This window comes from Scyliorhinus torazame, chromosome 24, assembly GCF_047496885.1.
Source record: "Scyliorhinus torazame isolate Kashiwa2021f chromosome 24, sScyTor2.1, whole genome shotgun sequence".
Lineage (NCBI taxonomy): Eukaryota > Metazoa > Chordata > Chondrichthyes > Carcharhiniformes > Scyliorhinidae > Scyliorhinus > Scyliorhinus torazame.
Window position 1 is genome coordinate 54,226,483 of NC_092730.1, and position 72,089 is coordinate 54,298,571.

At 45.1% G+C, this 72,089-nt stretch overlaps 8 non-coding genes across 8 annotated transcripts; 5 read left to right on the forward strand and 3 right to left on the reverse strand.

The window, feature by feature from the left end:
- Positions 1 to 12,564: 12,564 nt before the first annotated feature.
- On the forward strand, positions 12,565 to 12,646 carry trnas-cga (transfer RNA serine (anticodon CGA)). Its single transcript has one exon. It is a non-coding gene; the product is annotated as a tRNA-Ser (tRNA).
- Positions 12,647 to 19,204: 6,558 nt separating this feature from the next.
- On the reverse strand, positions 19,205 to 19,296 carry trnar-ucu (transfer RNA arginine (anticodon UCU)). The gene is given in 2 exon segments: positions 19,205 to 19,240; positions 19,260 to 19,296. It is a non-coding gene; the product is annotated as a tRNA-Arg (tRNA).
- An 8,119-nt stretch (positions 19,297 to 27,415) lies between these two features.
- trnas-uga (transfer RNA serine (anticodon UGA)) lies at positions 27,416 to 27,497 on the reverse strand. Its single transcript has one exon. It is a non-coding gene; the product is annotated as a tRNA-Ser (tRNA).
- A 6,803-nt stretch (positions 27,498 to 34,300) lies between these two features.
- Positions 34,301 to 34,373, reverse strand: trnak-cuu (transfer RNA lysine (anticodon CUU)). Its single transcript has one exon. It is a non-coding gene; the product is annotated as a tRNA-Lys (tRNA).
- A 7,096-nt stretch (positions 34,374 to 41,469) lies between these two features.
- Positions 41,470 to 41,552, forward strand: trnal-cag (transfer RNA leucine (anticodon CAG)). The gene has a single exon. It is a non-coding gene; the product is annotated as a tRNA-Leu (tRNA).
- Positions 41,553 to 43,088: 1,536 nt separating this feature from the next.
- trnam-cau (transfer RNA methionine (anticodon CAU)) lies at positions 43,089 to 43,160 on the forward strand. Its single transcript has one exon. It is a non-coding gene; the product is annotated as a tRNA-Met (tRNA).
- Positions 43,161 to 43,740: 580 nt separating this feature from the next.
- trnal-cag (transfer RNA leucine (anticodon CAG)) lies at positions 43,741 to 43,823 on the forward strand. The gene has a single exon. It is a non-coding gene; the product is annotated as a tRNA-Leu (tRNA).
- Positions 43,824 to 49,213: 5,390 nt separating this feature from the next.
- trnal-cag (transfer RNA leucine (anticodon CAG)) lies at positions 49,214 to 49,296 on the forward strand. The gene has a single exon. It is a non-coding gene; the product is annotated as a tRNA-Leu (tRNA).
- The last annotated feature ends 22,793 nt before the right edge of the window (positions 49,297 to 72,089 follow it).

Here is a 72,089-nt window from a genome sequence, read left to right on the forward strand (position 1 = left end):
ATCACCTCACATTTATCTAAATTAAACTCCATCTGCCATTCGTCGGCCCACTGGCCTAATTGATCAAGATCCCGTTGCAATCCTAGATAACCTTCTTCACTATCCACTGTGCCACCAATCTTGGTGTCATCTGCAAACTTACTAACCATGCCTCCTAAATTCTCATCCAAATCATTAATATAAATCACAAATAACAGTGGACCCAGCACCGATCCCTGAGGCACACCACTGGTCACAGGCCTCCAGTTTGAAAAACAACCCTCTACAACCACCCTCTGCCTTCTGTCGTCCAGCCAATTTTGAATCCAATTGGCAACCTCACCCTGGATCCCGTGAGCTTTAACCTTCTGCAACAACCTACCATGCGGTACCATGTCAAAGGCTTTGCTAAAGTCCATGAAGACAACGTCTACTGCACTGCCCTCATCTACCTTCTTGGTCACCCCCTCAAAAAACTCAATCAAATTTGTGAGACATGATTTTCCACACACAAAGCCATGCTGACTGCCCCGAATCAGTCCTTGCCTCTCTAAATGCTTGTAGATCCTGTCTCTCAGAATACCTTCTAGCAACTTACCTACTACAGATGTTAGGCTCACCGGTCTGTAGTTCCCAGGCTTTTCCCTGCTGCCCTTCTTAAACAAGGGCACAACATTCGCCACTCTCCAATCTTCAGGCACCTCACCTGTGGCTGCCGATGATTCAAATATCTCGGTTAGGGGACCCGCAATTTCCTCCCTAGCCTCCCACAACATCCTGGGATACATTTCATCAGGTCCTGGGGATTTATCTACCTTGATGCGCTTTAAGACTTCCAGCACCTCCTCCTCTGTAATATGCACACTTCTCAAGACATCACTATTTATTTCCCTTAGTTTCCTAACATCCATGCCTTTCTCCACCGTGAATACCGATGAGAAATATTCATTCAGGATCTCACCCAACTCTTGTGGCTCTGCACATAGATGTCCTTGTTGATCCTTAAGAGGCCCGACTCTGTCCCGAGTTACTCTTTTCCCCTTTATGTATCTGTAGAATCTCTTTGGATTCTCCCTTGCATTATTTGCCAAAGCAATTTCATGTCCCCTTTTTGCCCTCCTGATTTCCCTCTTAACTCTATTTCGACAATCTCTATACTCTTCAAGGGATCTACTTGATCCCAGTTGCTTATGTACGTCATATGCCTCCTTCTTATTTTTGACCAGAGTCTCAATATCTCGAGTCATCCAGGGTTCCCTACTTCTACCAGCCTTGCCCTTCACTCTAAAGGGAATGTGCTTACCCTGCATCCTGGTTAACACATTTTTAAAAGCCTCCCATTTACCAGCCGTCCCTTTGTCTGCCAATAGTCTCCCCCAATCTACGTCTGCAAGTTCCTGTCTGATACCATCAAAATTGGCCTTGCCCCAATTAAGAATTTTAACTCTTGGGCCAGACCTATCATTCTCCATAGCTATCTTAAAACTAATGGAATTATGGTCACTTGTCCCAAAGTGATCCCTCACTAGCACTTCTGTCACTTGCCCTTCCTTATTTCCCAAGACGAGGTCAAGTTTTGCCCCCTCTCTAGTCGGTCCATCCACATACTGAATGAGAAATTCCTCCTGAATACACTCAACAAATTTCCCTCCATCCAAGCCTCTAATGCTATGGCTGTCCCAGTCAATGTTGGGAAAGTTAAAGTCCCCTACTACTACCACCCTATTATTCTTGCAGCTATCTGTAATCTCCTTACATATTTGCTCCTCAATTTCCCGCTGACTATTTGGGGGCCTGTAGTACAGTCCTACCAAGGTGATCTCTCCCTTCTTATTTTTCAGTTCCACCCATATAGACTCAGTGGGCGAACCCTCGGATATATCCCCTCTAAGTACTGCCGTGATGTTCTCCCTAATCAAAAACGTCACTCCCCCTCCTCTCTTACCTCCTGTTCTATCCTTTCTATAGCATCTGTACCCCGGAACATTGAGCTGCCAGTCCTGCCCCTCCCTTAGCCATGTTTCAGTCATAGCTATAATATCCCAGTCCCATGTGCCCGTCCATGCCCTGAGTTCATCCACTTTGCCCGTCAGGCCCCTTGCATTGAAATAAATGCAGTTTAATGTAGACCTTCCTTGCTCTCTGCCCTGCTTTCTCTGGTCATGCTTTACACACTCTCCCTTCCTGCCTTTTGTTTCTGTCCCCACTGACTTCCTACATCGGTTCCCATACCCCTGGCAGATTAGTTTAAACCCTCCCCAACTGCACTAGCAAACACCCCCCCCCCCCCCCCGAGAACATTGGTTCCAGTCCCACCCAGATGCAGACCGTCCGATTTGTACAGGTCCCACCTCCCCCAGAATCGGTCCCAATGTCCCAGGAATTTGAAACCCTCCCTCTTGCACCATCTCTCAAGCCACGTATTCATCCTAGCTATCCTGTCATTCCTACTCTGACTATCACGTGGCACTGGTAGCAATCCTGAGATTACTACCTTTGAGGTCCTACTTTTTAGTTTAACTCCTGACTCCCTCAATTCAGCTTGTATGACCTCATCCCGTTTTTTACCTATATCGTTGGTGCCTATATGCACCACGACAGCTGGCTGTTCACCCTCCCCCTCCAGAATGCCCTGCAGCCGCTCCGAGACATCCTTGACCTTTGCACCAGGGAGGCAACATACCAACCTGGATTCTCGTTTGCGTCCGCAGAAACGCCTGCCTATTCCCCTTACAATTGAATCCCCTATCACTATACTCTGCCACTCTTTTTCCCGCCCTTCTGTGCAGCAGAGCCAGCCACGGTGCCATGAACCTTTCCCTGGTGAGCCATCTCCCCCAACAGTTTCCAAAACGGTAAATCTGTTTTGGAGGGAGATGACCGCAGGGCATCCCTGCACTGCCTTCCTACTCTCCCTCTGTCTGTTGGTCACCCTTTCCCTATCTGCCTCAGTAATTTTAATCTGCGGTGTGACCAACTCACTGAATGTGCTTTCCACAACTTCCTCAGCATCGCGGATGCTCCAAAGTGAGTCCATCCGCAGCTCCAGAGCCGTCAAGCGGTCAAACAGGAGCTGCAGTTGGACACACTTCTTGCAGATGAAGGAGTCAGGGACACCAGAAGGGTCCCTGACTTGCCACATCTCACAAGAGGAGCATGACACGGGTCTGAGCTCTCCTGCCATGACTTAAACCTGAAGTTAAATTTCAACTACACTACACAGCTAAGAGAAAGTCAAAGAGAGAGAAATCACTTACCAGTTACAAGCCAATCACTTACCTGCTGGCTGTGATGTAATTGCTCCAGAGACTCCCTCACAGCTCTGCTTCTCTGCACCTCCTTCAGGTGAGCACCAAATTCCCTTAACTAGTTAATTAATTTACTTAATTAATTTGATTTTTTTTTTTTGTCACTCCCCTCTTACCCGAACTCAGCCTTACCCAAACTCAGATACACTCTGTTTGCCTTCAGCACTCCGTTGCTATAGGCACTTCAGCCACACCATTTGTATCCTTCCTGATTTACAGTCAGCCAATAGGCCTGCTCCAAAAACTGATCTCTCTCCCGAACAGCTGACCTGCAAGGTAAGGAAGTGGTTAATCAGTACTTACCTCACCCACGGCGCGCCCTTTTAAACTGTCCCCTCTGCCTCGCAGCTCCCGCGCTTTTTGAAACTCTCGCGCTGTTTCCAAGGTCCCGGCTCCCTCTCTCTCCCGAACAGCTGACCTGCAAGGTAAGGAAGTGGTTAAGCAGTACTTACCTCACCCACGGTGCGCCCTTTTAAACTGTCCCCTCTACCTCGCAGCTCCCGCGCTTTTTGAAACTCCCGCGCTGTTTCCAAGGTCCCCATTATGGGGATAAGGCGGGATACTGGGTTTGAGGATTATATCAGTTCAGACATAACCTCTTTGAATGGTGGAGCAGACACGATTGGCCGAATGGGCCACTTCTGCTCCTCCGTCTTACAGTGTAATGAGATCTTCTGATGAACTTGATTTCACGGCTGGGCGGCCGGTTCTGGAAAGACAAAATCTGCCAGCAGTGCCCCAGATGAAGCTGGCGTCTGTTTTGGAGTTTCTGAAGCCGCAAGTTTTCATGGTGCCAAACTCCTGCCCAAAACTGGTGTCGTGATTTAAATCGATTATCAGACAGAGGATTAGGAATATCGGTATAGAGAATGGTGCAAGAAGATTCACTCCTCAGTGCATTCCAGACCCGAAGCACTCGTTGTGCAAAAGTGCTTCTTTTTCAAACATCACAGCTGCTTCCTTTGCAAATCAACGGAAATCTGTGCCCTCTCATTCTTGCTCTTTTTAATCGGGGGAACTGTTTCTCTCTAGTTACTCCGCCTAGCCCCCTCCTGATTTTGAACATCTCCATCATATCTCCTCTCTGCCTTATCCTCTCCAAGGAGAACGTTCCCAATATCTCCAATCTAGCCTCCTAAATGGAATCAATCCTGTAAACCTCTTCTGCACGCTGCCCAATACGTCCACAGCCTTCCAATATTGTGGCTCCCAGAGCTGTGCAAAATATTCCATCTGATGTCTAACTGGTGCCTTGTACAGATTCAGCATATCCTCCTTGCTCTTATTCTCTTTTCCACTCGTAAATAAGCATAAGATTTGCTTTATTACCTGCTCTCTCCACCTTTCCACCTTCAATGATCTATCCACATACACACCCAGCTCTGTCTGCTCCTTCATCCCATAAATAGTTGAGGGGCAGCACGGTAGCATAGTGGTTAGTACTATGGCTTCACAGCGTCGGGTCTCAGGTTCGATTCCCGCTTGGTGTTCTCCGTGGGTTTCGGCTGGGAGCTCCGGTTTCCTCCCACACTCCAAAGATGTGCAGATTAGGTGGATCGGCCATGCTAAATTGCCCTTAGGTTAGATGGGGTTGCTGGGATGTGGGGATAGGGTGGAGGTGTGGGCTTCATGGGGGTGCTCTTTGAAAAACCGGTGGAGATTCTATCGTCCGAATGGCCACCTTCTGCACTGTAAATTGTGTGATTCTATACTTCCCTACCGAAATGCATCATCTCACACGTCTCCAGATTGAAAATCATCTTTTGTTGTTTGAAGTTCTAGACTGTCCGCGTCTCAGTTTTCAAAATTTCCAAGTCTGTACCATCCCCAAATTTGAAACTGTTCCCTGTACACCATGATCTACAAATTGTTATATATCAGGGAAAGCAAATGTTCCAGTAGGAACCCATGTGAAACACTACAAACCTTCTTCCAGTCCGAAAAGTCTCTATTGACCATTATATTCTGTTTCTGATTATTCAACCACATTTATATCCATATTGCTACTGTCCCTTTTATTCCAGGAGCTACACATTTCGCTAATTCTGTGCAGTTTTGGTTTCCTTATTTAGGGAAAGATGTAAATACGTTGGAAACGGTTCAGGAAGGTTTCCTCGATTGGTGGAGAGAATCCTTCGAGACAGGATATACTCCCATTTGGAAGCAAATGGACGTATTAGTGAGAGGCAGCATGGTTTTGTGTCTCACTAACTTGATAGAGTTTTTCGAAGAGGTCACAAAGATGATTGATGCAGGTAGGGCAGTGGATGTTGTCTATATGGACTTCATTAAGGCCTTTGACAAGGTCCCTTATGGTAGAGTAGTATAAAAGGTGAAGTCCCACCGGATCAGGGGTGAGCTGGCAAGGTGGATACAGAACTGGCTAGGTCATAGAAGGCAGAGAGTAGCAATGGAAGGGTGCTTTTCTAATTGGAGGGCTGGGACTAGTGTTGTTCTGCAGGGATCAGTGCTGGGACCTTTGCTGTTTGTAGTGTGTATAAATGATTTGGAGGGAAATGTAACTGGTCTGATTAGCAAGTTTGCAGATGACACAAAGGTTGGGGGAATTGCAGATAGCGACGAGGTCTGTCAGAGGATACAGTAGGATTTAGCCCGTTTGCCGACTTGGGCGGAGAGATGGCAGATGGAGTTTAATCCGGACAAATGTGAGGTAATGCATTTTGGAAGGTCTAATGCAGGTAGGGAATATCCAGTATTGAAAGTCAGAGCGATGTATGTCTACAGGTCCAGAGGTCACTGAAAGGGGCAACACAGGTGGAGAAGGTAGTCAGAACGGCATACGGCATGCTTGCCTTCATTGACCGGGGCATTTAGTACAAGAATTGGCAAGTCATGTTGCAGCTGTGTAGAACCTTAGTTAGGCCACACTTGGCGTATCGTGTTCAATTCTGGTCGCCGCACTACCAGAAGGATGTGGAGGCTTTCGAGAGGGTGCAGAAGAGATTTACCAGGATGTTGCCTGTTATGGAGGGCATTAGCTATGAGGAGCGTTTGAATAAACTCGGTTTGTTCTCACTGGAACGACGGACGTTGAGGGGCGACCTGATAGAGTTCTACAAAACTATGAGGGGCATAGACAGAGTGGATAGTCAGAGGCTTTTCCCCAGGGTAGAGGGGTCAATTACTAGGGGGCATAGGTTTAAGGTGCGAGGGGCAAGGTTTGGAGTAGATGTACGAGGCAAATTTTTAACACAGAGGGTAGTGGGTGCCTGGAACTCGCTACCGGAGGAGGTGTTGGAAGCAGGGACGATAGTGATATTTAAGGGGCATCTTGACAAATACATGAATAGGATGGGAATCGAGGGATACGGACCCAGGAAGTGTAGAAGATTTTAATTTAGTCGGTCAGCATGGTCGGCACACGCTGGGAGGGCCGAAGGGCCTCTTCCTGTGCTGTACTTTTCTTTGTTCTTTGTTGGTCTTTGAGCGGGTTTGCTATTGAGGAAAGGTGAGACAGACTGCACTTGTTTCCAGTGGAGATGTGAAGTGTGACAGTTGATCAGATTGAAGTACAACAGATTTTGAATGGTCTTGACAAAGTGGACGTGGAAAGGATGTCACTGCTTGTGGGTGAGAGCAGAACTACTGGGCAGCGAATAACAAGCAATTAACACGGTTTCGGTTCCCGGCCATCGCAATAATGGTTTGATCGGAAGCGTTTGCGTGATTTCGTGGGTTTCACACTGAGGAAACAGAGCTGGAAGAAGAGGCTGGAGGGAGGACTCCGGGTAAAATTCCTCTTCTCTTGTAGTAAATAGTCTGGATGGATTGTTCACATGCGTCCGAGAGTGGAAACTGGGATCTCCGCTCTTATTCTGGTTTATTATTGGATATTGTTAAATATCCTTATTGCCCCTCTGTGGGATATTCCATAAGACCATAAGACCATAAGACATAGGAGTGGAAGTAAGGCCATTCGGCTCATCGAGTCCACTCCGCCATTCAATCATGGCTGATTTCAACTCCATTTACCCGCTCTCCCTCCATAGCCCTTAATTCCTCGAGAAATCAAGAATTTATCAACTTCTGTCTTAAAGACACTCAACATCCCGGCCTCCACCGCCCTCTGTGGCAATGAATTCCACATACCCACCGCTCTCTGGCTGAAGAAATTTCTCCTCATCTCTGTTCTATAGTGACTCCCTTTAATTCTAAGGCTGTGCCCCCGGGTCCTAGTCTCCCCTGCTAAAAGAAACAACTCCCTTCATCCACCCTATCTAAGCCATTTATTATCTTGTAAGTTTCTGTTAGATCTCCCCTCAACCTCCTAAACTCCAATGAATATAATCCCAGGATTCTCAGACGTTCATCGTATGTTAGGCCTACCATTCCTGGGATCATCCGTGTGAATCTCCGCTGGAACCACTCCAGTGCCAGTATGTCCTTCCTGAGGTGTGGGGCCCAATATTGCTCACAGTATTCTAAATGGGGCCTAACTAATGCTTTATAAAGCTTCAGAAGTACATCCCTGTTTTTATATTCCAAGCCTCTTGAGATGAATGACAACATTGCATTTGCTTTCTTAATTACGGACTCAACTTGCAAGTTTACCTTTAGAGAATCCTGGACTAGGACTCCCAAGTCCCTTTGCACTTCAGAATTATGAATTTTGTCACCGTTTAGAAAATATTCCACGCCTCTATTCTTTTTTCCAAAGTGCAAGACCTCGCACTTGCCCACGTTGAATTTCATCAGCCATTTCTTGGACCACTCTGCTAAACTGTCTAGATCTTTCTGCAGCCTCCCCACCTCCTCCATACTACCTGCCCCTCCACCTATCTTCGTATCATCGGCAAACTTAGCCAGAATGCCCTCAGTCCCGTTATCTAGATCGTTAATATATAAAGAGAACAGCTGTGGTCCCAATACTGAAGTTATATTCTTGGAAGTTATTATATAAACTTTTCCTCTTCTCGCTGTTAAAGGATTTTCAAACATTGAAACACTCCTGGTTCTATCTTTACCAAATGCCATGACTGTGTTAATAAAACATAACCCATTCCAATCAGTGGAGATGTGATGTTGGCACCAATAAAACTCACGCACCACAGCAACAGGACTCTGTTTCCCGCCGAGAGAGTCGATTGAAGAGCTTCCAATTTCGTTACTTTGAACTTCACAGTGATGTAATGCTGTCTGCTTCATTCCCGGGACAATTTTCCGGATCACACTGGAAGCAACACTTTGATTCTAATTTACTGAAAAGAAAATGCGGATGTGCTGGGCAAGAGCGACTTGTTTACTTTTGGTGTGAGTGAGAATAAAAATAGCAGAGGATGGTTTCGATACATCGACCTCTGGGTTATGGGCCCAGCACGCTTCCGCTGCGCCACTCTGCTCTTTAGTTCAATCGTGTCCACAATTGCTGTTCTGTGCCAGCCAGATAACTATTCACTGCCTCCATTTTTTCCTTCAATCAAGAACCCACGTGTTGTGAAGCTCACTCTGGCAGGACAATAACACGGAACATCAGCACGTCTGTAACAGACAGAGGACAGAGAAAGACACACCGAAAAGCAGGAAGAGACTATCAGGACAAACACACAATGACACGCAGAATAGGTGCCGAGCAAACCAGCAAGATATTGAGATAGAACAACTAACTATTTAGTAAAATGTGTTTTCTGTTTTACAATGATAGGCCCCGTTTGTAAATATATATCCTGCTGTGCAATTGTGCTCTCCGTTGTGTAACCGTGCTCTCTGATGTGTAACTGCAAACTCTGATGTGTAACAGTGCTCCCGGCTGTGTAACTCTGCTCTCTGCTGTTTAACTGTGCTCTCTGCTGTGTAACTGCACACTCTGCTGTGTAACTGAGCTCTCTGCTGTGTAACTGTGCTTTCTGCTGTGTAACTGAGCTCTCTGCTGTGTAACTGTGCTTTCTGCTGTGTAACTGAGCTTTCTGCTGTGTAACTGAGCTCTCTGCTGTGTAACTGTGCTCTCTGCTGTGTAGCTGTGCTCTATGCAGTGTAACAGAGCTCTTTGCTGTGTAACTGAGCTCTCTGCTGTGTAACTGTGCTTTATGCTGTGTAACTGTGCTCTCTGCTGTGTAACTGTGCTCTCTGCTGTGTAACTGTGCTCTCTGCTGTGTAACTGAGCTCTCTGCTGTGTAACTGAGCTCTCTGCTGTGTAACTGAGGTCTTTGCTGTTTAACCGTGCTTTCTGCTGTGCAATTGAGCTACCTGATGTGTAACTGCACTCTCTGCTGTGTAACTGTGCACCCTGATGTGTAACTGCACACTCTGCTGTGTAACTGTGCTCTCTGCTGTGTAACTGTGCTCTCTGCTGTGTAACTGTGCTCTCTGCTGTGTTACTGTGATCCCTGCTGTGTAAGTGCACACTCTGCTGTGTAACTATGCTCTCTGCTGTATAACTGTGCTCCCGGCTGTGTAACTGTGCTCTCTGCTGTGTAACCGTGCTCTCTGCTGTGTAACTGCACACTCTGCTGTGTAACTGTGCTCTCTGCTGTGCAACTGTGCTCCCTGCTGTGTAACTGTGCTCTCTGCTGTGTAACTGCACACTCTGCTGTGTAACTGCACACTCTGCTGTGTAACTGTGCTCCCTGCTGTGTAACTGTGCTCCCTGTTGTGTAACTGTGCTCTCTGCTGTGTAATTGAGCACCCTGCTGTGTAACTGCACACTCTGCTGTGTAACTGTGCTCTCAGCTGTGTAACTGTGCTCTCTGCTGTGTAACTATGCACCTTGCTGTGTAACTGCACACTCTGCTGTGTAACTGTGCTCTCTGCTGTGTAACTGTGCTCTCTGCTGTGTAACTGCACACTCTGCAGTGTAACTGCACACCCTGCTGTGTAACTGCTCTCTGCTGTGCAATTGAGCGGTCTGATGTGTAACTGCACTCTCTGTTGTGTAACTGCAAACTCTGCTGTGTAACTGAGCTCTCTGCTATGTAACTATGCTTTCTGCTGTGTAACTGAGCTCTCTGCTGTGTAACTGTGCTTTCTGCTGTGTAACTGAGCTTTCTGCTGTGTAACTGAGCTCTCTGCTGTGTAACTGTGCTCTCTGCTGTGTAACTGTGCTCCCTGCTGTGAAACCGTGCTCTCTGCTGTGTAACTGTGCTTTCTGCTGTGTAACTGTGCTCTCTGCTGTGTAACTGCACACTCTGCTGTGTAACTGTGCTCCCTGCTGTGTAACTGTGCTCCCTGCTGTGTAACTGAGCTCTCTGCTGTGTAACTATGCACCTTGCTGTGTAACTGCACACTGCTGTGTAACTGTGCTCTCTGCTGTGTAACTGTGCTCTCTGCTGTGTAACTGCACACTCTGCTGTGGAACTGCACACTCTGCTGTGGAACTGCACACCCTGCTGTGTAACTGTGCTCTCTGCTGTGCAATTGAGCTGTCTGATGTGTAACTGCACTCTCTGCTGTGTAACTGTGCTCTCTGCTGTGTAACTGTGCTCTCTGCTGTGCAATTGAGCTATCTGATGTGTAACTGCACTCTCTGCTGTGTAACTGTGCACCCTGATGTGTAAATGCACACTCTGCTGTGTAACTGTGCTCTCTGCTGTGTAACTGTGCTCTCTGCTGTGTAACTGCACACTCTGCTGTGTAACTGTGCTCTCTGCTGTGTAACTGTGCTCTCTGCTGTGTAACCGTGCTCTCTGCTGTGTAACCGTGCTCTCTGCTGTGTAACTGCGCTCTATGCAGTGTAACTGTGCTCTCTGCTGTGTAACTGTGCTCTCTGCTGTGTAACTGTGCTCTCTGCTGTGTAACTGTGCTCTCTGCTGTGTAACTGTGCTCTCTGCTGTGTAACTGTGCTCTCTGCTGTGTAACCGTGCTCTCTGCTGTGTAACTGCGCTCTATGCAGTGTAACTGTGCTGTCTGCTGTGTAACTGTGCTCTCTGCTGTGTAACCGTGCTCTCTGCTGTGTAACTGCGCTCTCTGCTGTTTAACCGTGCTTTCTGCTGTGCAATTGAGCTACCTGATGTGTAACTGCACTCTCTGCTGCGTAACTGTGCACCCTGATGTGTAACTGCACACTCTGCTGTGTAACTGTGCTCTCTGCTGTGTAACTGTGCTCTCTGCTGTGTAACCGTGCTCTCTGCTGTGTAACTGCGCTCTATGCAGTGTAACTGTGCTGTCTGCTGTGTAACTGTGCTCTCTGCTGTGTAACCGTGCTCTCTGCTGTGTAACTGCGCTCTCTGCTGTTTAACCGTGCTTTCTGCTGTGCAATTGAGCTACCTGATGTGTAACTGCACTCTCTGCTGCGTAACTGTGCACCCTGAGGTGTAACTGCACACTCTGCTGTGTAACTGTGCTCTCTGCTGTGTAACTGTGCTCTTTGCTGTGTAACTGTGCCCTCTGCTGTGTAACTGTGCTCTCTGCTGTGTAACTGTGCTCCCTGCTGTGTAACTGTGCCCTCTGATGTGTAACCGTGCGCTCTCCTCAGTCCCGTTATCTAGATCGTTAATATATAAACACACAATGACACAAACACACAATGACACACAGAATAGGTGCCGAGCAAACCAGCAAGATATTGAGATAGAAAAACTAACTATTTAGTAAAATGTGTTTTATGTTTTTGTGCTCCCTGCTGTATAACCGTGCTCCCTGCTGTGTAACTGTGCTCCCTGCTGTGAAACCGTGCTCTCTGCTGTGTAACTGTGCTTTCTGCTGTGTAACTGTGCTCTCTGCTGTGTAACTGTGCTCTCTGCTGTGTAATTGTGCTCCCGGCTGTGTAACTGAGCTCTCTGCTGTCTAACTGAGCTCTCTGCTGTGTAACTGAGCTCTCTGCTGTCTAACTGAGATCTCTGCTGTGTAACTGAGCTCTCTGCTGTGTAACTGTGCTCTGTGCTCTTTAACTGTTCTCTCTCTGTCCTGGAACCGTGACTCTGCCGGGGACAGATCTTCACTGTGGTTGTGTCAAACCATTCCCTGTTGTGTAAATGTGTTCCCAGTTGTGGAAATATGATCCGTCTGAAGCAGAACCTTTCTCCGCCATTACTGAGACTAAATTTCAATTCTAGATTTATTAAATCTTGTCACGAAAGGTGAGTTCAGGCCTCTGGATTCCCAGTCCAGCGACATAACCTTCTGTTCCTGTTATCAAAACAGTTCGTTCATCTCAACATTCTCAATACTGAGAAGTCGTGGCGCCAAATCTAATGTTTTTTTTCCCACGCAGATTCAATCCCGACTCATCGAAAGACTGGGACACCGTTCATCGCATTACTGCAATCCAGCGTGTCTGGTTTTACTATGCTTTCTATAGAACGAATTGGCAGTACAGATATAAGCTGCGATGGCCGAGTGGTTAAGGCGTTGGACTCGAAATCCAATGGGGTTTCCCCGCGTAGGTTCGAACCCTACTCGCAGCGAAATAATGGCAATATTGGAGCCATTTGTTCGAAAAATGCGGTATTGTTTTCATCATTCAATGTTTTCTGTTGAAATGTCATTACAGAAGAATCTTCTTGTGCCCTGAAGCTGTGTTTCTCATTCTGCTTTCGCTCTGAATTTTCTGATTTGTCAGGACAAGATCACCACTTCAGTAACGTTCATATTAACTTCATCAGGAACCAGAATTGTGAAAATTCACAAAGCAATGTGAAATTTATTTTTGTCACATCTTTTGCCAGAATTTATCATATGTCAGAATTTTTAATGTCTCTTATTGTGAAACTGACCAGCCGAACTGAAAGTTCTAAATAAAGCAGCGCAACAAATTGAAGGCTTGTCAACAGCCGGGAAGGGAGCAATGCTCCCCATATACCGTCCCTGCTGACTCACCATGGCCCAACTATTGTTTATCTTCACTTTGCATTTGCTTGAGAAACTGTTTTTAATCATTCTTACAATGTTTATGTTATTTCACTCCAATTTAAGAATGTTCCGAAAGTGTCCGTGTCGCACGGCTCCCGTTCAGCCAGGAGATGGCACCAGTCCACAATACATTTATTGATGCTATTTATTTCTGATGTTCTGTGTGTAACAACAATCGCTTATTGTCTCAAGTCGGCTTCAGTGAAGTTACTGTGAATAGCCACTTTCCGGCGCCTGTTTCGGCAGGCCGTACGGTACCATTACATAGGACTCTTACTGCAGCCTGAGACCTCAACTCGTTCTTGTGTCCCGATGCTGCCGTTTGTAACCTGCTTAAATCATCACTTTTATTAATTAGTCATCATTTTGTAAGTAACCTAGGTGCTAATTTCACCAGGTACCAGGAGTGTCCATAACACAGTTTGTAAACTGAAATGTACTTGTCTCATTTTTCTGGCCCGGATAACCCAGCTGTTTACTATTGTTTCTAACTGAGAACTCATGTGTTCTAAAAACATTTGTACTGAAAAAGAATGAAGCTCGATTTTAAGAAAGAAGCGCACGAATGAAGATTATTTTGTGTATTGTATTTGAGGAGTGTCCAAATGTAAAATGCTCATGAATGAAAGTGTCTTTGCCGAAACGCCTCCCGTTCAGCCAGGAGATGGCACCAGTCCACAATAAATGTATTTATGCAGTTTATTTCCAATGTTATGAATCATTACATAGGGCTCTTACTCTGGCCTGAGAGCTTACCTTGTCTCTGTGTCCTGAGGCTGCCATCTTCACCCTGTTTAAGCAATCATAGAATACTTCTTGTGCAGAAGGAGGACATTCGGCCCATCGAGTCTGCACTGATCACCCCAAGGAGCACCCAACCTACGGCCCATACCCACGTAAACGTTTGGACACTAAGGGCCAATTTAACATGGCCAATCCATCTAAACTGGACATCTTCGGACAGTGGAGGAAACTCACGCAGACACGGGAAGAACGTGCAAGACTGTAACCCAAGGCTGGAATTGACCCCGGGTCCCTGAGTGTTAACCACGGTGACACCCAAAAGCCGACTCTGGTGGGATTTGAACCTACCGCCTCATGGCCACGAATTGCATGTTTTTGTATTAGTCGTCATAATGTCAGCCATGATGTGGGGATGCCGGTGTTGGACTTGGGTGGGCTCAGTAAGAAGTCTTACAGCACCAGATTTAAGTCCAACAGGTTACTTTCGATTCACCTGAGGAAAGAGCTGCGCTCCGAAAGCTAGTGATTCGAAAGAAACCTGTTGGACTTTAACCTAGTGTTGTAAGACTTCTTATCACAATGCAAATACATCAGTTGCTGATCTCATCAGGCTCCAGGAGTGTCCCTAAACTGAATGTTGCTTGTGTCGTTTTACTGACACGATTAACCCAACTTTTCAATCTTGTCTCTATTTACGATTTGTTATTGTTTACTAATATTACTTACATTTATTATTACTGTTATTATTATTTACATTGTGTATTTATGCATGTCTTATGTTTTACATGTATGAACCGATCTGTCTGGACTGTATGTAGAACAATACTTTTCACTGTACCTCGGTCCACGTATTATGGGCCAGGGTTTAGAGAACCCCAAAGTATATCACGGAGTTCACCTGACCCACAACTTTAAATACATTTTGGTTATGGGGAGCACAAGGGCCCATTTTACAGGTGTGATGCAACAGAGATCTAAAGTATGTTTAAAACAAAAGTATTTTAATTACATGAATCCAGTTAACATTTTATAAACACACAGTAAACAGTATATCAACTACAAATCCTGACCACTCCCCAAAAGATACAGGACTCTATAGACAACCCTTGATAACTTTCCAAACACCATCTGGCCTTTGCTTTCGAAATCCGACCAACTGTCCTGGCTTGAAACAATTCACACCTCTTTAACCTGGGGTTACCCCTCTCTCTGGCTCTGTAAAGACTTAATTACCTGCAAATGCTCGCATTTAAAATCTTGCATCTTTGACTTTGTCTATATAAATGTTTCTGGAACCTACCTCTCCATTCAGCTGGGGAAGGAGCAGCGCTCCGAGAGCTAGTGATTTGAAACAAACCTGTTGGACTTTAATTTGGTGTTGTAAGACTTCTTACTGTATGTGAGAAGGGATAGAATCTCCGTGGAAAAAGACCATTGGATTTGGAGTCCAACCCTTGAACTATTCGAAAATCTCAGCTCCCTAAACGCACTGTTCGACTGATTAAATTGCTGGTGTAACAATATCAGTTACAGATATTCCAGAAATTCATGTTTTTTTAAAAAAACATTGCGGTCAGTTTGGCGCAGTTGGTGAAGAAGTGCAGTATTGACTGCGGTGCATTATCTAACCAATCAGAAAAGGTACCAGCTTACACCTGTCTAAAGTTAACCAGCTCCGATGCCTTTCAATTCCAGATTTATTAAATCAGTGAATTTAACTGTCACCAGAGGCCGTGTTGGGATTTATTCTCTGTCCCAAAGATTAGTTCGGGCCGCTGGTTTCCCAATCCAGTGTCATAACCTTTCACCCCAGTTAACAAAAACCGTCCATTCAGCTCATTACTAAACATCTTCCTGAGGAGATTAGAATTCCTGCCACAGAATCTTATTGAACCGATTGACACAAAACATTTTGTTCTGGGTGGAGCTTCGATTGTTTATCCAGATTAAACAGAAATTGTGGATTCCTTAGGATCTGAGCAGAGTACCAAGATGAGAAACAATTGAATGAACAAAATAGCAAGAAAATAGATTCTGAGACAAGTCGGGAAATGTTTAGACGGAAACGCGGAACTTTGAGCTGAGGAAGGAAAACCAGCAATTTGATTTCAGTTTGAAACGGCCGCGGCAGGACTCGAACCTGCAGTTTTCTGATATTGTCACTAGATTCACCTTATCCGTTAGGACACGCAGCCACATGCTGCGCTGAGATAACTGATGTTAACATCATGTGAGAAAATACTGTGACTAGACGTGTTTCATTTCTGTGTTTTGATGATCCGCTGATTTCCAGATTCCATAAAATACAAGGGAAAGCTCCAGCTGCCGGACATGGTCATTTTCGACGTCGAAAACTCCTTTCACCCTGTGAGCCGTGAAGATTCATGGAGCAACATCCACAAACTCGGCTGCTTCCGGACATGTGTCACATCCTCTGCCTGCTCCACAATCACATACAGTCAGTGATCCTCACCAAGTGAACGAACAGAAACTCCCCTCAATAAAAACTGCAGAGAAACAAAGGGAGCGTCATTGCACCAATTCACTTTTCCATTTTCCTCACTTCAATATTGTACCTGTCACCCAGCAACTTCCCCACAGGCCTGGAGAAAATCAAAGGAAGGACAGGAAATTGTTCACACTCCAACCATCTTCATTGGAAGACAAACTCGATCTTCAGTCATTGAGCTCTAGGCTGTAGGTAATGTTTGTGTGGGTGCTGACTCAGAAACTTAGCCCAGGTCACTGCAGTTATGGAGTTGATATCATTTGCGCTGGGAGTTTCTGATAGTGCGTCGTGTGTCAGGATGGCCGAGCGGGTCTAAGGCCAGTTCGCAGTTCAGGTCGCAGTCTCCTCTGGAGGCAAGGATTGAAATCCCACCCCTGACATTGACTGTTCCTCCGCGAGGGTCCATCCAACCCTGCGGGATCTCTCACCTGGAAACACAAGGGGAGCAGATACAGAGAAACAGCGACCACCTGCAAGTTCCACTCCGAGACACACACCATCCTGGGAAATATATCACCCTTTCTGTGGCTGGCTCACAATCCTGGAACTCCCTCCCTAACAGCACTGTGTGTGTACATACACCACATGGACTTGCAGCGGCTCAAGAATCACGTCACCGCCAAATTCTTAAGGGTAATTAATTTTGGACAATAATTGTTGACAGATTCAGCGACACTCACATCCCGTCAAATATTTTAAAAAATATTTTGGAAACCGAGTCCCCTGAACTCAGCTCAGAAAGTTCACAAATCACAAAGCAAATTACTTCAAATGCTGAAAATCATAAATAATAAAGACAGGAAATGCTGGAACTTCTCAGAATTAAACAGCATCTGTGGGGAGAAAACTAGAAGCAGCGTTCCAGCTCTGTGATTGGATCATTTCCTTCTCTCTCAATGTGAAATCCTGGACTCAGCTGATAAACAGCAAGATGCCAATCACCAGTCATCAGTATCAGAAACAATGAACCTTTCGGATAGCGAGGCCGAGCGGTCTGAGGAGATGGGTTTAGGTTTCAGTCTCTTCGAGGATGCGGGTGGAAATCCAACCACTGCCAACATTTGTAGGAAAAGCGGCTAAGGTGGGAAATGGAAATAAAAGTGAACGATGTTGCAAAGCACCTGCTCTTATCCCAAAAGATCATTCCGTTACTGACATTGTTGTGTCCTGTGTAAGTCGAGCTGAACTGATTTGGTGCCGCTTGTTCTCACCTTGCAGCCCGTCAGTCTCCGTATTCCAGGGACCATTTATGACATCATCAAAAACGCCCTCCCCTGCTCTCCCCATTCACCAGACTGAAGGGACAATCCCCTCCGCGACCGCTGCTCCACCGCCAATATCCGCTCACTTTCTATGTGCACCTTTCTTTGCAATTGCAGGAGATGCAACTCCTGCCTTTTTACCCCCTCCCTCCTCATTCGCACAGGCTTTTCCCCAGGGTAGAGGGGTCAATTACTAGGGGGCATAGGTTTAAGGTGAGAGGGGCAAAGTTTAGAGTAGATGTACGAGGCAAGTTTTTTACGCAGAGGGTAGTGGGTGCCTGGAACTCACTACCGGAGGAGGTAGTGGAGGCAGGGACGATAGGGACATTTAAGGGGCATCTTGACAAATATATGAATAGGATGGGAATAGAAGGATACGGACCCAGGAAGTGTAGAAGATTGTAGTTTAGTCGGGCAGTATGGTCGGCACGGGCTTGGAGGGCCGAAGGGCCTGTTCCTGTGCTGTACATTTCTTTGTTCTTTGTTCTTTATTATCCAAGGGCCCAAAACACACATCCCAAGTGAACCAGTGAGACACTTGTGCTTTTCAGTTTAATCTCCTGTATCATAGATTATCATAGAATTTACAGTGCAGAAGGAGGCCATTCGCCCCCATCGGTATTTGCTGCCACAATTTGGTCTCATCTACTTCAACAGGTCAGATAACAGACTGTGACCGCTTTGATAAATCTCTGTTCAATCCACAATCCTGACTCTGAGTTTCCTGCCACTTGTCATTTCAATTCTCCACCTCTCCCACTCTGACCTTTCTGTCGTTGGTCATCCGTGTTCCAATGGAGATTAACGGGAACTCGAGTAAAACCACCTCAACATTTAAGTAGCCACCCACAGAACTCCGTCCTCAACATCGAGCTCAGTAATTTTAGATTCTGCTTTGTTTGGTGTGTTTCTTGCCCGTCCCTTTTTTTTGTTGCTTCTAATTGCATTCATTCATTTTGCACTTGGACGGCGGAGAGACAGCTGGAGATTTTTCTAGAATGAATTGTAGAGCTCAAGGCTCAGACAGCTGAAGACGCGGCCGCCATTGATGGAACAATGAAAAGTGCAAATGACAAGAGGACAAGGAAAGAGAAAGGTCTGGGAATGGAACCGGAACTCCAGTGAGAAATCTCCCCTGAACCACTCATGTTCACACGGCCGCTCATTCCACGTGTCCAGTCGGAAACCTGTCTGAAGGAACATGCAGTCTGACAGAGCGCCTGTGATAATCCTCCACTGTCTGATCTGAAGCTGCAACATGAGCTGTTCATCACAGCTGTGATAAACGTGTTGGTGTTTGCATTCAGTGGTGTCGATTCACATCATCCTTGTTTGGAGCTGCCTGTGAGGAACAAACTGCCCGCTGATATATCTGCCCAGTTTGCAATCTGTCTGAGGAGGGAACAGACTGACTCTGGTCAGCAGCTTTCAAAGATTTTATTTGAGTCCAGAATGGGTTTTCTTCTGTGACGTTGCTCTGATGGGAAAGGGGAGAGTGGCTGGAGTGGCCTTTCAGAAGGAAGTTCGGGTCGGCAGTTTCACTTACCTGGAGACATTGATAAACCTGTTGCTGATTTATTCAAACCTTGCCTAAAAACCGACTCTGGTGGGACTCGAACCCACAACCTTTGAATGTCTCATCACGACATCAACTAGAAGTCCAACGCGCTATCCGTTGCGCCACAGAGCCACAACTGCAGCGCTTTCACATCCCCATATGAGGATTTCTGTAGTTGTCCAACAGGCAGTTCAAAAGTTCAGTAATTCGCACAGTGACGACATTTCAAAACTACTTCATTGTCTGGTAATGTTTTGGGCCGCCCTGTGGTTGTGAAAAGCGCTACAGAAATTCTAGTAAAACTCCGAAAGGACACAGCCAGGTTGGTGCAAAGGGAGGACATGGAGCAGACAAGGAATGAGGCGATTTATTTTTGTAGGAAGAACAGAAGTAGACAATATAAAATAAAGTGTCTATTTACAAAAAAGAGTGCAGAACAGCGGGACATGTGTCCAAATCATTGAAGGTGACACGGCAGGCTCTAAGAGACGTTTATAAAGCAAACAGTGTCATGACTTTATTAATAGCGGCACAGAGTACAAGATGACAGAGGGGTCATCTCTCCCTTTTCAGCTCCTGACTGCAGAGGCTTTTTTTGTGAAACCGTTTATTGGAAAACCTCTTTCCCTGGGGGGAGGCGGGAGTTTGGAACTCGCTGCCTGAAAGGTTGGTGGAGCAGAGCCCCTCATAATATCTAAGATGTGTTTAGATGGGCATTTGCGATCCCAGGGTACACGAGGCGATGATCCAAGTGCTGGGAAATGGGATGAGAATGGTTCGGTGGTTGTTTCTGACCGGCACAGATGCGATGCGCTGAAGGGCCATTTCTCTGCTGTCTGATTCGATGACTTTATGAATGAAATGCAACATGCGTTTGCAGCTGTCTCTGTTTATATCCTGTTGTATTCACAGGAAAAAAACAAACTGGGCTGGTCGTTGAGCACCTCGAGACTGTTCTGCCCTACATTTAGATTGAGTAAGGGCTCCGTGTATTTTAACTCCAGCTCCCTGACTGGATTTCAGAAACCCTCCACAAACGGCAGTCTTATTGAATAATACAGATCCCAGAGATGGATAATCAGCGACACCCACAGCCAGAGAGACCTTCAATAACCCTCAGAGCTGGAAAGACAACTCATTGTCCTTTGGCCCAGCAGCAAAATACTGCGGATGCCGCAAACCCGAGACAAAGACAGAAAATGCTGCAAATATTCAGCTGATCCGGCAGCTTCTGTGGAGAGAGGATCAGGTCGTTCCAATGAAGGGTCAGGATCTGAAATGTTAACTGTTTCTCTTGTCAGTGATACCACAGATTCGTAAAATATTTCAAGCATTCCGGTTTGTTCAGCTAAACATCCTCACACTCTGTAGCTTAGATCAATCCCAGCAGGGTGTCACTGCGTTTGACCTGATCTGTGTGATTGAAAACTTCCTCCATAAAGTCACAGAGTCATAGATGTTTACAGCATGGAAACAGGTCCTTCGGCCCAGCTTGTCCATGTTGCCCAGTTTCTATCACCAAGTTAGTCCCACTTGCCCACATTTGATCCATGTCCCTCTATATTCACCCTGCCCAGGTAAATTTGATTTGATCAAATTAGCATTTGATAAGGTTCCCCATGACAGGCTTATGCAGAAAGTAAGGAGGCATGGGATAGTGGGAAATTTGGCCAGTTAGATAACGAACTGGCTAACTGATAGAAGTCAGAGAGTGCTGGTGGATGGCAAATATTCAGCCTGGATCCCAGTTACCAGTGGCGTACCGCTGGGTCCTCTGCTGTTTGTGATTTTCATTAATGACTTGGATGAGGGAGTTGAAGGGTGGGTCAGTAAATTTGCAGACGATACGAAGATTGGTGGAGTTGTGGATAGTGAGGAGGGCTGTTGTCGGCTGCAAAGAGACATAGATAGGATGCAGAGCTGGGCTGAGAAGTGGCAGATGGAGTTTAGCCCTGAAAAGTGTGAGATTGTCCATTTTGGAAGGACAAATATGAATGCGGAATACAGGGTTAACGGTAGAGTTCTTGGCAATGTGGAGGAGCAGAGAGATCTTGGGGTCTATGTTCATACATCTTTGAAAGTTGCCACTCAAGTGGATAGAGCTGTGAAGAAGGCCTATGGTGTGCTCGCGTTCATTAACAGAGGGATTGAATTTAAGAGCCGTGAGGTGATGATGCAGCTGTACAAAGCTTTGGTAAGGCCACATTTGGAGTACTGTGTACAGTTCTGGTCGCCTCATTTTAGGAAGGATGTGGAAGCTTTGGAAAAGGTGCAAAGAAGATTTACCAGGATGTTGCCTGGAATGGGGAGTAGGTCTTACGAGGAAAGGTTGAGGGTGCTAGCCCTTTTCTCATTAGAACGGAGAAGGATGAGGGGCGACTTGATAGAGGTTTATAGGATGATCAGGGGAACACATAGAGTAGACAGTCAGAGACATTTTCCCCGGGTGGAACAAACCATTACAAGGGGACATAAATTTAAGGTGAAAGGTGGAAGATATAGGAGGGATATCAGAGGTAGGTTCTTTACCCAGAGAGTAGTGGGGGCATGGAATCACTGCCTGTGGAAGTAGTTGAGTCGGAAACATTAGGGACCTTCAAGTAGCTATTGGATAGGTACATGGATTACGGTAAAATTATATAGTGTAGATTTATTTGTTCTTAAGGGCAGCACGGTAGCATTGTGGATAGCACAATTGCTTCAGAGCTCCAGGGTCCCAGGTTCGATTCCGGCTTGGTTCACTGTCTGTGCGGAGTCTGCACGTCCTCCCCGTGTCTGCGTGGGTTTCCTCCGGGTGCTCCGGTTTCCTCCCACAGTCCAAAGATGTGCAGGTTAGGTGAATTGGCCAATGATAAATAGCCCTTAATGTCCAAAATTGCCCTTGGTGTTGGGTGGAGGTGTTGAGTTTGGGTAGGGTGCTCTTTCCAGGAGCCGGTGCAGACTCAAAGTACCGAATGGCCTCCTTCTGCACTGTAAATTCAATGATAATCTATGATTAATCTAGGACAAAGGTTCGGCACAACATCGTGGGCCGAAGGGCCTGTTCTGTGCTGTATGTTCTATGTTCTATGTAAATAGCTCACTGTATTTTAAAGGAAAACATTGTACCGATTCTACACTGCCTCTGGCAGCCCATTTCGGATGCTCACCACCCTCCGCGTGAAAGCAAATCCTCTCTGGTCTCTTTTGCATCTCTCCCCTCTCACCTTAAACCTATGCCCTTTAGGCTCCTCTACCTTTGGGAACATATGTTGACTATCTGCCTGATCTATGCTCCTCATTATTTTATAGACCTCTATCAGTTCACCTCGAAGCCTCCGACGCTCCAGGGAAAAAATCCAAGCCTGTCCAGTCTCTCCTTATAACCCAGAGGACCAAGTCCTGGTAGCATCCTCGTAAATCTCTTCGGCACTCTTTCTAGTTTACCAATATACTTCCCATAATAGGGTGACTAGAACTGAACATAGTATTTCATGTGTGCTCTTACCAATGTATTGTACAACTTCAATAAGACGTCCCGACTCCGATACTCAATATCCTGACCAATAAAACCGAGCATGCTGAATGGCTTCTTCACCACCCAGTCCACCTGCGACTCTGCTCTGTGAAATTCCTCACAGTTCTCTCCATTGTTATCTACTCTGCAGGTATTGACTGCACCGTCTCTTTGAGACATGCTCACAGGGCTGTGAGAGAGGCTTTCTTTCAGGTTTTAGGCCTCTTTTGGTCATTAAACAAAAACCGGATATCTGCAGAGTTACTCGGAATACGAAACCTCTCTTCCCAGGATGAACTTAGTCAGGGGACAAAATGTTAGTTGAATACAGAATAAAAGGTTTGAGGATTTGGGGTGAGATTCCTGGAGATTTGGGAAGAGAGCGATGTTGTGGAGCATTGTGATAAGAGCAGGATACGAGTTTGGGATATTACCCAGTCTGTGTGGGGGGCTGGGGGAAGGAAATTGTCTTGCCTGCCCACCCAAGCTGAATGTTGGGGTTGAGGTGGTGATCAGATTCCGTGCGGAGGGTGAAATCCTTTCACTGAATTTCACGTTTACAGCTCAGGTCCTCGAGGAATGGCTGCTGTATTCCCAGGAGGTGGTGGTCTCATTCCTAAAGCAAAAAACTTCAATCCAGGACCGGTTTGTCAATAAGAACAAGCTGGAGGATTGGGATGATAGAAACTGTTCAGCACTGATTCACTTTATTCATTGTTGTGTCCTAGAATAAACAAGTGGATTGTAGCTGTCCATTAAAAACGCAAATAGAATTCGGAAGTTTCTGGCCAGTAACTTCACAATGTCCACTATTACATCACTCGGCATCCTCAGCTGCATCACATCTGGTCCACATGACATGTCACCGTTACCTACAGCCAGTCTTTCTCATTCCTCTTTGACGTAAGTTTTATACAAAAGAAAACAATTACGAATGGTCGATGAGGAACATGAGCACTTTTATTGAAGGGAGTTTAAAGAAACCTTTGTGATAAAGAAGTGGGATTAGGGAAATGAAAGTAAAAATAAGTGGAATGAAGGCGCGGGTTGTTCATGGACTGACTGCAGAATTTGATGTTTATTTATTCAATAGAGATTTCAGGCCAATTGTATCTGATGTCATTAAGGAGATTTACATTGAAGGAAGCATGTCGTTGTCTATAAGGTGTGATTACCTCCTTTTATCAAAATTGCTCTGATAGATGGGATTCAAAGAATTGGAGTCATATGGCATTCCTGTGGATTGTTAGATCCTTGCGAGGATTCAAACAAACCCTTCGGAAAACCGCCAAGACCGAGGAGATTGTGCAGTGGAGATTGACTGGAGTGGTATCAGTGGTGAAGAGTGTGCTTCCGGAAGATGTATTTCCAATATTGCAAACCAGGCTGCACATTCAGAACCTTCTTACCAACTTCTCATCGATGCAAAGGATGCACTGGTGAAAATCTTCCATGAATCCTTAAATTCTGGAAAATCGCAGCGTGTTTACTTCAGACAGGCATCATAATGAGCGCAGGCTGGTAGTGCCGGAGAGCCTGTTCCTGTGCTGTACTGTTCTTTATGGAAAACTGCCAACATAACACCCTTATTCGAAAAGGGAGGGAGACAGAAACAGATAACTAAATGCTAGTTAGCATAATATCTGTCATGTGGAAACTGTTAGAGTACATTCTAAAGGATATAATAGCAGAACATGTAGCAATATATAACATAATGAAACAGATTCAGCATGGCTTCAAGAAGGGCACATTATGCATGACAATCTGTTCGAATTATTTGAAGTGGTAATGATCAGGATAAATAAAGGGGAATCCTGCCTCCAGCTGCCTCCCCACCTCCAGCTCCCTCCAACTGTTCCTGTCACAATATCACCCATTGTGTCACTCACCTCTTTTCCCTCCTCTCACTAATCCTCGCTTTTCCTATCCGCCCTCTATCTCTAATCTATTTCCCTTTCTCTGGGTTCTGCCTCGTCTCCAGGCTCCCACTGACCCCTGCCTCGGGGACTCTCAGGCCGGCCAGGGCTGTTTAACCGGCACCATTCACAGGAAAAGTGACTTCAGTTTCCACAATATCATCCGCTCTCTCGGAAACCCCCAAACTGAAATTCAGACTCACCGTGAAGGTGAAGACTGCGAGGGCGGCATGGCGGCACAGTGGTTAGCACTGCTGCCTCACGTCTCCGAGGTCCCAGATTCGATACCGGCTCTGGGTTACTGTCCGTGTGAAGTTTGCACCTCCTCCCGTGTTTGCGTGAGTTTCGCCCCCAGAATCCAAAGATGTGCAAGCTAGGTGAATTGGCCACGCTAAATTGCCCCTTAATTGGGAAAAATGAATTGGGTACTCTAAATTCTTTTCAAGCAAGGTGAAGACTGCGGGTCCAGCTCCTGCTGTTTAAGACAGATCACTATAACTGGGCACAGTGAGCAGAAATAAATTCATGTTGTTTGTGTACATTTCACTCCAATTTGAAACGCCCCTGAATGAAAGTGTCCGTCTCACACGGCTCCCGATCAGCCAGGAGATTGCACCAGTCCACAATAAATGTATTTATGCAATTTATTTCTGATGTTCTGTGTGTCATTACATAGGACTCTTACTCTGATCTGAGACCTTACCTTGTCCTTGTGTCCAGATGCTGCCCTTTTCATCCTGTTTCAGTAATAGCATTTTACTGGTATTAATTATGTAACTTACTTAGTGATTAATTTATTCAGCCACTAGGAGTGTTTTAAGCTCATTCTGTAAACGGAACTTCGCGTGGCTCGTATTTCTGGCCCGTTTAACACACCTATTTACTATTGTTTCAGAACGAGAACTTAGTTATTAATGTTGAAGATTGTTGTTTATTTAAACCACGTTTCCACGCAAAAAAAATTGATGCTGGTTGTTAGATAAGAAACCCATGGGTGATGAGAACAATTGGTGAATTTTATTTGAGGAGTGTCCCATCCTTTTCTGTCCTGACCTGCGATATTTAATTAAATAATTCACCACTGTGATGGCCAGGAACTGAAGCTGGGTCAAATGCTGGGACAGTCACCACTATACCACCACCTGTCCCCGGGCAATGTCAACCCCTCTGTATTAATAGAACGAATACACAAACAATGAAGCGGGGGAATGTATTAAATCAGAGTTTGGATATTCTTGTAACCAATATGGCTGTAATGGGAATCTTTCATTTTCCGATAGATCGGGATGAGCTGGGTCGCTCAGTCAGAAATCAGATATCTGGGGATTTAAATGTGATTACTACAATGATAATATTTAACCATGTTAATGTTATTTTGCTCCAACTGAAACGTATCACGAATACATCGTCAACTTGTTGCACAACTTGCTTTCAGCCAGGAGATGGCAGCAGTGCTCCATAGTTTGGGCCTCCTGTTTGTGCCCACAGATCTCGATAGGAATGGAGCTGCTGCTTCGCGGGGAGCTGCCAAGCAAGGGGCACAGATATTGACCAACTGCACCCGCTCCAAATAGATTCCCCAAATTACTGAACAAAACAAAAACAAGCACAAATCATATTTTAAGAAACTATCACAGTGTCTCTGAAAACAATACACCAACACCTCTGAAAGAATCGATTTGCTGAAACTAATTAAAGATGAACCGTTTCAATATCAGCCGTAATTCCTTAGCAGTTCTCACACAGGCACCGACTGGTTAGAAGTTTGCTTCACTTTTCAAGGTCCGGCTCAATAAAATCAATCACAGGCCCATGATCTGCTTTCCTCCTGTTCTCAGACACATCCACTTTCTACAAGGGCGCACTAACTGGTTTTCAGAGTAAGAGTCAGACTGCAGTCACCTCATTCTCTCTCGATGCCTTTATCTCAGAACCACCTCACAACCAGGAATGGAACTTCTCACAAGGACAAGAATGGAATAGTTTGTCGATTCTTCCAATGATTCAGGACCGTCCATCACCAGGACGTATTCGTCCAAAAGAGTTGGGGTGAGATGGGGCTGAGTTTCACTGTGTATCCAATCAGTCCCCGGAGAAGCACACAAAAAGGAGTGAGGAGAGAAAAAGAAACAAAGAAACAGATAGAGAGACAAAGGAAAGAGAACAAGAAAATATTTTTCAAATATGTTCCATTTCTGGCACGGTCTTTTTACACAGAAATCCGTTCACCTGAATGAAAGCAAACCACGTTTCCATTCGCTGCCGTTCCTGCTTCTCCTTCCAAACGTTGCAGGAAACGTTATTATTTATTGATTCATAGAATCATAGAATTTACAGTGCAGAAGGAGGCCATTCGGCCCATCGAGTCTGCACGGGCTCTTGGAGAGAGCACCCTACCCAAAGTCAACACCGCCACCCTATCCCCATAACCCAGTAACCCCACCCAACACTAAGGGCAAATTTGGACACTAAGGGCAATTTATCATGGCCAATCCACCTAACCTGCACATCTTTGGACTGTGGGAGGAAACCGGAGCACCCGGAGGAAACCCACGCACACACGGGGAGGATGTGCAGACTCCGCACAGACAGTGACCCAAGCTGGAATCGAACCTGGGACCCTGGAGCTGTGAAACAATTGTGCTATCCACAAGGCTACCGTCCTGCCCCTTAACACCCCTTTGTTGATTTCAGTGCGAGTTTCTTTATATTTCGCTCAGTTTCCTCCAAAAAATGTTAAATATCTGACTGAACTCGATATAGGTTCAAACCGTTCATTTACAAACATTCCGATTCAGCAGCTTGTGCGGGGAGTCGAACAAACGTTTCGAAACTCAATCGCTGTGAGCAGGATTCGAACCTGCGCGGGGAAACCCCACTAGATTTCAAGTCCAACGCCTTAAGCACTCGGCCATCGCAGCGGTGTCCACTATGTCATTCATTAGTAACTTGGTCGATAGAATATATTCTAAAACCAGCCTGGAATCACTCCAGGAAGTTATTGCATTCAAGCTTGTGTGTGTGTGTGTGTTTCCAGAGAGCTGCAAGTTTGAAAAGAGCTTGGGAGTGTCTGTGTTTGACGGGAACTGGATCTCTGACATAAAATACCATCTCTGGATCATTTGGGTGATTTAAATTCATAATTGTAAACCCTTTAACCTGATGTGATTCTGTTCAAAGGCATTACGTCGCTTGGAAGTTTGAAGGAACATTTTAAGTATTTAGTTACTGTTGCAATATTTTCTGAGTTATCTTTTAAGTAAGGGGTGTTAAGAGATCGAATGTTTATTTAAGATGTTAAGTTGAGTTCATGGAATAAACGGTGTTTTGTGTTTAAAAACCCACGTGTCCATAATTGTAATCCCACACCTAGGGAAAAAGCCATGTGCTAGGAAAAGCAACAAATCCATTAAAGGGAGAGATTGGTTGAACTTCATGATACATCTTGGTGTTCTGAAAACGCCTCGCCCATAACAATTGGGGGCCCGTCCGCGATAATAGTCTATCTATTGGATTGGCTTTTGTGAACTTAAAGACAGTGAAGGATTGTTGCTTTTCCGCTGTGGTATTTTAGTTTAAGTGGGGAGAGTGTTGTGAACCATGGCTCTTTCAGAGGCGCAGAAGTTTTTGGATGTGGAGAATGTCACACGTACTACTTTACGGACAGAAACGAAAAGCAGACTGTTAGATTTGGCAAGAACATTGCAGTTAACATTACCTGACAAAATGCGAAAAGATGAGGTAGTTATGACGGTGGTTAAGCATTTAAAGTTGCCTGAGATAGAGTTTGACTCATTGGAAATGGCAAATATTCAGTTGCTAATGAAACAAATGGAACATGAGAACGAATTAAAGCGGCTTGAATACGAGAGTGAGAGAGAGGAAAAAGGAAGAGAAAGAGAGTGAAAGGAAAAAGAAAGGGAGCGAGAAGAAAGAAGAAAAGCAAGAATAGCCCTAGCAGAACAAAAAGAAAAGGAAAGGGAAATACAGATCAGGGAAAAAGATAAAGATAGGGAGTTTGAACTTCAGAAAATGGCCATGAAACTTGACAATCTGTAAAAATTGGCAGATGTGAAGGGAAACGTACAGTTGGATGATAGCGATGAGGATAGTGAGAAAGAGCGTCATAGTCGAAGGCTTGGTGGGAATCTATTTAAATATGTCCAAGCATTACCAACCGTTGACGAGAAGGAAGTGGAAGCCTTTTTCATTTCATTTGCGAAGGTAGCGAAACAAATGAAATGGCCACAGGACATGTGGGTGTTACTGATTCAAACAAAGCTGGTAGGTAGAGCGAGTGAAGTGTTTACATCACTCCCGGAGGAGGTATCTGGAACGTATGAGGAGATGAAGAAACCCATCTTGAGTGCATATGAGCTAGTGCCGGAAGCTTCCAGACAAATGTTTAGAAATTTAAGGACAGAATTTGGTCAAACATACATGGAGTTTGAAAGGCTGAAACAGAGTAATTTTGATAGGTGTATAAGGGCTTTGAAAATAGATCAAACGTATGAAGCTCTCAGAGAAATAATACGTTTGAAGGAGTTTAAAAATCCAATTCCTGATGTAGTGAGAACTCATGTGGAAGAACAGGGGGTGAAAACTGCGAGATTAGCAGCGGAAACGGCAGATGATTATGAATTTGTTCATAAATCAAAGATTGGTTTCCGACATCAGTTTCAGCCGGTGAGGGATAGAAACTGGGGACATGAGAAATACTCAAGTGGTAAAGGTAAAGGTGATCTGATGGCAGACACTAAAGAGAGAGTACCTCAGATTAAAAAGACATCCAGGAAGTTGGAAAAGAACTGAAAAGTTTCAAATGTTTTCACTGTGATAAACTAGGCCATGTAAAGTCACAGTGTTGATGGTTGAAGAAAAGCACTGAGAAGGTTGATGTGGTAAAACAGGATAAGACGGTGGGGTTTGTTAGAGTGGTAAAGGAAAGCCCAAGGGAAGTGAAGGAGGTGCAAACAATTGTACAGCCTGTTAAGGAAGTAATTGTTAAGAAGGTGCCAGATGTATTTAAAGAATTTAGTTGTCTGGGTAAAGTTTACTCCTGTGTATCAGGAGGAGCAGGTAAATAAGTCACAATTTTAAGAGATACAGTAGCTAGTCAATCTTTAATTGTAAGAGATAAGGAATTATGTAGTTTGGGAAGAATGTTGCCAGAAAAGGTGGTGATATGTGGAATTCAGTGTGAGAGGAGTAGCGTTCCATTATATAAGGTAAGGTTGGAAAGTCCAATGAAGGGAAGTGCTAGTCGGAGTAATAGATAAACTATCTTGTCCAGGAATACAGTTTATCTTGGGTAATGTATAGCTGCATCGCAGATGGGAGTGATGCCTACCGTGGTTGATAAACCAGTGGAAAATCAGACAACTGAAGTGTTGAAGGACGAAGATCCTGGGATTTTTCCGGATTGTGTAGTAACAAGGTCGCAAAGTCACAGGCTAAGACAAGATGAGAAATCAAAGAGTGAAGATGAAGTTGAAGTGCAATTATCCGAAACGATTTTTGATCAGATGGTTGAAAAAGAACAAGAACAGGTGGAGGATGGGGCGGATATTTTTAGTTCAGGAAAATTGGCGGAGTTACAACGGAAAGATGTCGAAATGAAACGGATATATCAGAAAGCATAAACGGAAGAGGAATCTGAGAGTATACCAGAGTGTTATTCCCGTAAAAATGATGTCCTAATGAGAAAATGGAGACGTGTACATATGCAGGCGGAAGAAAAGTGGGCAGAAGTTCATCAAGTAGTATTGCCGGTAGGGTATACAAAAGAGGTGTTGCGAGTTGCACATGAGGTACCAGTGGGAGGTCATTTGGGAAAAGGGAAAACTCAAGCTAAAATCCAGGAACATTTTTATTGGCCTGGACTACATAAAGATGTAGTTAAATTTTGTCAATCATGTCGCACATGTCAAGTGATATGGAAAACTCTAGCAGTGATGTAACCAGCGCCCTTAATACCCATTCCAGCATTTGCTACAGGAATAGTGCCAGAGGACTGGAGGACAGCAAATGTGGTCCCTTTGTTCAAAAAGGGGAGCAGAGACAACCCCGGCAACTATAGACCGGTGAGCCTCACGTCTGTAGTGGGTAAAGTCTTGGAGGGGATTATAAGAGACAAGATTTATAATCATCTAGATAGGAATAATATGATCAGGGATAGTCAGCATGGCTTTGTGAAGGGTAGGTCATGCCTCACAAACCTTATTGAGTTCTTTGAGAAGGTGACTGAACAGGTAGACGAGGGTAGAGCAGTTGATGTTGGTGTATATGGATTTCAGCAAAGCGTTTGATAAGGTTCCCCACGGTAGGCTATTGCAGAAAATACGGAGGCTGGGGATTGAGGGTGATTTAGAGATGTGGATCAGAAATTGGCTAGCTGAAAGAAGACAGAGGGTGGTGGTTGATGGGAAATGTTCAGAATGGAGTTCAGTTACAAGTGGAGTACCACAAGGATCTGTTCTTGGGCCGTTGCTGTTTGTCATTTTTATCAATGACCTAGAGGAAGGCGCAGAAGGGTGGGTGAGTAAATTTGCAGACGATACTAAAGTCGGTGGTGTTGTCGATAGTGTGGAAGGATGTAGCAGGTTACAGAGGGATATAGATAAGCTGCAGAGCTGGGCTGAAAGGTGGCAAATGGAGTTTAATGTAGAGAAGTGTGAGGTGATTCACTTTGGCAGGAATAACAGGAATGCGGAATATTTGGCTAATGGTAAAGTTCTTGAAAGTGTGGATGAGCAGAGGGATCTAGGTGTCCATGTACATAGATCCCTGAAAGTTGCCACCCAGGTTGATAGGGTTGTGAAGAAGGCCTATGGAGTGTTGGCCTTTATTGGTAGAGGGATTGAGTTCCGGAGTCGGGAGGTCATGTTGCAGCTGTACAGAACTCTGGTTCGGCCGCATTTGGAGTATTGCGTACAGTTCTGGTCACCGCATTATAGGAAGGACGTGGAGGCTTTGGAGCGGGCGCAGAGGAGATTTACCAGGATGTTGCCTGGTATGGAGGGAAAATATTATGAGGAAAGGCTGATGGACTTGATGTTGTTTTCGTTGGAGAGAAGAGGAGACTTAATAGAGGCATACAAAATGATCAGGGGGTTAGATAGGGTGGACAGTGAGAGCCTTCTCCCGCGGATGGAAATGGCTTGCACGAGGGGACATAGCTTTAAACTGAGGGGTAATAGATATCGGACAGAGTTCAGAGGTAGGTTCTTTACGCAAAGAGTAGTGAGGCCGTGGAATGCCCTACCTGCAACAGTAGTGAATTCGCCAACATTGAGGGCATTTAAATGTTTATTGAATAAACATATGGATGATAATGGCATAGTGTAGGTTAGATGGCTTTCGTTTCGGTGCAACATCGTGGGCCGAAGGGCCTGTACCGTTCTATGTTCTATGTTCTAACTCGATGCAATCCTGCCTCACAACTTGGACTGGATTGTCACATCGGTGATTGCAGAAACTTTGGAAAAATGAGTCCCACTGGGAGAAAGCAGGATGGAAAATCGACAATGATGGGTTTCGAACCCACGCATGCAGAGCACAATGGATTAGCAGTCCGTCCCCTTAACCACTCGGCCACCTCACCCCGAAAGCGCATTGATCAAATCAAAGGCTTATCAGGTACAAATAACCATTGTATTCAGCCAGCTGCGCGGATTCAAAAGCGTGCGTCTGCTTTTACTTGAGGAGAAATTCAGAATCCCACACCATGATCAAACGACCTTTAAATACCCTGTCCGTTTCTTCACGTGTTCTGCACTGATATATTCGCTGCAATAACTTCCCGGGAGATCAAACCTCCTCCCGATTTCAGTCAGTGACACCATCCGGGCTCGCCCGGATTTTTGAACCCGGGACATCTGGCATTTTATCGCAGCTGAGAATCAATGTCAATGTCAGGAGTGGGATTGAACCCTGGTCTCCAGAGGAGACTGACACCTGATGTATCCAAACGGTTCGGAGATGATTGGGCCGTGTTGGGGTGATCTTTCCGTGCGTCGGTGCAGACTGGATGGGCTGAATGGTCTACTTCTGCACTGGAGGCATTCTATGATTACTTAACCAGGGTGCAAACGGCAGCATCAGGCCACAAGGAATAGGTAAGGTCTCAGGCCAGAGCAAGAGTCCTATGTAATGACACACAGAACATCAGAAATAAATACATTTATTGTGGACTGGTGCCATCTCCTGGCTGACAGGGGGCAGTGCGACACGGACACTTTCTTTCAGGAGCATTTCAAATTGGAGTGAAATAACATAAACATAGTAAGACATCGTTTACGAAACAATTTATCAAACTAATGCAAAGCATCAAAAGGACTCAACCTTCGGCGGTATGTGATGGGGGGATACTGGTGAGCATCGCTGCCTTCCAAGCAGTTGATCCGGGTGCGATTCCCGGCCATCGCAATAATAATTTGATGAGGCGTTTGCGTGATTTCGTGTGTTTCGAGCTGAGGAAGAGAGCTGGAGAAAATGAGGTAGCTGGAGGCAGGAATCTTCGCTTGTTCTAAATAGTCTGGTTTGATTGTTCACGTCCGTCCGAGTGGCGAAAGTGTGATCTCGGTTTCTATAGTAGTTTATTATTGGATATTATTATATATGCTTATTGCCCCTCTGTGGGGTATTCCTGGAAGTTATTATATAAACTTTACCCCTTCTCGCTGTTAAAGGATTTGAAAACACTAAAAAAACTCCCGGTTTGATCTTTACCAAATGACATGACTGTGTTAATAAAACATAACTCATTCCAGTCAGTGGAGATGTGATATTGGCACCAATAATACTCACACACCACAGCAGATGTTGTCTGTTTTCCTCAGAGAGAGTCAATTGAAGAGCTTCCCTATTTTGTTACTTTGAGCTTCACAGTGATGTAATGCTGTCTGCTTTATTCCTGGGGAAAATGTCCCGTTCACACTGGATGCAACACTTTGATACTAATCTACTGAAAAGAAAAGGCGGATGTGCCGCAGGATGATAGAGTCATGTTTAATTTTGGGGTGACTGAGAATATAAATAGCAGAGGATGGTTTCGATCCATCGACCTCTGGGTTATGGGCCCAACATGCTGCGCTGCGCCACTCTGCTTTTTAGACCCACTGTGTTCGCAATTGCTGTTCTGCGGCAGCCACATAACTATTTTACTCTTAAACGAGAACCACGTGTTGTGAAGCTCACCTTGGCTGGACAATAACACGGAACATCAGCACGGCTGTAACAGACAGAGAAAGACACACAGTAAAGCAGGAAGAGACTATCAGGACACACACACAATGACACACAGAAAAGGTGCCGAGCAAACCAGCAAGGTACTGAAATGGAAAAACTGGTTATTTAGGAAAAAGGGATTTTCTGTTCCACAAAGATAGGCAATTAAATGTTTTTCCTGCTGTGTAACTGAGCTCTCTGCTGTGTAACTGTTCTCTCTCTTGGAACCGTGACTGTGCCGGTGACAGATCTTCACTGTGATTGTGTCAGATCATTCCCTGTTGTGTAAATGTGTTCCCAGTTGTGGAAATATGATCCGTCTGAAGCAGAACCTTTCTGCGCCATTACTGAGACGAAATTTCAATTCCAGATTAAGTAAATCTTGTCACGAAAGATCAGTTCAGGCCTCTGGAGTCCCAGTTCAGGAACATATCCTTGTGTTCCTGTTATCAAATCAGTCCGATCAGCTCAACACTCTCAGATTACAATATGGAAGCGCCCAACGTGGGTCTGGAACCCACGACCCTGGGATTAAGAGTCCCATGCTCCACCGACTGAACTAGCCGGGCTGATGTCCAAATTACCATTAACCCTCTTCCTGAGGAGATTAGAATTTGCTAAGCAACGAACTTTGTGTCAAACCGTTTGCTAAAAATCGATTAATTCTTCAGTCACAGTCGTTGGGAGCATGGCTCGAACCTACTGGGGAAAGTCCAACACCTTAACCACTCGATCATCGCAGCTGTGTTCAATAGGTCATTCATTAAACATTATAAAACATACAAAACATTATAAAACCGGCCTGGAATCACTCCAGGAAGTTCTTGCATTCCTGCGATGAACGGTGCCCCGGTGTTTATGTGAGGAGCGGTTGAATCTACCTTAAAATGACCATTGGATTTGGAGAGAAGCCTTGAGAGACTCGAAAATCCCAGCTCCCGAAACGCACAATTTCACGAATTCAATTGTTTGCGTAAGAAAAACAGTTGCATTGGAAATATCCTCGAAGTTCATTTTTGCTTTACATGGAACAGCACAGAACTTCCCAGTCTAGATCCAAATTAAAGCATGAGTGGGGTGCAGGATTGGAGGGTCATGCAGAGTCGATGGGCCGAATGGCCTCCTTCTGCATTGTACTGGTTTCTAGGGAAACAGAGAGAATCACAGTATTTATTCACATGCGATAAACATCAGCCCGTATGTCCCATGTGGTGGTCGCGTGGCTTAATGGCTAAGGCATCTGATTTCTGTGAACCTAATGAAGCTATCAGAAGATTGGAGGCTCGAGTCCCACCGCGATCGTTTGATATAGAAATCCGGTGGAACTTGCTGTCAGCAGAGTTTTCCTTCCTCCGTTCAAAGTTTCACCTTTCCATCCAAACGTTGCAGGGCTCTTTTTGGAATATAATTTTTTGGAACATTGTTCATTCAATTCGCTTTCATCTTAATATTTTATTTATCCCCTGATGAATCTGTTTGACTTGGATAAAATATAGAATAAAATATTATGTATCAATCGGTTCAATACAATTCTGTGGAGGAAATTCTAATATCATCAGGAAGACAGACAGAGTCAAAGAGTATTGGATGTTGGCAGCATGGAAACAGCCCTTCGTCCCAGCTTGTCAATGCCGCCCAAGTTTCTATCACTAAGCTAGTCCCACTTGCCCGCATTTGGCCCATATCCATCTACACCCACCCTGCCCATGTAACTGTCTAACTGATTTTTAAAAGACAAAATGATAACTGCCTCTGCCCCTGTCTCTGGCAGCCCGTTCCAGATGCTCCTCATTACCTTATTTATGCTCTTCATTATTTCATAGACCTCTATGACATCACCCATAAGCCTCCTACGCTCCAGGAAAAAAAAGTCCCTGCCTATCCAGCCTCTACTTTTCACTCACACCATCAAGTCCTGGTAGCATCGTTGTAAATCACTTCTGCACCCTTTCTAGTTCAACAATATCCTTCCGGAAATAGGGTGACCAGAATTGAACACAGTATTTCCCTTGTGGTCTTACCAGCATGTATTGTACAACTTGAACAAGACATCACAACTCTTGTATTCAATATTTTGACCTTAAAACCTAGCATGCTGAATGCCTTCTTCCCCACCCTTTCCACTTGCGACACCACCTTCAAGGATGTGTGAACCTGTTCTCCTCGATCTGTTGGTTCTGTATTTCTCCCCAACTCCCTACTAGTAACTGAGTAGGTCAATCACTGATTTGACCTACCAAAATGCATCACCTCACATTTATCCAAATTAAACTCCATCTGCCATTCATCGGCCCACTGGCCCAAGATGTTTAATAATGAGCCGAATCAACTGTTGTTCAGAGGGATGAAAGATTATGTCACTGGATTGGGAATCCAGAGGCCTGACCTAATCTTTGGGACAGGGAATAATTCCTAGCATTCAAAATCACTGATTTAATAGCTTTTCAGGGGGGTTGACAGGGGGGATGCTGAGAGTTTGATTCTCCATGTGGGAGAGTCTGGGACCTGAGGGATTAATCTCAGGGGAAGGGACCGCCCAGTTAAGCCAGGAATGATGAGTAATTTCTTCTCTAAGGAGATAGTGTATCTGTGGAAATATCGTTTCTAAGCGAATACGATTGTCGAGGATGGGTCAGTTAATATGTTCAAGATTTAATCAGTAAAGAAAACAAGGATTATGGGGATGTGGCGGGAAAGTGGGTTTGAGGATTATATCAGATCAGTCATAATCTCTTTGAATGGTGGAGCAGACACGATTGGCCGAATGGCATACTTCTGCTCCTCCGTCTTACAGTGTAATGAGGTCATCTGATGAAGTTGATTTCACGGCTGGGCGGCCGGTTCTGGAAAGACAAAATCTGCCAGCAGTGCCCCAGATGAAGCTGGCGTCTGTTTTGGAGTTTCTGAAGCCGCAAGTTTTCATGGTGCCAACTCCTGCCCAAAGCTGGTGTCGTGATTCAAATCGATTATCAGACAGAGGATTCGGAATATCGGTATAGAGATTGGTGCAAGAAGATTCACTCCTCAGGCCTGTTGAACTCCGAATCTAAACTCCATCCTAGTTCCTGAGACACTGAATGAACCATCAGGTCACCCTCAATAAGTGGCCCAACGCGGAGACGCAGGAAATGGATCATCGACGAGAATGGATTCAGACCCGCAGATGGAAAGCACAATGGATTAGCAGCGCATCGCCATCACCCCTCGGCCAACTCGCCATATGACCTGACTTCACCAAACCACCTCATGGATATTTAATGTGCACAATAAAACGGAAGAAGGTCGTCTGTGTGCATTGGTCCAGATGTGCAGCCAGATGTGAAGTGTTGGGAATGTTGTTTCTGTCAGCAAATTACATTTCCATCATATCAGCTGAAGGATTGTTCTGAATGGACTGATGGGAAACACTTCAACACCATGTTTCACATGTTTCTACACATTGTAAATAAAACACCGCGGAAAGACTGAAAGATACAAACATTTGATCGCATCATGATGAAGATCAGTCAGACGCCTTAAACATCCCGTCAATGTCGGAGTTCTGACGATTCTAATTTGTTATCCAGAGAATCCCTGCAGGACATTCGGCCTCTTGAGTCTGCACCGAACTTCCGAAAGATACCGGAGGCACCCGGAGGAAACCTACGCAGACACTGCACAGACAGCTCCCTGGAGCTGTGAAACAACTGTGATAGCCACTGTGCTACCGTGCTGCCTACAGTGTGAGTAGGTTTCGAATCTGTGCGGAGGAACCCCATTTGACTGCAAGTACCAAGCCACAGCCACTCCGCTAACTGAACTACGTTTAACAAGACATTCATTGACAATTTATGCGATATAAACCCAACCTGGAATCACTCCAGGAAGTTATTGCTTGCATGCGATGACGGGTCTCCCAGTCTGTCTGTGAGAAGGGATAGAATATCCGTGGAAAAATACCATTGGATTTGGAGTCTGTCATAATATCCACTCATGTATATAATGAGATGCAGACAGTCAGTGATGGACACACAGGATGACCAGTAAGCACAACACAGTGCAGCCAATCACCAAACAGGACACTACCACTATAAAGCCAGAGGGCACTAGGTTTCCCGCTCTCTCTGGACCCAGCCACTGAGACAGTCAGAGTCCACGAGCTAGCAAGTGCAAACACCATGCGGTAGCTAGTAAGTCTGATCAGGCTACTACAAGGTCTCCAGTCAGTTCAGTATAGTGTCGACCCACAGCTGCATATGTGTATCAGTTCTATCGTTGAATAAAACAGTGTTGGATTTTCTCCAGTGTTCGACGTCTGTTTTTAGCTTCCCTGCATCGAGTGCAGTCCACATTGAGCCTACCTGCCTAACACATCATGGTACCAGAGTGATACTGATCTTGACGGACCTATCTCGAGTGAATCAGCATTGACCAGGAAGCAGCCATCCGGTGAAATGGAAAACACCAGCCTCCTCCGCAGCTCCGCATCTCCGGCAACCTTGGCGCCAATTGGAAAATCTTCAAGCAAAAGTTCCTCCTGCAGATCGAGGCCTCTGACCTCGAAGCAGCATCGGATGCCAGGAAGATCACATTATTTCTCTCCACCGTGGGGGACCACGCCATCCACATCTACAACTCCCTTACATTCGCTGCCGGCGAAGACAAAACAAAATTGAAACAGTCCTGCTGATGTTTGACAGCCACTGCGACACTGAGGTGAATGAGAGCTTTGAATGGTACTTTTTCCATTAGAGGCTTCAGGGTAAGAATGAAACTTTTCAGTCCTGCGTGACCCATCTCCGAATCATAGCGCAGTCATGTAACTATGACTCGACGGCAGATTCCATGATCCGTGATCAGATCGTTTGCGGTGTCCACTCCGACTCCCTTCGGCAGCAGCTCCTGAAAGTCAAACAGTTGACCCTCTCAGTTGCTATCGAGACATGCGTTATCCATGAGCATGCTAAGAATCGTTACTCCCACATCAGGGCGGCAGAAACTGCAAAACTGGCCTCCCATGAGGTGGAACGGGTGCAGGCCATTGTTCAAATGCACGGCCTGAGCATCGAGGAGAGTGGTCGCTTTGTGCGCTTTTCCCGGGTCCCTGCGCATGTGCGCCATGACCGAGTGGACGACGAGGCCGAAAACATGATTGCACAGGTGCGTACATCGACCGATCGCACTGCGCATGCACGATGGCGCACGAAATGCCCTGCCGTCGGCGTCATGACATCTCCGAATTGTGGCTCCACCCACTTAAAGCGGAAATGTCCGGCAAAAGGACGCCGGTGTCTACAGTGTGGCAAGCGTGGCCACTATGCAGCCCTTTGCAGATCTGCTCCACCGCTCAGCAGCCAGCGATCCCAGCTGCGGCGCAGAAGTGTCCGCTCAATACAACAAGGCATGCCAGATTCCGATCCCAACAGCCCAACAGACCCTGATGCTGAGTGCGTTAGGTCCCCATACCGGGTGGGCATCATAACGACACATGCGCTGCCTTCCACCACAACGCGGAACGCCTCTCGATCCTCAGTGTGGATCGACGAGTGGTGTGCTGTCCACACAATACAATGAAATGAAAACGAAATGAAATGAAATGAGACAAGGCTTGCATCCGATTCAAACTTCACACCGGCGCATCAGCGAACCTCATCTCAAAATCCGGCCTCGACACCATGCGCGCCAGACCAAGCATTCTTCCACCGGCCTGCCAGTTCCTTGACTACAATGGCAATGCCATAGCTGCCAGTGGTTCCTGTCAACTAGGGGTATCCAACAAGGCGACACGGCAACACTGTGGTTTGAAATCGTCGGGCCTGATAGAGCGTCCCTGCTCGGTGCTCGAGCTCCTAAACCTGGTTCAGCGAGTCCACGCCACGTCATCATCACCGGCGACGGCCTCGCCAGCAAGTTCCAAGCCTATTTATATTCTCACTCACACCAAACGGAAACAAGTCGCTATTTGTCAGCAGCACACCTGCCTTCTTCTTTATAAAAGGAAGATCCAATACCTCCTTTTCAATGGAAAAGCGTTGGTCTCAGGACATGAGATTCCAGCTTAAATATGCACAGCAAGACTCCACCGGCAGAAGCCCAGTTCATGACTCGATAATCTGCTTCAGTGACTCTGGTTGAGGAATTAATAGTGATCCCAAGAGAAGGGTAAAATTCGTCTTCTCTTGTAAATAGTCTGGCAGGTTGGATTGTTCACATCCCTCCAAGAGGGGCAGTTGGGAACTCGGTTTCTATTGTGATTCATTGCTCGATAAAGCTTTATTTCCCTATTGGCCCCCTGTGAGTTATTACTGGATATCGTTCTATATCTATATTGCCCCTCTGTGGGGTACTACTGGATAACGTTTCCTGTGCAGCTTTGACTAAGGGTCATCTGGACTCGAAACCTTAGCTCATTTCTCTCACTCCAGATGCTGTCAGATCTGTTGAGACTTTAAAGCATTTTCTCTGTGATTCCCTCTGTGTGAGCTTTACAATGTTGTAATGTGTCATGCTGTCTCTTTCATTCTTGGGACTAATGTCGATATGAGACTGCAAGAAATTTTCTGATAGGTATTTGCTGCAAAGCTAACAGGAACGTGTGTTATGTTTACTTTTGGCGTGAGGGAGAATGTAAATAGCAGAGAATACCCTCGATTCCTCGATCTCGGTCTAATGGCCCAGCACTTCCGCTGCGCACTCTCCTCCTTAAACCAGGAGCTACAACATTACTGCCCTGCGGTAACCACACAATTATTCACTTCCTCATTTTTTTCTTTCAACAAGAACAGACGTTTGAGCACACTGATTCTGGTCAGCACAGTTCAGATAATTTACTTTCGTGCGGAATGGTTGTTCTGTGGAAGGTGATGTGATTTCTTCTGTGATGTTGTTCTGATGGGAAAGTGGGGAGTGACTGGAATCACCTTTATAAAATGAAGTTCGGGGCAGCAGTTTCATCTCTCTGGGAACATTGATCACGCTGTTACAGACTTCCTCAAACTTTGCCTCAAGTCCGACCACAAAAAAAAAAGAGCACCGAGCAGAGTGGCGCAGCGGGAGCGTGCTGGGCCCATAACCCAGAAGTCGATGGATCGAAACCATCCTCTGCTATTCGTACTCTCAATCACACCAAACGGAAAAAAGTTGCTATTTGTCAGCAGCACATCTGCCTTTGTCTTTATTGGTACCAAAGTTTTGCTTTCCGTCTTATCCACTCTTTGACACCTGTTCTTCAGCGAGCCACAGTACAGTCGAGGTGATTAAGTTGACTTCTCCCAGAACACTCTTCTGCCGCCTCTACTGGAAGAACGTTCACCTGATTGGACACTGGAGGGGTTCTTCGGCTACTTGTCTGTGAGGGCAGCACCGGAAGCAGCTGTGGAGAGAGATTGCAGTCGCCAGAAAGCAACTCTCCAATGAGATACTTCACGCCCTCAGATCTTAGAGTTTCAAAACCTTCGTCTGAGGAACAGGTAGAGCGGTATATCGGACCTTGCTGATTAGAGGAAACTGATCAATGCAGCAATGAGAAGCTCCTGAACCACCAGCGGTTTGGACAAGGATGGCACTCAGATACAGGACTCTGGCTGGGGTTCAAAAGTAGGGAAAGCATGTCTTGTTTGAAATGTAATAAAGATGAAGACAGACTTTAAGTCGATTTGTGCACGGATCTTAGTTTTGCGTCAACGCATCAGGATGGCCGAGCGGTCTAAGGCGCTGCGTTCAGGTCGCAGTGTCTTCTGGAGGCGTGGGTTCGAATCCCACTCCTGATGTTGTCTTTTACTCCACGAGGTTAGATTTCTCCAGCAAGATTTTCAACCTCAGGAAGATCCAAGACCTCCCTTTCAATGGAAAAGCGTTGGCCTCAGTACACGAGATTCCCGCTTAAATACGCACAGCAAGACCCCTCCGTCAAAAGCCCAGCTCATGACTCGACAATCTGCTTCGGTGAGTCTGGTTGAGGAATTCATATTGATCCCAAGAGAAGGGTAAAATTCGTCTTCTCTTGTAAATAGTCTGGCAGGTTGGATTGTTCACATCCGTCCAAGAGGGGAAGTTGGGGACTCGGTTTCTATTGTGATTCATTGCTCGATAAAGCTTTATTTCCTTATTGGCCCCCTGTGAGTTATTACTGGATACCGTTATATATCTATATTGCCCCTCTGTGGGGTACGACTGGATAACGTTTCCCGAGCAGCTTTGACTAAGGGACACCTGGACACGAAACGTCAGCTCATTTCTCTCCCTCCAGATGCTGTCAGATCTGCTGAGACTTTAAAGCATTTTCTCTGTGGTTCCCTATGTGTGAGCTTTACAATGTTGTAATGTGTCATGCTGTCTCTTTCATTCTTGGGACTAATATCGGGATGAGACTGCAAGAAAGTTTCTGATAGCTATTTTCTGCAAAGCAAACAGGAACGCGTGTTATGTTTACTTTTGTTGTGAGGGAGAATGCAAATAGCAGAGAATACCCTCGATTCCTCGACCTCGGGCTAAGAGCCCTGCACGCTTCCGCTGCGTACTCTTCTCCTTAAACCAGGAGCTACAACATTACTGCCCTGCGGTAACCACACAATTATTCACTTCCTCATTTTTTTCTTTCAACAAGAACAGACGTTTGAGCACACTGATACTGGTCAGCACAGTTCAGATAATTGACTTTCGTGCGGAATGGTTGTTCTGTGGAAGGTGATGTGATTTCTTCTGTGACGTTGTTCTGATGGGAAAGTGGGGAGTGACTGGAATCACCTTTATAAAATGAAGTTCGGGGCAGCAGTTCCATCTAGCGAGCGATTGAATAAACTCGGTTTGTTCTCACTGGAACGAAGGAGATTGAGGGGCGACCTGATAGAGGTATACAAAATTATGAGGGGCATAGACAGAGTGGATAGTCAGAGGCTTTTCCCCAGGGTAGAGGGGTCAATTACTAGGGGGCATAGGTTTAAGGTGAGAGGGGCAAAGTTTAGAGTAGATGTACGAGGCAAGTTTTTTACGCAGAGGGTAGTGGGTGCCTGGAACTCACTACCGGAGGAGGTAGTGGAGGCAGGGACGATAGGGACATTTAAGGGGCATCTTGACAAATATATGAATAGGATGGGAATAGAAGGATACGGACCCAGGAAGTGTAGAAGATTGTAGTTTAGTCGGGCAGTATGGTCGGCACGGGCTTGGAGGGCCGAAGGGCCTGTTCCTGTGCTGTACATTTCTTTGTTCTTTGTTCTTTTTATTCTATCTGGGAACATTGATCACGCTGTTACAGACTTCCTCAAACTTTGCCTCAAGTCCGACCACAAAATAAAAGAGCACCGAGCAGAGTGGCGCAGCGGAAGCGTGCTGGGCCCATAACCCAGAGGTCGATGGATCGAAACCATCCTCTGCTATTCGTACTCTCAATCACACCAAACGGAAACAAGTTGCTATTTGTCAGCAGCACATCTGCCTTTTTCTTTATTGGTACCAAAGTTTTGCTTTCAGTCCGATCCACTCTTTGACACCTGTTCTTCAGCTAGCCACAGTACAGTCGAGGTGACTAAGTTGACTTCTCCCAGAACACTCTTCTGCCGCCTCTACTGGATGAACGTTTACCTGATTGGACAGTGGAGGGGTTCTTCGGCTACTTGTCTGTGAGAGCAGCACCGGAAGCAGCTGTGGAGAGAGATTGCAGTCGCCAGAATGCAACTCTCCAATTAGATACTTCACGCCCTCAGATCTTAGACTTTCAAAACCTTCGTCTGAGGAACAGATAGAGCGGTATATCGGACCTTGCTGATTAGAGGAAACTGATCAATGCAGCAATGAGAAGCTCCTTAACCACCAGCGGTTTGGACAAGGATGGCACTCAGATACAGGACTCTGGCTGGGGTTCAAAAGTAGGGAAAGCATGTCTTGTTTGAAATGTAATAAAGATGAAGACAGACTTTAAGTCGATTTGTGCACGGATCTTAGTTTTTGCGTTAACGCATCAGGATGGCCGAGCGGTCTAAGGCGCTGCGTTCAGGTCGTAGTCTCTTCTGGAGGCGTGGGTTCGAATCCCACTCCTGATATAGCCTTTTACTCCACGAGGTTAAATTTCTCCAGCACGATTTTCAACCTCAGGAAGATCGAATACCTCCCTTTCAATGGAAAAGCTTTGGTCTCAGTACATGAGATTCCCGCTTAAATACGCACAGCAAGACCTCACCGGCAAAAGCCCAGCTCATGACTCGACAATCTGCTTCGGTGAGTCTGGTTGAGGAATTCATATTGATCCCAAGAGAAGGGTAAAATTCGTCTTCTCTTGTAAATAGTCTGGCAGGTTGGATTGTTCACATCCGTCCAAGAGGGGAAGTTGGGGACTCGGTTTCTATTGTGATTCATTGCTCGATAAAGCTTTATTTCCTTATTGGCCCCCTGTGAGTTATTACTGGATACCGTTATATATCTATATTGCCCCTCTGTGGGGTACGACTGGATAACGTTTCCCGAGCAGCTTTGACTAAGGGTCACCTGGACACGAAACGTCAGCTCATTTCTCTCCCTCCAGATGCTGTCAGATCTGCTGAGACTTTAAAGCATTTTCTCTGTGGTTCCCTATGTGTGAGCTTTACAATGTTGTAATGTGTCATGCTGTCTCTTTCATTCTTGGGACTAATGTCGGGATGAGACTGCAAGAAAGTTTCTGATAGCTATTTTCTGCAAAGCAAACAGGAACGCGTGTTATGTTTACTTTTGTTGTGAGGGAGAATGCAAATAGCAGAGAATACCCTCGATTCCTCGACCAAGGGCTAATAGCCCTGCACGCTTCCGCTGCGCACTCTGCTCCTTAAACCAGGAGCTACAACATTACTGCCCTGCGGTAACCACACAATTATTCACTTCCTCATTTTTTTCTTTCAACAAGAACAGACGTTTGAGCACACTGATACTGGTCAGCACAGTTCAGATAATTAACTTTCGTGCAGAATGGTTGTTCTGTGGAAGGTGATGTGATTTCTTCTGTGACGTTGTTCTGATGGGAAAGTGGGGAGTGACTGGAATCACCTTTATAAAATGAAGTTCGGGGCAGCAGTTTCATCTCTCTGGGAACATTGATCACGCTGTTACAGACTTCCTCAAACTTTGCCTCAAGTCCGACCACAAAAAAAAAAAAGAGCCCCGAGCAGAGTGGCGCAGCGGGAGCGTGCTGGGCCCATAACCCAGAGGTCGAGGGATCGAAACCATCCTCAGCTATTCGTACTCTCAATCACACCAAACGTAAAAAAGTTGCTATTTGTCAGCAGCACATCTGCCTTTTTCTTTATTGGTACCAAAGTTTTGCTTTCAGTCTTATCCACTCTTTGACACCTGTTCTTCAGCTAGCCACAGTACAGTCGAGGTGATTGCGTTGACTTCTCCCAGAACACTCTTCTGCCGCCTCAACTGGATGAACGTTCACCTGATTGGACACTGGAGGGGTTCTTCGGCTACTTGTCTGTGAGAGCAGCACCGGAAGCAGCTGTGGAGAGAGATTGCAGTCGCCAGAATGCAACTCTCCAATTAGATACTTCACGCCCTCAGATCTTAGACTTTCAAAACCTTCGTCTGAGGAACAGGTAGAGCGGTATATCGGACCTTGCTGATTAGAGGAAACTGATCAATGCAGCAATGAGAAGCTCCTTAACAACCAGCGGTTTGGACAAGGATGGCACTCAGATACAGGACTCTGGCTGGGGTTCAAAAGTAGGGAAAGCATGTCTTGTTTGAAATGTAATAAAGATGAAGACAGACTTTAAGTCGATTTGTGCACGGATCTTTATTGTTGCGTCAACGCATCAGGATGGCCGAGCGGTCTAAGGCGCTGCGTTCAGGTCGCAGTCACGTCTGGAGGCGTGTGTTCGAATCCCACTCCTGATATTGCCTTTTACTCCACGAGGTTAAATTTCTCCAGCACGATTTTCAACCTCAGGAAGATCCAATACCTCCCTTTCAATGGAAAAGCGTTGGTCTCAGTACATGAGATTCCCGCTTAAATACGCACAGCAAGACCTCACCGGCAAAAGCCCACCTCATGACTCGACAATCTGCTTCGGTGAGTCTGGTTGAGGAATTCATATTGATCCCAAGAGAAGGGTAAAATTCGTCTTTCTCTTGTAAATAGTCTGGCAGGTTGGATTGTTCACATCCGTCCAAGAGGGGAAGTTGGGGACTCGGTTTCTATTGTGATTCATTGCTCGATAAAGCTTTATTTCCTTATTGGCCCCCTGTGAGTTATTACTGGATACCGTTATATATCTATATTGCCCCTCTGTGGGGTACGACTGGATAACGTTTCCCGAGCAGCTTTGACTAAGGGTCACCTGGACACGAAACGTCAGCTCATTTCTCTCCCTCCAGATGCTGTCAGATCTGCTGAGACTTTAAAGCATTTTCTCTGTGGTTCCCTATGTGTGAGCTTTACAATGTTGTAATGTGTCATGCTGTCTCTTTCATTCTTGGGACTAATGTCGGGATGAGACTGCAAGAAAGTTTCTGTAGCTATTTTCTGCAAAGCAAACAGGAACGCGTGTTATGTTTACTTTTGTTGTGAGGGAGAATGCAAATAGCAGAGAATACCCTCGATTCCTCGACCAAGGGCTAATAGCCCTGCACGCTTCCGCTGCGCACTCTGCTCCTTAAACCAGGAGCTACAACATTACTGCCCTGCGGTAACCACACAATTATTCACTTCCTCATTTTTTTCTTTCAACAAGAACAGACGTTTGAGCACACTGATACTGGTCAGCACAGTTCAGATAATTGACTTTCGTGCGGAATGGTTGTTCTGTGGAAGGTGATGTAATTTCTTCTGTGACGTTGTTCTGATGGGAAAGTGGGGAGTGACTGGAATCACCTTTATAAAATGAAGTTCGGGGCAGCAGTTTCATCTCTCTGGGAACATTGATCACGCTGTTACAGACTTCCTCAAACTTTGCCTCAAGTCCGACCACAAAAATACAGAGCACCGAGCAGAGTGGCGCAGCGGAAGCGTGCTGGGCCCATAACCCAGAGGTCGATGGATTGAAACCATCCTCTGCTATTCGTACTCTCAATCACACCAAACGGAAACAAGTTGCTATTTGTCAGCAGCACATCTGCCTTTTTCTTTATTGGTACCAAAGTTTTGCTTTCAGTCTTATCCACTCTTTGACGCCTGTTCTTCAGCTAGCCACAGTACAGTCGAGGTGACTAAGTTGACTTCTCCCAGAACACTCTTCTGCCGCCTCTACTAGATGAACGTTTACCTGATTGGACAGTGGAGGGGTTCTTCGGCTACTTGTCTGTGAGAGCAGCACCGGAAGCCGCTGTGGAGAGAGATTGCAGTCGCCAGAATGCAACTCTCCAATTAGATACTTCACGCCCTCAGATCTTAGACTTTCAAAACCTTCGTCTGAGGAACAGAGAGAGCGGTATATCGGACCTTGCTGATTAGAGGAAACTGATCAATGCAGCAATGAGAAGCTCCTTAACCACCAGCGGTTTGGACAAGGATGGCACTCAGATACAGGACTCTGGCTGGGGTTCAAAAGTAGGGAAAGCATGTCTTGTTTGAAATGTAATAAAGATGAAGACAGACTTTAAGTCGATTTGTGCACGGATCTTAGTTTTTGCGTCAACGCATCAGGATGGCCGAGCGGTCTAAGGCGTTCAGGTCGCAGTCTCTTCTGGAGGCGTGGGTTCGAATCCCACTCGTGATACTGCCTTTTACTCCACGAGGTTAAATTTCTCCAGCACGATTTTCAACCTCAGGAAGATCTAATACCTCCCTTTCAATGGAAAAGCGTTGGTCTCAGTACATGAGATTCCCGCTTAAATACGCACAGCAAGACCTCACCGGCAAAAGCCCAGCTCAAGACTCGACAATCTGCTTCGGTGAGTCTGGTTGAGGAATTCATATTGATCCCAAGAGAAGGGTAAAATTCGTCTTCTCTTGTAAATAGTCTGGCAGGTTGGATTGTTCACATTCGTCCAAGAGGGGAAGTTGGGGACTCGGTTTCTATTGTGATTCATTGCTCGATAAAGCTTTATTTCCTTATTGGCCCCCTGTGAGTTATTACTGGATACCGTTATATATCTATATTGCCCCTCTGTGGGGTACGACTGGATAACGTTTCCCGAGCAGCTTTGACTAAGGGTCACCTGGACACGAAACGTCAGCTCATTTATCTCCCTCCAGATGCTGTCAGATCTGCTGAGACTTTAAAGCATTTTCTCTGTGGTTCCCTATGTGTGAGCTTTACAACGTTGTAATGTGTCATGCTGTCTCTTTCATTCTTGGGACTAATGTCGGGATGAGACTGCAAGAAAGTTTCTGATAGTTATTTTCTGCAAAGCAAACAGGAACGCGTGTTATGTTTACTTTTGTTGTGAGGGAGAATGCAAATAGCAGAGAATACCCTCGATTCCTCGACCAAGGGCTAATAGCCCTGCACGCTTCCGCTGCGCACTCTGCTCCTTAAACCAGGAGCTACAACATTACTGCCCTGCGGTAACCACACAATTATTCACTTCCTCATTTTTTTCTTTCAACAAGAACAGACGTTTGAGCACACTGATACTGGTCAGCACAGTTCAGATAATTAACTTTCGTGCGGAATGGTTGTTCTGTGGAAGGTGATGTGATTTCTTCTGTGACGTTGTTCTGATGGGAAAGTGGGGAGTGGCTGGAATCACCTTTATAAAATGAAGTTCGGGGCAGCAGTTTCATCTCTCTGGGAACATTGATCACGCTGTTACAGACTTCCTCAAACTTTGCCTCAAGTCCGACCACAAAAAAAAAGAGCGCCGAGCAGAGTGGCGCAGCGGAAGCGTGCTGGGCCCATAACCCAGAGGTCGATGGATTGAAACCATCCTCTGCTATTCGTACTCTCAATCACACCAAACGGAAACAAGTTGCTATTTGTCAGCAGCACATCTGCCTTTTTCTTTATTGGTACCAAAGTTTTGCTTTCAGTCTTATCCACTCTTTGACACCTGTTCTTCAGCTAGCCACAGTACAGTCGAGGTGACTAAGTTGACTTCTCCCAGAACACTCTTCTGCCGCCTCTACTAGATGAACGTTTACCTGATTGGACAGTGGAGGGGTTCTTCGGCTACTTGTCTGTGAGAGCAGCACCGGAAGCAGCTGTGGAGAGAGATTGCAGTCGCCAGAATGCAACTCTCCAATTAGATACTTCACGCCCTCAGATCTTAGACTTTCAAAACCTTCGTCTGAGGAACAGATAGAGCGGTATATCGGACCTTGCTGATTAGAGGAAACTAATCAATGCAGCAATGAGAAGCTCCTTTACCACCAGCGGTTTGGACAAGGATGGCAATCAGATACAGGACTCTGGCTGGGGTTCAAAAGTAGGGAAAGCATGTCTTGTTTGAAATGTAATAAAGATGAAGACAGACTTTAAGTCGATTTGTGCACGGATCTTAGTTTTTGCGTCAACGCATCAGGATGGCCGAGCGGTCTAAGGCGCTGCGTTCAGGTCGCAGTCTCTTCTGGACGCGTGGGTTCGAATCCCACTCCTGATATTGCCTTTTACTCCACGAGGTTAAATTTCTCCAGAAAGATTTTCAACCTCAGGAAGATCCAATACCTCCCTTTCAATGGAAAAGCGTTGGTCTCAGTACATGAGATTCCCGCTTAAATACGCACAGCAAGACCCCACCGGCAAAAGCCCAGCTCATGACTCGAAAATCTGCTTCGGTGAGTCTGGTTGAGGAATTCATATTGATCCCAAGAGAAGGGTAAAATTCGTCTTCTCTTGTAAATAGTCTGGCAGGTTGGATTGTTCACATCCGTCCAAGAGGGGAAGTTGGGGACTCGGCTTCTATTGTGATTCATTGCTCGATAAAGCTTTATTTCCTTATTGGCCCCCTGTGAGTTATTACTGGATATCGTTATATATCTATATTTCCCCTCTGTGGGGTACGACTGGATAACGTTTCCCGAGCAGCTTTGACTCAGGGTCACCTGGACACGAAACGTCAGCTCATTTCTCTCCCTCCAGATGCTGTCAGATCTGCTGAGACTTTAAAGCATTTTCTCTGTGGTTCCCTATGTGTGAGCTTTACAATGTTGTAATGTGTCATGCTGTCTCTTTCAGTCTTGGGACTAATGCCGGGATGAGACTGCAAGAAAGTTTCTGATAGCTATTTTCTGCAAAGCAAACAGGAACGTGTGTTATGTTTACTTTTGGTGTGAGGGAGAATGTAAATAGCAGAGATTACCCTCGATTCCTCGACCTCGGGCTAATGACCCAGCACGTTTCCGCTGCGCACTCTGCTCCTTAAACCAGGAGCTACAACATTACTGCCCTGCAGTAACCACACAACTATTCACTTCGTTATTTTTTTCTTTCAACAAGAACACACGTTTGAGCTCACTGATTCTGGTTAGCATAGTTCAGATACTTTACTTTCGTGAGGAATGGTTGTTCTGTGAAGGTGATGTGATTTCTTCTGTGACGTTGTTCTGATGGGAAAGTGTGGAGTGACTGGAATCATCTTCATAGAATGAAGTTCGGGGCGGTAGATTCGCCTCTCTGGGAATATTGATCACACTGTTAGAGATTTCTTCAAACTTTGCCTCAATACCGACCACGGAAAGAATGAGCCACGATCCGCGCAGCATAGCGGGAGTGTTCTGTGCCCATAACCCAGAGGTCGATGGATCGAAACCATTCTCTGCTATTCGTATTCTCACTCACAGCAAACGGAAACAAGTTGCTATTTGTCAGCAGCACATCGGCCTTTTTCTTTATTAGTATCAAAGTTTTGCTTTCAGTCTGATCCGCTCTTTCACACCTGGTCTTCAGCTAACCACAGTACAGTCGAGGTGACTAAGTTGATTTCTCCCAGAACACTCTTCTGCCGCCTCGACTGGATGAACGTTCACCTGATTGGACACTGAAGGGGTTCTTCGGCTACTTGTCTGTGAAAGCAGCACCGGAAGCAGCTGTGGAGACATATTGCAGTTGCCAGAATGCAACTCTCCAATTGGATTCTTCACGTCCTCAGATCTTAGACTTTCAATACCTTCGACTGAGGAACAGGTAGAGCGGATATCGGACCTTGTTGATTAGAGCAAACTGAACAATGCAGCAATGAGAAGCTCCTTAACCATCAGCGGTTTGGACAAGAATGGCACTCAGATACAGGACACTGGCTGTGGTTCAAAAGTAGGGAAAGCATATCTTGTTTGAAATGAAATAAAGATGAAGACAGACTTTAAGTCGATTTGTGCACCGATCTTAGCTTCGGTTTCAACGCATCAGGGTACCCGAGCGGTCTCTTCTGGAGGCGTGGGTTCGAATCCCACTCCTCATATTGCCTTTTACTCCACGAGGTTACATTTCTCCAGCAAGATTTTCAACCTCAGGAAGGTCCAATACCTCCCTTTCAATGGAAAAGCGTTGGTCTCAGGACATGAGATTCCAGCTTAAATATGCACAGCAAGACCCCACCGGCAGAAGCCCAGTTCATGACTCGATAATCTGCTTCAGTGACTCTGGTTGAGGAATTAATATTGATCGCAAGAGAAGGGTAAAATTCGTCTTCTCTTGTAAATAGTCTGGCAGGTTGGATTGTTCACATCCGTCCAAGAGGGGAAGTTGGGGACTCGGTTTCTATTGTGATTCATTGCTCGATAAAGCTTTATTTCCTTATTGGCCCCCTGTGAGTTATTACTGGATATCGTTATATATCTATATTGCCCCTCTGTGGGGTACTGCTGGATAACGTTTCCCGAGCAGCTTTGACTAAGGGTCACCTGGACTCTAAACGTTAGCTCATTTCTCTCCCTCCAGATGCTGTCAGATCTGCTGAGGTTTTAAAGCATTTTCTCTGTGGTTCCCTATGTGTGAGCTTTACAATGTTGTAATGTGTCATGCTGTCTCTTTCATTCTTGGGACTAATGTCGGGATGAGACTGCAAGAAAGTTTCTGATAGCTATTTTCTGCAAAGCAAATAGGAACGTGTGTTTTGTTAACTTTTGGTGTGAGGGAGAATGTTAAAAGCAGAGAATATCCTCGACCTCGGGCTAATGGCCCAGCACGCTTCCGCTGCGGCACTCTGCTTCTTAAACCAGGAGCTACAACATTACTGCCCTGCGGTAGCCACACAACTATTCACTTCCTCATTTTTTTCTTTCAACGAGAACACACGTTTGAGCACACTGATTCTGGTCAGCATAGTTCAGATACTTTACTTTCGTGCTGAATGGTTGTTCTGTGATGGTGATGTGATTTCTTCTGGGACGTTGTTCTGATGGGAAAGTGGGGAGTGACTGGAATCACCTTCATAAACTGAAGTTCGGGGCGGCAGTTTCGCCTCTCTGGGGACATTGATCACGTTATTACAGATTTCCTCAAACGTTGCCTCAAGTCCGACCACGAAAATTATTTGCTACGAGCCGAATGGCACCGCGGGAGTGTGCTGGGCTCAAAACCCTGATGTCGATGGATCGAAACCATCCTTTGCTATTCATATTCTCACTCACACCAAACGGAAAAAGATGCTACTTGTCAGCAGCACTGATGCCAATTTTTTTATTAGTATCAAAGTTTTGCTTTCAGTCTGATCCGCTCTTTGACACCTGTTCTTCAGCTAACCACAGTACAGTTGAGGTGTCCAAGTTGACCTCTCCCAGCACACTCTTCTGCCGCCTCTACTGGATTAACGTTCACCTGATTGGGCACTGGAGGGATTCTTCGGCTAATTGTCTGTGAAAGCAGAACCGGAAGAAGCTGTGGAGAGAATTGCAGTCGCCAGAGCGCAACTCTCCAATTAGATATTTCATTCGCTAAGATCTTAGACTTTCAATACCTTCGTGTGAGGAACAGGTAGAGCGGGAATTCGGGCCTTGTTGATGACAGCAAACTGATCAATACAGCAATGGGAAGCTCCTTAAACTTCCAGCGGTTTGGACAAGGATGGCACTCAGACACAGGACTCTGGCAGGTGTTCAAAAGTAGGAAAAGCATATCTTGTTTGAAATGAAATAACGATGAAGATAGACTTTAAGTCGATTTGTGCACGGATCTTCGCTTCGAAGACAACGCATTAGGATGGCCGAGCGGTCTGCGTTGAGATCGCAGTCTCTGCTGGAGGCGTGGGTTTGAATCCCATTCCTGATATTGACTTTTCCTCCACGAGGTTAAATTTCCCCCGCAATATTTCAACCTCAGGAAGATCCAATCCCTCCCATTCAATGGAAAAGTGTTGGTCTCAGGACATGCGATTCCTGCTTAAATACACTCAGCAATACCCTCCAGGCAGAAGCCCATGTAACGACTCGATAATCGGCTTAATGACTCTGGTTGAGGAATTCAAATGGATCACAGGACTCCTGCTAAAATTAATCTTCTTTTGTTGTACATCGGTCTGGCTGGTTGGGTTGTTCACATCCGTCCGAGACGGGAAGTTGGGAACACGGTATCTATTGTGATTTATTTCTAGTTAATGCTTTATTAACGTTTTGCCCCCCTGTGAGGTATTACTGGATATCGTTATATCTCTATATTGCCCCTCTGTGTGGTACTACTGGATGACGTTTGCAGTCCAGCTTTGACAAAGGTTCTCCTGGACTCGAAACATTAGCTCTTTTCTCCCCCTACAGATGCTGGGAGACTTGCTGAGATTTTAAAGCATTTTCTCTGTGGTTCCCTATTTGTGACATTTACAATGTTGTAATTTGTCATGCTGTCTCCTTCATTCCTGGGACTAATGTCGGGATGAGACTACAATAGAGATTCTGACTACAATAGAAATTTGCTGCAAAGCAAACAGGATCGTGCGTTATGTTTACTTTTGGCGTGAGGAAGAATGTATATTTTGCTTTCGTGCTGCATGGTTGTTCTGTGAAGGTGATGTGATTTCTTCTGTGACGTTGTTCTGATGGGAAAGTGGGGAGTGACTGGCATCACTTTTACAGAAAGAAGTTCGGGGCGGAAGTTTCACCTCCCTGGGAACGTTGATCAAGCTGTTACCGAATACTTCAAACTTTGCCTTATGTCCGACCGCGAATAGCTCAACCACGAGCGGACTGGCGCAGCGGGAGCGTGGTGGGCCCATAGCCCAGCAGTCGCTGGAACAAAACCATCGTCTGCTATTTGTATTCTCACTCACACCAAAAGCAAACAAGGCGCTATCTCCCAGCAGCACATCTGCCTTTTTCTTTATTAGTATCAACATTTTCCTTTCAGTATGATCTGCTCCTTGACACCTGTTCTTCAGCTACCCACAGTATAGTCGAGTTGACTAAGTTGACTTCTCCCAAAACTCCCTTCTGCCGCCTCTACTGGATGAACTTTCACCTGTTTGGACACTGGAGGGGTTCTTCGGCTGTGAAAGCAGCACCGGAAGCAGCTGTGGAGAGAGATTCCAGTCGCCAGGATGCATCTCTCCAATTGGATACTTCACGTCGCTCAGATCTTCGTCTCTCAATACCTTCGTGTGAGGAACAGGTTATAATGAAAAAATATATCATTTGAACCATGAATGTGAACCTGGAAAAGACTGAGATTTGAAATGAAATGGAAAGGTCCCACAAAGGGTTAACAGCCGCAGGTTGTTTAAAATACAGATAGCTTCGCAGGCGTTAAAGAAAACAGATATGGACAAATCAACCTGGTTTTAAAGTTAAAAAGACATTCAATCAATTTAAAATCTTAAGTTATATAAACGGGAACAGTATTTCACACTTCCTGAGAAGTGCATTATTTTACTGAACAATTAAAAAAGGAACAACCAGGATCTTAGATTTAAATTGGGGGAGAAGGTTAAGCGGGAAACCTTGCTGACGCCACTTAAATATGAGACAACTGCTTTCCAGCTAAGAAACACATGAGGTGGTACGTTTCTACCATAATTTACACATTTTTGACGTTAAAAATCTTTTAGCAAATAATCAGGTCATAGGGTATAGGTCCAAGCCAGATAAGGTTAGAAATATAGGGGGCGACCTGCCGTTGACACCAGCTGACCAGTAGAAGTGCTGAGGCGAACTGCTTCGTTGAACACGAGTTCATATTTAGTATTGAGACTGAGAAAACACATCAGTAAAGACAGATATCAGAAAAGTTGCTGGCGAAGCAACAAATACATGTATTACCTGCCAAACAAAAGTATTACATGTCAAGCAGAATAAGCTAGTTCAACGACAGGGAGATTGCATTAGCTACAGTCAGCAAGCAACAGCTACATTTCAATAAATGCCATGTAGAAACTAAGTCTGCGCAAAGGGCTATATAATATCTAATAATTCAGCAGCCAGCTCTCATAGCTGCCCTCGGTCATGGGTAGGACTGAACACGGAAGCCGAGCAGAACAGCGAATCCATCAGGAAAAAAACAAAAGTTACAGGAGATAATTGTCGAGGCAGACTTGAAGGTCGAACAACTGACCAGGAAGATGCAAAGAAAATATCTTATTACTTTTCTGTAAAAACAGTGATTACATCTTTTAATTTGAAATTAAAACGAACTTAAATTGATAACCTGAAAGAGTGTTTTTCGAAAGTTTACTTCACTCTACTTAGAAAAGCCGGACCCGTGAGTGAAGCACCTGAGTGGAAAGTAAACAGAATCTTCTCTGAAGACATGGGTTATGCCGTGGGATAACATGAAACACTGGTTTGACCCGAATAGCGCCCACCTAAGTCTGCATAGGAGTCAGGGAGTGAGAATCCCTGTTCATCATTGAGAATATCTTGACCCTTTTCTGGTACAGGGGGAATTCTAAGAATAGTGGTGAGGTTTTAACTTCATGTCGCGCAACGTGGAGGGCTAGAATGTTAGAAGTTTCTGGGTAAAGCGAGGCTCGAATATTAGAAGTTTCTAGTTAAGCAGGTGGAGGTTTGAATATTAGAAGTTTCTTACCTACACAGGGAATGGAATATTAGACGATTCTAGTTCCCAAATAATTGTTAGAATATTAGAAGTTTCTAGTATATGTGTGAGGCGAACTTTACCTGCCGAGTTTAATGCGGAAAGTCATGTGTGATTGACTTTTGGAAGGATATTCTGTGGATCGGGGGGACCTAAAACTTAGTTGGGTGCGAGCGTCAGAAGACTAGAAGATATTGACCCTGAGTAAAAGTCTGCAAGACATCTTAGTAAAGGCACTGGGATTCTTGCATCCATTACTGGTAGAAGGAGGACAAAAATAAATCTTCCTTGGAGTTAAGCAGATTATGAGGGAAAGCCTAGAGAAATAGGGACGCCGAGAAAACTTTAGAAACCAAGATCAATCGACCTTTAACTAAAACAAGAAGACAGTGCCTCAGTACCCCTGGATAGGTCCCAGATAGGGTGCATATCCTGAATGTCGGAGTGCACCTGAAAGGGACAACCAGGAACAGAAATTTAGAATCCAGAAAATGGCAATTAGGGTAATCCTCTTGCTCTGAAACACGGTCAAGAGATGTGAAGCAACGGGGCGAGCGTACGGGGCGAGAGTGGAAGAGATTAAAAGAGGCAAAAAAAACTCCTTTATAAGGGAGGCTTATCAGAACGGAGGGGTCTCATTTTTGTTAGAGTGCCTAAAACCCGATGGAATAGACATCCAAGGTCTCGGTGGATAAATGAGTGTGTGTGTGTTTAATAAGGATTTGTGAATTTCCCTTTGGTGTTTCAAGTTTTTAAAATGTTGTATTTTGCAAAACCGAGTTTCACATCAATTAGAAGTTATAAACGGCAGGTAGAAATGTGACCAATATTATGAGGTAGTAAATCAGTATGTTCAGAACTAAATTGGTCACAGCATAAACACAAAAAGAGGTTTTACTCGGGAGCAGTCAGAGCTCTGTGCAGGAAAGTACTTTGAAACTAACCCGTTGAAATTGACACGGCACAGCTCCAGCAGGTTCCTCGTGCCCGAAGACTCAAACGATAGTCAGGAGCAGGAAAAATGATGTTTAGAATGTTAAATACATGGTAGAAGGAGCTTTAGGGAATAAAGATATTAGACCAGAAGTTAGATTAGGAGAATTACTTTCAGTATCAGGAAATGAGAATCTGATGGCAGGGAAATATTCAATAAAATTCGATGCAGGAAAAATTAGGATATTAAATACCAATCGATAGCACAGAGGCAGTTTGGGTGAAGCTACCAACTAAAACTAGGTAAAAGGTAAAGAAAAGATCGTTCAGAATTTGGGTGAACATATAGTTGAATTAGAGAAGCATGGCGTCTGGAGCAAAAAGAATTATATCAGAAATGAAACATCTGACCCAGCTAAATAATAACCAAGGGATTATGATAATCCATAGGCAACCTTTCGGCAGCAAAGAAGAAACGTAATCAGCAAGGATTGTATATGGGATGGTATGAAAGTGACAAAATGTCATTACTGCAGAGAAAACCTAGCTAACGATGATGCAATTCTGAAATGATGTGCAGGATTGTGGAGAAGTGACAAACTTATTATCCCAATTAGTGAGGGAGTATATAGTTTAAAATATGTTGGGATGACCCGGGGACATAAAATTAGCCTAACAGTGTTCAGAGACTGTATCACCGCAATGGTGCCGTGCCAGAGGGTAGACCATACCCCCAAACCGGTTGGACAAGGAGAAAAGGAATGTTGTACGAAATTAATGATTGACCCGGGATATGGATTTGGAAAAAATATGAACCAAAACTTTCCCGATACAGGGAAGGGGTTTCTGTGGATAAATTGAAACCCCCAGACAATGGACAGGCTTTAGAGGAAAGGAATGTTTAGTTATGAGTGTCAGTGAATTACTGCACTCACTAGTATTATGTGATGAAGTAGAGTGGGATGACAGTGAATTAAAACCTGTTAGCAGCATTGATAGGACAGATGATGAAGATAAAATGTCATGTTCAGAACTTACCTTTCATAAAAATCCTGTCATAATCAGAAATAAAGAAATTGGAGTTAAGTCAGTAGCAATATCCGAAATGTATCAGGGTAAGTTTCAACCAGATTGGACCACTGAGCGAGCAAAAGAGGAGAAGTTTGAGATTCTTCGAATCTCACTCAGGGGTGCAATGATAGAAGGAGAAGGCTTAACCGGCCTTAATTGTATGATGTACATAATTGAGCAAAAACCAAGCCAGCAAAAAACCCAAAAAGAAACAAAAAGGACATCCGGAGGTCCTGGAGAGGGCACTTCTGGAGTATCCAAACAAGAATAGAACATACAAATGAACAAATAGGGCCCTCTCCAAACTTGGCCTGTTCGTTTGATTTTTCAGATAGATAGAATGATACAGACACATTTGTTTGGAAGGAGAAAAGGGACTACAATCAAGAGGGTTACAAGGATCGGGTTTAAAGAAGGAATGGAAGAAGCTAGGATTAGGAGTAAGCTAGATTGGTTAAAATGGGGGGCAACAATGTTAATGGGGATTGCCGTGATTAGTTTCGGAATATTAGTATTCTAATTGCATTAGGGGAATCAGGTGAAGTAATGGGATATGGAAAAATAGATACCAGCTTCAGTCAGATAAAACACATAATAAAAATAAGAATAAGCAAATGTTTAAATATAACGGAAGAAATCATTAATTTCCAAATCATCCAGGAGATAGGCTCAACAGCAGTCTGTTAGAATCAAGCAACAGTGTCAGTAACAACATATTCAGTAGAATGTTGGGAGCACTTGCAAGCAGCCTGGAATACGTACTAAAATTATCAGATCGGTTAAAGATTTTTAGACAGTATTCGGGGAAAACTAATGATACTAACTGGGACCCCGAGAAAGGGCAAGTTAAGATAAGAAATGCGTTGCAAAACAAAACCACAAGTAGGAGTAATTTGGGAAACGATTTGATAGACGTGGGCTTAAAAATTAAAGAAACATTTAAAACAGCAATTAAAATTATAGCAAGTCCATTTAAATGGTTTTGGACTACGTTAACCTTGGTTCAAAACAATTGGTACTTGTTTGTATCAATTGCGGGAGGGGTAATTGCCGCCGCATTGCTGTGGAAATTGGGAAATTTTAAATTATGTCAAAACCTATGTTGCAAATGTTGAAATAAAATTGCTCAACGGAAAGAGAGAAAAATGATATAATTGGTTACATATTTGAGGACCGTAACTGACAAAGCCAGGAAGAAATCTTTTCGAGTTGGGAATAAACCGAAGTATCAAATGATTACTGAGCAGTGAAACCTTCGGTCACACTTCTCTGACTGGACATGTGGCCTGGACACCAGCTGATGGATGATCTGAGTTCTCCACGGGACGTGTACTACATGATGGATTTTTTAAGGGTCGCGACAGACAGCAGCGACTGACGAGGAACCCCCACAGTTTACGAGACAATAGTATTAAGACATTTTTGTTTGTTTGAGCTTGATGTTGCAGTGCGAAATTTACAACCAATGTTTTAAACGAAGTTTCCTTGAGGCATTATGATAATTATTTTTTTTTAAATGTCGCGCATCTTATTAAGAATTGTTATGTATGTATGAAAAAGAATTTGACATGGCTTGAGATAACAGATGCCAACTGACAAGGAACAAATGCAGGACTTTGGTAGTTGATTTTAGTTAGAGGGAGCCTTACAGCACTACAATGGGCGGCAGATAGCTGGGCAATAGAACAATTGGAACTAGGATAGCATTGGATGCTGTCAAAAGCATGAATTATTCTAAAGAACAAGTGACATCTACAGATACAATTGACATGCTTAGAACTAAACGCAACAGCACAGAATCTGACAGAGTTAATTAGAACTTGAGACAGGAGCACAACTTGTCATACAATAGCGAAAACCAGCAGGGAATCTCAGTCTGTCTGATGATGACGGAGCTAAAGCTGCTCAACAGTTTGAACAAATTTAGTTTACTCAACATCCACAAAGGGTGTGAGTTTTCTGTAAAATGGGACTGTTTTAATACAAAGGGGTTAAACAAGGGTTCACTTAAAGTGTAGTAAGGGTAATCTCGTGGGTAATTTACCAAAGTACCAGCACATATCATATCACGGGGAATATTGATGTTGTTAATACCATGTGTGATTTATATACTCTCATTATTGGGCACAAGTTCTGGCTTAAAAATCACTCTGTTAAGACCAGGAAACGATGTGTTGATATTAAATTTTGTCTTACAGATTGTGATTGCTAAAAAATATGTGAAGATGTAACACACAAACTGTTTGTGTGATTAGTTGCATAGCAAAGTGTTAAGATAAGGCTTACTTTTGTAACTTTGTACTTGACAACAGGGAGGAATAATGTTTATATGGAAGACGATAAAGTGATGATTCGATGTGAAGAAAGTGGGCTCAATTGAGTTGGACCCCCACCAGTTGGATGTATTAAATGTATTGCTCCTTGCAATAGAAACAGGGTTGTCAACCATTTTTGGTTGGTTATGTGGCGACTGTTATAAGGGCAAATATACGCGTCATGTGTTTCAAGAGATGATAACGGAGGAAAGGGATCTTGAAGAGACATGGCAGTCAGTTACAATAGCATGTATATCAAATGGTTCCGGACGTACTTGGTTCAGGGACATTTTAGTTACCCATGAGAGAAAATAAGGGTTGGAAGTGGGGTCAAAGACACCTTTTAAATTGATGATGCACGGGAGTAAGTGGTTAATACATGATAAAGTCGTTTACGATACCAATGAGGAACATAAGGCAATTTGGATGCAACAGGAATGGGACACTCGACTGCCAGTGACAGGTAAACAAACTTTTTGGTTACTGATGTATTGAGTGGCTTACTGATCCTAAGGGACACGAGGCAGCTTGTACGGTGCTGCTATCCCAAGGAGATAAAATGCTTTGGAGATAGTGGAACACACGAAAAAAACTATTGGGTTACCTTTATGAACAGCTGCCACTATAGTCCACGGTGATTATAATTAAAGAATGACCTGTCTGTCACCTGTGGTATAAGCGATGGATAAAATCACACGATGGGGTTGGGACACGATTTGAAAACAGGAAAATTGAATATTGAAAGCACAGATATGGGATACGATGGTATAAAATGAGTAGGGGGATAAGAATTAAAAGAATGGGGCCATGTTTCAAATGCCAAGAGGGGGTGTAATGCAAAAGTTGAACAATATGTCATTTGAACCATGAAAGTAAGCCTGGAAAAGCCTGAGATTTTAAAAGAAAGCGAAAGGTCCCACAAAGGGTTAACAGCCGCAGCTTGTTTGAAATACAGATAGCTTCACAGGCATTAAAGAACAGAGCTAGAGCCAACTCATCCTGTTTTTCAAGTTAAAAAGACATTCAATCAATTTAAATGTTTAAGTTATATAAAAGGGAACAGTACATCACACGTCTTTAGAAGTGCATTATTTTATAGAACAATTCAAAAAGGAACAGCCAGGATCTTCGGTTTAAATTGTGGGATAAAGGTTAGGCGTGAAACCCTGCTGACGCCAGTTAAATATGAGACAACTGCTTTCCAGAAAAACACATGAGGTGGCACGTCTATAACATAATTTACACATTTTTGACGTTAAAATCCTTTTAGAAAGTAATCAGCTCATAGGGTATAGGTCCAAGACAGGTAAGGTTAGAATTACAGAGGGCTTCGACACCAGCTGAACCGTAAAAGTGCAGAGGCGAACTGCTTCGTTGAACACGAGATCATATCCAGTATTGACACTGAGAAAAACATCACTAGAGGCAGATATCAGAAAAATTGCTGACCAAGCAACAAATAAATTTATTAGCTGCCAAACAAATGTATTACCTGTCAAGCAAAATAAGACTGGGAGCTTACATTAGCTACAGTCGGCAAGCAGCAGTTACATTTCAATAAAGGTCATGTAGAAAGGTAGGCTGCGCAAAGGGCTCTATGAATGGTAATAATTCAGCATCCAGCGAGTCAGCTCTCATAGCTGCCCTCGGTCATGGAAAGGACTGAACACGGAAACCGAGCAGAACAGCGACTCCATCAGGAGAAAACCAAATGTTAAAGAAGAAAGATTGTCAAGGCAGTCCTGAAGGCCTAACAACTGACCAGGACGGTCCAAAGAAAAGGTCTTATTACTTTTCTGTAAAACAGTGATTTTATCTTTTAATTTGAAATTAAAACGAACTTAAATTGAGAACGTGAAAGAGTGGTTATTAGAAAGGTTACTTTACTCCACTTAGAAAAGCCGGACCCGTGAGTGAAGCTACTGAATGGAAAGTAAACAGAATCTTCTATGAAGACATGTGTTATACCGGCGGATGACTTGAAACACTAGTTTGACCCGAATAACACCCAGCTAAGTCTGCACAGGATTCAGAGAGTGAGAATCCCTGTTCACCTGTTAGAATATCTTGACCCTTTTCTGGTATAAGGGGAATTCTAAGAATAGTGATGAGGTTTTCAGATCGCTCAGATCTTAGACTCTCAATATCTTCGTGTGAGGAACAGGTAGATCGGGAATTCGGTCCTCCTTGATTGGAGCAAACGGATAAATGCAGCAACGAGAAGCTCCTTAACCCCCAGAGGCTTGGAGAGGGATAGCACTCAGGTACAGGACTCTGGCTGGGGTTTGAAAATAGACAAAGCACATCTTGTTTGAAATGAAATGACGATCAAGATACAATTTAAGTCGATTTGTGCAGGGAGCTTTTTTTCCACGCCAACGCGTTAGGGTGGCTGAGCGGTCCAAGGTGCTGCGCTAAGCTTTGTAGTCTCCTCTGCAGGCGTGGGTTCGATTCCCACTCCTGATAGTAACTTTTCCTCCACGAGGTTAAATTTCTGCAGCAAGGTTTTCAACCGGAGGAAGATCCAATATCTAATATTCAATGTAAGGCGTTGGGCTCAAGGACAGGTGATTCCTGCTTATAAACGCACAGCAAGTCCCCACAGGCAAAAGCCCAGTTAATGACTCGATAATCTGCTTCAGTGACTCTGGTTGAGGAATTAATATTGATCCCAGGGCTCCGGGGAACATTCGTCTTATCTTGTTGTAAATAGTCTGGCTGGTTGGATGGTTCACATCCGGCCGAGAGGGGAAGTTGGGAACTCGGTTTCTATTGTGATTCATTGCTCGATAAAGCTTTATTTCCTTATTGGCCCCTGTGAGTTATTATGGATATCGTTATATATCTATATTGCCCCTCTGGGGGTACTGCTGGATAACGTTTCCAGTCCAGCTTTGAGAAAGGCCTTCTGGACTCGAAACTTTAGCTCTTTTCTCTCCCTACAGATGCTGTCACGCCTGTTGAGATTTTACAGCATTTTCTCTGTGGTTCCCTATGTGTGAGCTGTACAATGTTGTAATGTGTCATGCTGTCTCCTTCAATCCTGGGACAAATGTCGGGATGAGACTGGAAGAAAGATCCTGATAGGTATTTGCTGCAAAAACAGGAAGGTGCGTTATGTTTACTTTTGGTGTGTGGGAGAAAGTAAATAGCAGAGAATACCCTCGATTCCTCGACCTCGGGCTAATGGCCCAGCACGCTTCCGCTGCGGCATTCTGCTCCTTAAACCAGGAGCTACAACATTACTGCCCTGCGGTAGCCAGAAAACTATTCACTTCCTCGTTTTTTCTTTCAACAACAACACACGTTTGAGCACACTGATTCAGGTCAGCGTAGTTCAGATACTTTACTTTCGTGCTGAATGGTTGTTCTGTGAAGGTGATGTGATTTCTTCTGTGACGTTATTCTGATGGAAAAGTGGGGAGTGACTGGAATCACCTTTATAGAAGGAAGTTCGGGGCGGCAGTTTCACCTCTCTGGGGACATTGATCAACCTGTTACTGATTCCTTCAAACTTTGCCTCACATCCGACCCCGGAGGTCACTGAAAGCTTTGTGATGATTCTGATATGCAGACGTTTTAAACGAAACTGTGAAACAACATAATGATTTGATCCACTCAATAACAATAGCTGAGATTGGGGCATTGTATGTGTGTGTCAGTTGTCTGCCAGTGTCCGTTAAAATGTCTGCATGTCAGAATCAACACAAAGCTTTCAGTGGCATTGTGCATTGTCTGTGTGTGGAGGAGAGGGTGCATTTCGGCGTTTGGGTGTAAATAAATCTTTAACTGTCAGTCTCTGGTGTGACATGTGAATATTGGATCAATTCTCTATCTGCAGTCTCTGTTGCTGTGTGTGGCTGTGTTGTATCATTCTGTGAATCTCACCCTGGTGCTCTCTGTGAATTTAAGGTTGCTTTATTTGGTGTACGATAAATTCAGAGACACACGGCACGGTCAAACAATCTTTCAATCTCGTGTTCGTTTCGTTCACCGCAGCGGGAGCGGTGCGCAAGTGATTTCTGGGAGGTAAGTTTATCCTTTAAAAACACTTACCTTCACAGGAACAGGCCAGTCGCTTTCAGCGGGAGCGGTGCGCAAGTGATTTCTGGGAGGTAAGTTTATCCTTTAAAAACACTTCTTTTCTGTTTTATTTTTTTCGACCCGCGGACTTCAGGGAAGCCCCCCTCCACCCCCCCCCCCCCCCCGCCCCCAACCAATAAATTCTGGTGGAGAGGAAACCCGAGTAGTGTCTCCCACCCGCCCTCCTCCTCTAACCTAATAATAAGACCCATTGGTGTGAGGTAAGTGCCATATTATATTATTATTATATTATATTATTAGCATTGTGCAGGTCAAGGTTCGGAGGTGGAGAGCAGTCTCTGTCAGGGAGAGAACCTGAGAACATCTAAGACACTCAGATGGTAAGAAGGTAAGTAAGCGATTTTTACTCATTTTTACTTTTATAACTTTGTCAAATTGTGTGTGTCGGGGGAGGGGGGGGGGGGACTGAAGTGACATCACAGAAAAGCTGTGGCCTGAGTGGCTGGTTGGGAATCTACACTAAATTAACAAAAATTAAGCATTGGTAACTAATTAAACATAATTACTTAATTATAATTTAGAGGGGTATCTAAGACAGAGATCGGAGAGTACTATATTTAGCTTTCGCCTTTCTATTAGAAATCTACTGCTTGGAAACAGATAGTTAACAGTAACTTTGAAATTAAAAAATATATATATTAAAAAATGATTTTTTTTTAATTTTCATTTTTATTATATGACGCAATGTCAGTTAGAGGGGTGCAGTGCTCTGACTGTGAGATGTGGCAGGTCCGGGAGGCTTCCAGCGTCCCGGATGGCTTCATCAGCAGAAAGTGCACCCAACTGGAGCTCCTCACAGACCACATGGTTCGGTTGGAGCAGCAATTGGATGCACTTAGGAGCATGCAGGTGGCGGAAAGCGTCATAGATCGCAGTTATGTAAATGTGGTCACACCCAAGGTGCAGGCAGAGAAATGGGTGACCACCAGAAAGGGCAGGCAGTCAGTGCAGGAATCCCTTATGGTTGTCCGCCTCTCGAACAGGTATACCCCTTTGGATACTGTCGGGGGGATAGCCTATCAGTGGAAAACAGCAGCAGCCAGAGCAGTGGCACCACGGCTGGCTCTGATGTTCAGAAGGGAGGTCAAAGCGCAGAAGAGCAATAGTAATAGGGGACTCTATAGTCAGGGGCACAGATAGGCGCTTCTGTGGACGTGAAAGAGACTCCAGGATGGTATGTTGCCTCCCTGGTGCCAACGTACAGGATGTCTCCGAACGGGTAGAGGGCATCTTGAAGGGGGAGGGCAAACAGGCAGAGGTCGTTGTACATATTGGTACTAACGACATAGGCAGGAAGGGGCATGAGGTCCTGCAGCAGGAGTTCAGGGAGCTAGGCAGAAAGTTAAAAGACAGGACCTCTAGGGTTGTAATCTCGGGATTACATGCCAGTGACTCTAGAAATAGGAAGATAGAGCAGCTAAACACGTGGCTAAACAGCTGGTGTAGGAGGGAGGGTTTCCGTTATCTGGACCACTGGGAGCTCTTCCGGGGCAGGTGTGACCTATATAAGAAGGACGCGTTGCATCTAAACAGGAGAGGCATAACTATCCTGGCCGCGAGGTTTGCTAGTGTCACACGGGAGGGTTTAAACTAGTATGGCAGGTGGGTGGGCACGGGAGCAATAGGTCAGAAGGTGAGAGCATTGAGGGAGAACTAGGGAATAGGGACAGTGGGGCTCTGAGGCAGAGCAGACATGGAGAAGTTGCTGAACACAGCGGGTCTGGTGGCCTGAAGTGCATATGTTTTAATGCAAGAAGTATTACAGGTAAGGCAGATGAACTTAGAGCTTGGATTAGTACTTGGAACTATGATGTTGTTGCCATTACAGAGACCGGGTTGAGGGAAGGGCAGGATTGACAGCTAAACGTTCCAGGATTTAGATGTTTCAGGCGGGATAGAGGGGGATGTAAAAGGGAAGGCGGAGTTGCGCTACTGGTTCGGGAGAATATCACAGCTGTACTGCGGGAGGACACCTCAGAGGGCATTGAGGCTATCGGGGTAGAGATCAGGAATAAGAAGGTGCAGTCACAATGTTGGGGGTTTACTACAGGCCTCCCAACAGCCAGCAGGAGATAGAGGAGCAGATAGGTAGACAGATTTTGGAAAAGAGTAAAAACAACAGGGTTGTGGTGATGGGAGACTTCAACTTCCCCAATATTGACTGGGACACACTTAGTGCCAGGGGCTTAGACGGGGCGGTGCTTGTAAGGAGCATCCAGGAAGGCTTCTTAAAACAATATGTAGACAGTCCAACTAGGGAAGGGGCGGTACTGGACCTGGTATTGGGGAATGAGCCCGGCCAGGTGGTAGATGTTTCAGTAGGGGAGTATTTCGGTAACAGTGACCACAATTCAGTAAGTTTTAAAGTACTGGTGGACAAGGATAAGAGTGGTCCTAGGATGAATGTGCTAAATTGGGGGAAGGCTAATTAAAACAATATTAGGCGGGAACTGAAGAACATAGGGTGGGGGCGGATGTTTGAGGGCAAATCAACATCTGACATGTGGGAGGCTTTCAAGTGTCAGTTGAAAGGAATTCAGGACCGGCATGTTCCTGTGAGGAAGAAGGATAAATATGGCAATTTTCTGGAACCTTGGATAACGAGAGATATTGTAGGCCTCGTCAAAAAGAAAAAGGAGGCATTTGTCTGGGCTAAAAGGCTGGGAACAGATGAAGCCTGCGTGGAATATAAGGAAAGTAGGAAGGAACTTAAGCAAGGAGTCAGGAGGGCTAGAAGGGGTCACGAAAAGTCATTGGCAAATAGGGTTAAGGAAAATCCCACGGCTTTTTACACGTACATAAAAAGCTAGAGGATAGCCAGGGAAAGGGTTGGCCCACTGAAGGATAGGGAAGGGAATCTATGTGTGGAGCCAGAGGAAATGGGCGAGGTACTAAATGAATACTTTGCATCAGTATTCACCAAAGAGAAGAAATTGGTAGATGTTGAGTCTGGAGAAGGGTGTGTAGATAGCCTGGGTCACATTGAGATCCAAGAAGACGAGGTGTTGGGTGTCTTAAAAAGTATTAAGGTAGATAAGTTCCCAGGGCCTGATGGGATCTATCCCAGAATACTGAAGGAGGCTGGAGAGGAAATTGCTGAGGCCTTGACAGAAATCTTTGGATCCTCACTGTCTTCAGGGGATGTCTCGGAGGACTGGAGAATAGCCAATGTTGTTCCTCTGTTTAAGAAGGGTAGCAAGGATAATCCAGGGAACTATAGGCCGGTGAGCCTTACTGCAGTGGTAGGGAAATTACTGGAGAGACTTCTTCGAGACAGGATCTACTCCTATTTGGAAGCAAATGGACGTATTAGTGAGAGGCAGCATGGTTTTGTGAAGGGGAGGTCGTGTCTCACTAACTTGATAGAGTTTTTCGAGGAGGTCACTAAGATGATTGATGCAGGTAGGGCAGTGGATGTTGTCTATATGGACTTCAGTAAGGCCTTTGACAAGGTCCCTCATGGTAGACTAGTACAAAAGGTGAAGTCACACGGGATCAGGGGTGAGCTGGCAAGGTGGATACAGAACTGGCTAGGTCACAGCAGGCAGAGAGTAGCAATGGAAGGATGCTTTTCTAATTGGAGGGCTGTGACCAGTGGTGTTCCACCGGGATCAGTGCTGGGACCTTTGCTCTTTGTAGTATATATAAATGATTTGGAGGAAAATGTAACTGGTCTGATTAGTAAGTTTGCAGACGACACAAAGGTTGGTGGAATTGCGGATAGCGATGAGGACTGTCGGAGGATACAGCAGGATTTAGATTGTCTGGAGACTTGGGCGGAGAGATGGCAGGTGAAGTTTAATCCGGACAAATGTGAGGTAATGCATTTTGGAAGGTCTAATGCAGGTAGGGAATATACAGTGAATGGTAGAACCCTCAAGAGTATTGAAAGTCAAAGAGATCTAGGAGTACAGGCCCACAGGTCATTGAAAGGGGCAACACAGGTGGAGAAGGTAGTCAAGAAGGCATACGGCATGCTTGCCTTCATTGGCCGGGGCATTCAGTATAAGTATTGGCAAGTCATGTTGCAGCTGTATAGAACCTTAGTTAGTCCACACTTGGGGTATAGTGTTCAATTCTGGTCGCCGCACTACCAGAAGGATGTGGAGCCTTTAGAGAGGGTGCAGAAGAGATTTACCAGAATGTTGCCTGGTATGGAGGGCATTAGCTATGAGGAGCGGTTGAATAAACTCGGATCGTTCTCACTGGAACGAAGGAGGTTGTGGGGAGACCTGATAGAGGTCTACAAAATTATGAGGGGCATAGACAGAGTGGATAGTCAGAGGCTTTTCCCCAGGGTAGAGGGGTCAATTACTAGGGGGCATAGGTTTAAGGTGAGAGGGGCAAGGTTTAGAGTAGATGTACGAGGCAAGTTTTTTACGCAGAGTGTAGTGGGTGCCTGGAACTCTCTACCAGAGGAGGTGGTGGAAGCAGGGACGATAGTGTCATTTAAGGGGCATCTTGACAAATACATGAATAGGATGGGAATAGAGGGATACGGACCCAGGAATTGTAGAAGATTGTAGTTTGTTCGGGCAGCATGGTCGGCACGGGCCTGGAGGGCCGAAGGGCCTGTTCCTGTGCTGTACAATTCTTTGTTCTTTGTTCACGTGCGCTGTAGTGAGATAATCTCTGAAAGAATTTCTCTGGAGCTCCAAACGCCTCCCAATTTAAGTCAATGTCTCCATCTCGATCGCACAGATTTGTTAAATGGTGCTTTGCGAAGCTTGCCCGGGATTTGAATCCGGGACATCTCGCTCTGTAGAGAAATGAAATCTTCGACGCGAGAGTCACACCCCGAGACCAACGATCTACTCGGTGGTTGAATTTCACTCCATGCAAATTATCATTGCCTCCCAAAGGCTAACGCCCATATGTTCCCCACACAATTATGAATCAGAAATGTGAATGAACAATGTGACATTTATCTCTTTGTACTGGAGCTGATCAGAAGCAGTGATGTCAGTTTGCACAACTCGACAAGTCGGCCTGTGGTTGTGCGTCGGCAATATCGTGTTTATGTAATTCTGCCAGTCAGTGGGTTCAGTTGTCATTTTAGGAGAAATTCGAAGTCATCATGACTTCACCAGTGGCCTCATGGTTAAGGTGTGAGTGATATTAATCATGATGTGATCAAATGAGAGTCTGTTTCAGTCTTTCCGCGGGGAGTTTTCATGCTGGGAAGAAACATGTTGGACATGGTCTGGGAATGTTTCACACCGGTCCATTCCCAACATTCCCTCACCTGATGGGATGGGGTTTTCCTTCCAAACGTTGCGGCTCACCTTATTAATATTGATTAAATATCAGTTATCAATAATTCTTTTCGATATTTAATTTAGTTTATTTAAAAAATGATAATTCTAATACAGGAGAAATTTTTTCTTTCATTCCCCAAACAGCCAAATTGGGTGAAAACTATCAATGAGAGGCAAAAGGAGAACCGTGGTCAGTGATTTGTTTATGGAACTGAGTTCATATTCTGGAACAGAGCCACTGCGAGGGGGGTTCGAAGCTGCACAGGGAAACCCGGTGCGACCTTGAGTGGAACACCTTACCCACTCGGCCGTCACCGTCTTTGTACCTCCTCCCTTCTCAATATCCAAGGCCCCAAACACTCTTCCCTAGTGAAACAGTAACACACTAGTTCTTTTTCAGTTTAATCCACTGTATTTGCTCCTACATTTTGGTCTCATCTACTTCAGCACACCAAATCGCAGACTGGCTGCCCGCTTGGAGACATCTTAGTTTAGTCCGTCAGCATGACTCCGAACTTCCTCCCACTTGTCATTTCAAATCTCCATTGCTCCTACTCTGACCTTTCTGTCCTTGATCTGTTACAGTGTTCCAATAGAGATCAACGTAACCTCGAGGAAGGTTACGTCGTCTGTAACTCAGTACGCCAGAGAATTCGGGACACAACATCGAGTTCAATAGTTTATTGAATCATATTGCATTCCTTCCCTTTTCAGTTGGACGGCGGAGAGGTATTTGGAGATGTTTCGAAAATGAATTGAAGATCTATATGCTGAGACAACTTGAATCGTGGCCGCCATTGGCGGAGAAATGAAAGTGTAACTGAGCAAGAGGAGAGGGATGGATTCAGAAAGAGAAAGAGAAATGTCTGGGAATGGAACCGGAACTCCAGTCTGGGAAGTGAGAAATTTCCCCCTGAACTACTGACGTTCACACAGCCGCTCATTCCATGTGTCCAGTCGGAAACCTGTCTGAAGCAACATGCAGTTTAACATAGCGCCTGTGATAAACCTCCACTGTCATGAGCTGTTCATTACAGCTGTGATAAACGTGTTGGTGTTAGCATTGAATGGTGAAGATTCACATCCTTGTTTGCAGCTGTCTATCAGAAACAGTCTGGAAACCTGACTGAATTGATGTGTGTGCCCAGTTTGCAATCTGTCAGGTCATCAGCTTTCAAAGATTTTATTTTGGTCCTGACTCTGCTTGTTCTGTGAAGGTGATGAGTTTTCTTCTGTGACGTCTTCTGATGGGAAAGTGAAAAGTGAATGGCGTCACGGTTGTGGAATGAATTTCGGGCGACAGTTCCACTTTTCTGCGAACATTGATAAACGTTTTACTAATTGATTCATACTTTACTTAACACCCGACTCTGTCGAGATTCGAACCCACAACCTTCGAATGTCTCATCATGACGAGAAGGACAAAGCGCTCTCCGTTGCGCCACAGAGCCACGCCTGCAGCAAAATCCCCATCCCTATTTGGGAATGTCTGAAGTTGTCCAACAGGCAGTTCAAAAGTTCAGTAATTTGGTCAGTGACTGCACCTGAGGAAGGAGCAGTGCTCAGAAAGCTGGTGATTTGAAACAAACCTATTGGACTTTAACCTGGTGTTGTAAAACTTTTTACTGTGCATTGTAAACGTACTTTATTGTCTGTAAATGTTTGGGCCGTCCTGTGGTGAAAAGAGCGACAGACATTCCAGTCGAACCCCTTCTGTAAATGTGGCTCCAGTCACTTTTCACTATCCCATCAGAATGACGTCACAGAAGAAAACTCATCACCTTCTCGGAACACCCATTCAGAACAAAAATAAAATCTTTGAAAGCTGCTGACCAGAGTCAGGCTGCTCACTCCTAAAACAGATTGCCAACTGGACATATATGTCAGCGGGCAACTGTTCAGTCAACGTTCCAGACTGTTTCTGACAGACAGTTCCCCGCATGGGAATGTCTGAAGTTGTCCAACAGGCAGTTCAAAAGTTCAGTAATTTTGACAGTGATTACATTTTAAAAGTACTTTATTGTCTGTAAAAGTTTGGGCCGTATTGCCGTTGTGCAAAGATCGAAAGAAATTCCAGTAGAACTCTGAAAGCACGCAGACAGGTTGGTGCAATGGGAGGACACGTGCATAAGGAGCACATCCGGCCTATTGAGTCTGCACCGGCCCTTGGAAAGAGAACCCCACCAAAGCTAACACCGCCGCTGTATACCCGGAACCCAGCAACCCCATCCAACCTGCAGGTCTTTGCACTGTGGGATGCAACCCACGCAGACACGAGGAGAATGTGCAGACAATGGCCCAAGCACGGAATCGTACCTGGGACTCTGGACCTGTGACGCGACAGTGCTAACTACCGTGCTATCAATGAGATTGAGTGATCTGATGATAACATCTCAACTCCACTTTGCTGCCTTACCCCCTAACCCTTGATTCCCTTCCTGACGGAGCACTACAGCTCGGCCCTATCCATGCCCTACCCCCAAAGCTCGAACTAATGTTTGGAAAATAAGAGTCAATTAAACATGGCCCATCCACCAAACCTGCAGATAGTTGGACTGTGGGAGGAATGCGGTGCAGTACCGAGGTCCCACTGCCTGATCGCTTCCCATTCTATTCATCCTTCAGCCTCTGATTTGAGCAATAAGGTATTTTACTCATTAATTGTCTGCAGGACACACTCCAGGCACAGCTTTTCTGTGGTCTTCTCACAGACAAGTCCACTCTTCACTTTCTGACTCACATCTTGCTGCAGTTTC